General features: G+C 49.2%; 1 long non-coding RNA gene and 1 other non-coding gene across 2 annotated transcripts; one reads left to right on the top strand and one right to left on the bottom strand.

Moving 5' to 3' along the window:
- The first annotated feature begins 24200 nt into the window (after window positions 1-24200).
- LOC115945689 (uncharacterized) lies at window positions 24201-51042 on the top strand. Its single transcript, XR_004079965.2, has 3 exons — window positions 24201-24346; window positions 30623-30746; window positions 49248-51042. It is a non-coding gene; the product is annotated as an uncharacterized lncRNA (long non-coding RNA).
- LOC115945692 (small nucleolar RNA SNORA14) lies at window positions 24723-24858 on the bottom strand. Its single transcript, XR_004079969.2, has one exon. It is a non-coding gene; the product is annotated as a small nucleolar RNA SNORA14 (small nucleolar RNA).
- Window positions 51043-71507: the final 20465 nt, after the last annotated feature.

Genomic DNA, 71507 nt, shown 5'->3' on the forward strand with positions numbered 1-71507 from the left:
CTTTAAGGGAGCAAATGGAATGAATACACCAACTTAATGTAGCCTGTTAGGTGTGGGTGAGAGCATGAAATCATGGCACGTGTCCTGGCATGTGCAAGCTGGGATGCTGAGGCTGGTGAGCCATGACATGGTGAGCTGCTTCGTCTTTCCTGATCATGTAACAGGCTGCCAACCCAAAGAGGGCAAGGTCACTGGGCAGAAAGGGGCTGGATCCAACAGTGATGACACTCACAGATGGTGTTGCAAGGGCTGGGGAGGAGTCAGCAGCAGGAAACCACATTAGGATCATTAGGTCATTAAGACAAAGAAATACCCAATTTGCTGAACATCCCACCACAAAGCATTCAGTATCAGTGATTTCAGGTCACACAGCATCAAGATAAGGTGTTTTTCTCTACAGTCCCACTGTGAACACTGGCTGCACATCCCCACAGAAAACAGCCTGAATGAAAGCAAAAGAGGCTAAGCCCTGTCAGCCAGAGGAAGGTCTACCCAACTTTGTGAGGAGCAGTTAGATCAGGAGCTGGAGGTGGGGAGATCCTACCCACTAAGCAACATGAGTGCTCCCTAGTGAAGGGGGACTCAGTAATGGGAACCTCACCCTTGCCACAGGTGGGTTTGGAGGCCTCACACTATACAGCTGATAACAGTTTGGAAGGATTTCAGAGGACAAGGGGAGAAAGGAGCAGGACTTAGAGTCTAGTGCTGTGTGGTATGGAGGTGGTGGTAGGGAAATCACCCAAGAACTGAGTATGTGAATGTCACAGTGGTAAGGGAACTCACCAGCAATTCCAGGGGCTTAAGTGGAGAACAACAGTATGTAGGATAATGGGTATGAAGGTGAGGAAAGGCAGATGGAGAGGAGCTGACTACCCACTGGCAATGCTGATTTATTAGACACCATGGGCTGTCAGAGCCAAGCAGGAGGTAGGCAAACAATAAATCTTATAAATCTGCTAAGAGAGACTGTGGCTCTCAGATGTTCCACCCAGTTCAGTGCTCTTCCTGTCACTGATTACACTCAGCTCTATACGAAGTGTGGAGCAGCCGGGGAGGGGGCAGTAGGATTTACCTGCCAGACAGGAAAACCCTTTCCTTGGGGATCTGGTCATGGCACTTCCCACAAAGGGAGGAGTAAGTTTTCTTTAACTTCAGTGGTCTGTGCTGCACCCCACTCAACTGTTCAGGCTATTTTTAGGGGAGGCTGGAGAGAAATGAGCACTTCACAGCATGGCTGGTTTGTTTTATCCTAGGGTTGATATTTCAAATGCATCAGAAGAGTTGCACCCTACGTTTCAGTGTCTTTTCATCAGCTGTAGAAGGAGGCCAGATGAGTAGCTCAAGTGTAAACATCTCTAATGTAAAAATTTCCACTTAGAAATCCCCCTCTGTGTCCTTCACCTACCTCTTTTTTCCTGTGAATAACTGCTTTTTCTATATACTGGCCAAGCCTTTCGGGTGAGTGATATTCAAACAACAGGCAGCTGCCCTGCTGCTCCCATTGAGTTCCATTGTGAAGCTGGTGAACTGATTGATTGTTTGGTTTCTTGAGAACCTGATGTTGTTTCTGCCTTTTCTCTGGGTGGCTGAAATGTTTAAGCAGGAGAAAGGAACAATAGCAACAGAAAATAAAGAGGGAAGAATTGTGAGAAATTAAGTCTATAGAACAAATGATTAATAGTGCATTTCCTGAGGCAAACAATAAGCATTGGGGCTGGGACCTGTGCATATTGGGAGAGTGGTGATGCTTTTACTGACTCCTTACACAAGACAAATGATGGGGATGGGGGATCCCTTTCATGGCCAGTTGACTGTGGGGCCCTGATGCACAAGTGCACTCAGAGAGACCTAGTGAAGAGTCTCAAGATGCCTATTAAAAGCCCAGGCTAACAGAGGCAACCTTCACATGCTAACAGGGTGTGAGGTGTTTTGTGCAAAGGGCTTTATGCTTCCAAGCATGGGGAGGACAACTGAGTGTCCTGATCCTGCAGCTTTATGCCTGTGAGTGGTACAGGTCTTACATCCTCCTCCTCTCTTCTCTTCTTCCTCTATCAACAGCGGTTGGGGTGGATTCTGTCACTTCTGTCACACAGGCTGATGCTGCCCCTGGAATTCATTCCTATTTCCCCAGCAGATTCAACAACTTTGCAATAAGTCAAAGAAATTTAATTTTAAGCTCAGTGCTGAAGGATAATGAATCTGAAATATGTGATCTTTTGTAAAATTATATTCTTTCAAATGCTTCGATTCGGGCAACGCTATCTCATAAGGGAAGTACACAAAAACCCTGCAATCAAAATGACCTATACAAAACATAAAGAAGAGTTAATAGGATTGCTGTGAATTCTAAAGGGGGTGGTGCAGAACAGCACAAGTGGGCCTTGCAGTGGGGCATTTATAATCTCCCGTTCCATTAACAAATTTTAATATAGTCTTTGAGGGTAGAAAGTGGTCGTTAATAAAACTTTAAATTAAAGCATACTGGCTGTCAGATTAGATCATTAAAATTGCAGGGTACTGGCGGCCGACTGGCTCTGCAGGAGGAGACGGCATTGCTAAACCTACATTGTCGACACCATGAAGCGATTCCAAAGCAAACAGGGGAAAAAAGGAACGAAACTGTTTTATATATGTGAATTACGATTCTATATCATGTTTAATGAAGAGAAAAATGTAATCATATTTCATCAGCTCTCAGCGTAATTAAGGTTTCTTAACAGCGGGGCCTAGGCGTGGAGGGAGAGGTGCATGCATGGTGCGTCAGCAGCCCATTGTGCAGATGGACAGCAGGACAAGAGCAGCTTCTAGACTGGTGAAAATCATTGCCCTGGATCAGTCCAAGGATGGAATTGGCTCTAAAGTCTTCTAGAGAAGCCACATTTTTGCTAAGGAAACTCTCTCCTTGGGAAAGGCAGTTTTGACTTCTGGAAACAGTTGCTGCCTGTGGATCCAGGCAGCTGCAGGATGAACACGCTTCTCTTGGCAATACTTTCTCAAAGGATTTAGGAAAGAACATGTAAAGGGGTCCTGGGAAACAGAATTGATAGCTGAGCATGCAGCATTACTTGAAGCTGCACAGAATCTTTTTCTGAGGACAGATATATATCCTGTAGGAATCCTTTTGCTTCTGTTTATACTTCACATCTCATGCAAGACTAAAGAGAATGAGTCTGGTTCTGCTGTGCCTGACACTGGAAAAAGAACCCCAAACAAATAAAACAGCAAACCAAGAAAACCCTGAGTTTTCCCTGAAATATGAGTTTAAAGTTATCAAGGATGTTCCTGGATGACTGATGTTCCCATTATCTCCCTCCTAAAGACTGTTTGTCTAGATGAGAGGACACTGATAGAGCCCCCTTACCTCTGCGGGTGGTGCTGGAGGTACAGGTTTGGGGCAGGAGAAGATAGAGCCAGCACTACCAGCACATTTGCCTGTCTGTCTGTCCTAGCACCGTCCCAGCAGCCTTAGGTTCACATAGGAGTGGGGGTAAGAAATAGAGCTTGACTGATATAAATCCTGTCTTCCATCTGGATATCAAAAAACTTCCAAGTTGCTCAGTAAGTTCCTCACCATTTCACAGTTGGAGAAACAGAGGAGCAGAGAGAAGAGCATGGACATACTCAGCATGGACAGACACAAGTCTTTGAGAGATGTAGAGCTCGAGCAGATCAGTTCTGTGCTTCCGTCATGAGCCTCAAGAAATAAGAAATGAAAAAAGAAGAAACAAAACTACTCCCATTCAGTAATTCAGATGTGCCACACTAACTAACACCACTGCTTGTGGAGATGTTATGGTTTTCATATGCTGGGACAGGCAGAGGGAGTAAACCAGTATTTTGGGGTAGGTGACAACCAGTGACATTTTGAGGGATGGACCTACGGAGCTGATACACATTTGTGAAAGTCGAAGCCACAGAGAAGCATGTTCAGGTTCACAGACATAGCGAACAGCAAATCCATTCCTTCAGCGCTGCTCCTAGCTCTTCATATGAATTGCTTGTGAACACATTTGCCTTTCTATGAATTATTCAGCTCTTAAATGATTGGGCAGATGATTTATGTGAGCGCTTCTTGGCCTATTGGGAGATTTTTGCTTGTACAAACAGCCATGCTGGATGTGTCCGATTGGTGCACGGGCAGCCTTACATGAGCAGTTGTGACATTTTCCCTTCCTTCAAGCTTTTAAGTAAACAAAGTGTGGTTGTATGAAAGTCTACCCAGTGTCACTGTGAATCTGGGCATGTATGAAAAATGAATACTTCTATTTAGTCCATGCAGAACATCCTTTTGATGTCGAACCTCACTGGTGAGGGTTTTCTTCACACGCAATCTTCTTTCTTCTTGAAATAGACTTTCAGACAGAGCATAAGTTTTAGTTATTTTCCTCTGATGGGTTATTTCTAATTGTGTCTCTCTGGAAAACAGACGAAAGGAAGGAATTAAACGCTGCATACAGGAGAGCCAAGCACCGGGGAGCTCACTGCTACCTCAGCATCCTGAGGAGAAGGGAGCACTTTGGAATTCAGCTGAGAGCAGGACTGGCCCTCAGAGATGGAGCAGCAGAAGTGGCCTCTCGTTGTGCATCCTTTCAGTGCTCTACAGCACACTCTTTCATCTGTTCCTCTGAGTTTCTGTCTGTAGACCTGGCTCCTGCAGCATATTTCTGTTTGAATAATTCTGGAACTCATATATAATAAAAGATTTTTTTTTCCTCTGCCTTATGTGAAGGGGAAAAGTAAAGATTTCTTCTGCTGTGCTCCTCAGCTGTGTTCTCACACATTATACTAGATTTGAACCTGAAGCAGCTGGGTACAGCATTTCTGCTGAGGCCAGATGGGTTGCAGCTCTGATTTGGGTGATGAATCATGGAATAGTTAGGGTTGGAAAGGACCTTCAGATCATTTAGTTCCAACCCCAGTATCGAGGAGCATTTGAGCTATACCTGAAGAACCCTCACAATGGATTTTCCTGTGGCTTACCCTTGGACACTCCTAAAAGGGTTCTGGGCCCATCACCAACACCTGGTATTCTGCCAGTGACCAGCAACACACACTACAGCAACGAGTATGAAAACCAGGCCAGCACTGAGTGCTTCTGGCACAGTGGTGAATGGCAGCTCATTGGAGCACCATGGGCTGCTGGTGAGCACACCATGTGTTGTTTGACATGCACAAATCCCTGTGTGGAAAAAGTGCTTCCAATAAATCTGCTTCCTGATGCTTTCATTTATTACTGTAATGTCAGAAAGAGGGAGCCACCAACTCCAATTTTCTTTCTCCAAAACATTTGGGCTAGATTTCCATAGCCTATCCAAGTTGGATAACATTGGCCTGTTCAGTATGTTGGCATCAGGAACATCACTAGGTCAGCTTTTTCTCTTGTTCTGGGGTTGGTTTCTTTATGCTGTATGCAGACATACACTTGGTATTCAAAACAAAGATGGACTGTGGCTGACCATGATGACAATTCCTGTACTGTTATCTCACTCTCGAGTGATGCCCAACATCCACTTTGCTTTTTGACTGGGTACAGGTCTGAGCAAATTTCCCAGGGCACCTTCCACAGTGTTCTGTGTGCTATTGGATGAGTGCAGGTAGCTAATTCAGAGCTAATAGTCTGTTTAAGCTTGGTTGCCATTCTGGATCTTTTTTCCTCACCTTCACTGACATTACCTTACATGTATTTACACTGAATTTCATCTTCTCTTTCACTGTCAGTAACTCAGTCTTGGAAGATCCTCCAGAGCTTTTCACTGTCAGTGTTAGATTTCATGATCCTGAATAATTTTGTCACATAGGCAAACACTGTCACTTCATTATTCACCACTTTTCCGGATCATTGATGAGTGTATCACAATGCAGATCCCAGGACAGGCCTCCAAGGGACCTGGTGGTCTTTGGCCACCATGAACACTGAGCAGTTATCCTTCCCTTGCTTATATGTTTTTAACCACTTATAAATCTGTGGAGGGTTACTCTGTAACATCATAGTGTCTCCAAGTGCCTTTTGTAAGAGACTTTGAATATAACTTCTGGAAAATGCAATTTAACTACAGCACCAGCTAATCCTTAACCAGACCAGTATTGACATTTTCAAATAAATTGGATAGATTTATGAGATATGATTTCCCCTGGAGAAGCCCTGTTGACTCTTCCCCAATATATCCAGGTCTATCTAGGCTCCTGTTCATTCGGTTGTATATTACAGTCTCTTCTGATTTGCCTGCCACAGAGAGCACACTTCTTTGTCTCCAGTTCCTTATGCCCTTTTTAAAGAGAAATGATGTCATATTTTCTGCCTCCCACACTACTTAATGCCATGTCGGAGGAGAGTGGAGGAAAGCTGGAATGGGGAGTGATATTTTATCCTGTGGCCACATGAGAAATGACACCTACCTCAGTCAGGTTATGCAAGTGAAGCAGTGAAGAGTTAGCACCTGCATAGGCACAGATTTACACTTGTACGTTCATCTGAGCAGGTCAAGATGCAGCAAGGTCAAGGACAGGATTTGCACTGAGCAGCTTAAAGGGACCAGTTCTCACCTGTGTTTGGCAGCAGATGTAAGATAAGAGGATTGATGTGTGTTGGCACTGCCCATCTTGATGTTGACTGCTTTCCCTCATCAGGACAAGTCTATAGCTGATATGCCAGGCACATCCATAGGTCATGAGGATGGTCTCACTACTTGCCAAACAGGATTTAGGAACAACTGTGCCCCAGAAGCTGCAGGAGGTCCTCTTCTACCCAGAACATGCCACTGTGGTTTTCATCATCAGCATCCCCATCCCCCTGAGAGTGTAGCATAAGGATGATCATGGTGGTCCAGACCACTGGTCCTTCTATTCCTGTCTTTGGTAGTTGTCATAACTCTCGTAATCTCCCTTGTGTCTTCTGTCACCCAACACCTCTTGTTCAATGTCAGAGACCTCTAGGCTAAGTCATAGTGCTCCGGACTTCTGGCCTAGCTAACAGGAGGGTTGCAGTGATCCTCATTAGCTTTTAAGCTGCCCTGTGTCCTCAGGCATGCTGCAGAAGACAGCTCCTGAAGCATGCTGCACCCATCCTGGGCTGGCTTCTAATACACCCTGTGCACAACTTGAAATACTGATTTGAAAAAGACTTTGAAGGTTTCAGTATAAGGTAAATGAGATCTGGCTTGCTCTTGGCAACCTGCCTCTGCATTGGTCCTGGAGAGGACATAGATTGCCAGAGAAGAACTTAACTGACTTTCTCTGAAGAAGGGAGACTGGGACTGTCTGGTCTCAGGACCTGTGCTGGTGCAGGCACCCCTAGTGTGATATTGGCAGAAGGGAGGCAGCTTCTAGATCTATATCAGGTTCCTCAGCCACAGTGCCAGCTCCCTGGCTCCAGCCATAATAAATTTCCCTACCATCATTTTCCCATCATAAAATTTCTTTCAGATCATCCTTATAACATTTTCCAGCCACTTCTGTCCGTATTGGTGGCTATACTCTTTACGTAATACTTACCAACAAAACCAGTGCTCTCAGCTGAGCTGACTCATTAGCAGATCAAAGTTAACGACTTGTGGTTTCTTTTCCAAAGCCACCAATCTCTAAGTAATGTTGAGTTACAGTGAGTTACAGTCCATAAGAAATGACTGATGGAGCTTGCTCCTAGTCCCAGGTCCTCACTCCCACTCCAGGTCTGCTTTCCCTCTGCTTCCTGTTCCAAGGTGCTGCTCTTTTCCCCCAAGTTCTAGGGGAACCCATGCTTCCCTTTCTTATTTCTTTGTTTTAGGCTTGGCTTCCTTCCCTGGATTTACCCCCTCTTTACTGTGGTGGCCACAAATCCCATCTTCAGGTTCCAGTGGGCACTTATCCACCACCCAGGCACTGGTGGATAACCAGGGAGGAGACATATCCCCTTGGCATGCCAAACCAACCTCCAGCTCCAGCAAGAGTCCTGAAACCAGACAAGTACTGCTTACTCAGAGAGCTGTGGCCCAACCATGCCTGGTAGGAGAGAAGGATCTATTATTTTAGTGCCTTATCCAGCCTGATTTTCCCTAAACAATGAGGCTGGTGCTTTAAGCACTACCTTTTCTTGGCCCTGTTTTATTTTATTATACCTGCATTGAGATTTCTGCCCAGCTGCTGCCCCCACACAGAGCACCTCAGACATGAGAATAAAGCTTTGCCAGCAGCAGGCTCTTCTTGTGACAAAGCACAGCGTGTTCTGCAGCCAGGATGAGAGACGGGAGAAGCGGGGATGAGAGGCTGCTGTGAGTTTGCAAGTGACTGTCATTGTCTGTTTTGTAATCCTGGGTCATTGCAAGTAGTTTCTAAATTGATTTGTCCCTGTGCAAGCATCACTGTCCAATTCAGAAAAGTCACATTCTCCTCTGTGCCTCTTAGGCAAGTGTAAGTCTCTACCATGCAAAAGTTGAATAGTGCAATCTTTGTCAAGCCTCTTTTTCCTCTGGGTTGCACAGTTTGGGATATGTTTTGAGGAGTGGAGATTGCTCATGTATCAAGGGAAGAAGTTGCCTGCCTTTAGCATGCCTATCTTGGCTGTAGCTGAGATAGATACTCTGCCGTGCTGGTTTGATTTTAACTGCTACATTAATAAATCAGCAGCAGCAGCCCTGTTGGGGAGGAATGCTGATCACCCCTAATGTGTGCCCAGAGACACTGACTTCTGGGCTGTTAGGACACCCTGCTGTCCCAGGAGGCTGAGAGATGCCACGTTTTCCCTTCTCTCAGCAGATGCTGAAGACATGGAGCTGGCAGGATAAACTGTGAATCTAACTCTGCACTGGTTTGAGCATCCCCAGTGCTTCAAGTTATTACAGCTCCTGAGGCAGACTCTGAATGTGAAATAGGTGCCACAGCTCCTTCTTGGAATAAAATAGATAAAAAATCAATGCAATTGAAAGAGAAATAAAAAATAATGTCTGGTAGCACTAATATTCCTCCATGAAAGACTGCGAGCACGGAGCCTCTCATGGCAACTTTGGTTAAGAAAAACATCTTGCTTTAGAGGGAGATTAAAGAGCTAAAAAGGTGACCTCTGGGTGATAAGCGTAATTACTGATGTACCCATGGAGCTTTATGTATGTGACTTAAAGCAGAAAAATAAGGACCTGGCGTGGGATCATAAATTCAAACCTAATCTGAGAAGTAACAAAGCTTCTTGGGTGCGGGCAGGAGGTGTGAATCTGTGTTAGCTCAGGTGTCACATTGCTGCTGGGAGACCTACTCCAGGAGTTTTACCCATTGATTTTAGTGGAAGCAAGATCAATTGTGTCTTTGGGCTCCTGTGTGGGAATGAGATTATGTGGAATATTAATTTGGCTTGCAATGGGGCCTGACTGTAATTTTCTATCAGCAAAGGAGAATTCATGTATTTCCATAAATTCAGATACTTCCATCTATTCATTCCACATATTCATAGACATTATCTCAATTCCCAGCTCTAGTTCAAACAAAAGTTAGTTCCTTTTACAAATAAATTATTTTTCACTGCTGATGATATTGCTAATTTTTCTAGGCAAATTTATACATTTGAACAAAGGAGACAAAAAGTATCTTTGATGTAGCAAAGCCTTTCTGAGAGCCGCGCAGAAAGCAAAAGAGAAGAAGATAGCCTGGAAAATTTCAGGAACGGATGGGAATGATTCCAAGTTACCTTGTACTTAATTGAAGTTCTCAGAAATGTTCTTTTCTTGTTTTCTGTATTGGATCTCTTCCTTGAAGTACGCATGAATGCCTCTTCAAACTGCCCTTTAATCTTTGCCTGTCTTTCTTTCCCTTGTAGAAATGGAAGGGCTCTTTATGGACTTTCTCATTCTTTAGCATCTCTTCACCTTGGTCCTTAATTTTTGGTGAATGTTGCTGGGAGATATGATAGCACCATCCACATTGTTCAGAACAGGATTTTCACACTTCCTACTGCTGCAAATCCCCCTTGTGCAGCAGTGATTTCTGTTATAGGCTGACAGCCTTAGCCAGTACAAGCCTGCCCTGCTTCACTGCTCTCAAATTATTCCCACATGAGGATTTCCTTGGGCATCTTCACCTCAACAGAATTATCGTCCAGTAAAAAGGAAATTTGTCTATTTTCCCAGGATTTCTGGATGTTTAACAGCTTGAAGGGGGCAGGAGATGAATGGTGGGCACAGGTCTGGAAACCCAAAATATGTTCTCATAGAGCTGGTGCCTTTTGGCTCCTTTGGCAGCTGCCGTGATGCATTGAGGCAGCACAGGCCACACACGCATCCCTTTGCCTCCAGCCCAGATCCCCCTGGGTGAGGATGGAGATTCACATGCAGCCCACAAAGGCAAGTTTTGACCTTTATTAAATGTTTTTAATAGTTCATAGACTAAAAATCTGAGTGACTCTGAGTGCTTTAAGGTGCCCAAGTGCTATGCAGAGCAGCAGCTTGCTTTCACTGGGGTAGGTGGAGGTGTGGTGTCAAAGAGAGATGTGACCAAGCAACATCATGAACATTTTTGTTCCCTGAAAGCCATTTGGCCACCTCTGCTCTCTAGTCTGAGTTTGGCAGAGCAGCGCCCAGGTGATGTGCAGGAGCACATAGGATCAGAGCTCCCAATGGTCACCAATGGTGAGCATTGCTGCAAGTTGCTTGTGCCACCCCACTATGGGCACAGGGCAACACCCTGTTTGACAAGGGGAGAGTCACACTGGTTAAAACATACTCATCCCTAAGGCACTCAGCACTCCCCAGCAGTGGCTGGACATGGTGGCTCTACTGCCTCATGCCCTGTTGGAACACCCTATCCATCAGCCCAGCTCATTTCTCTCCCAAACCTGCTCCCCCCCCCAGTAGTATCCAGGTCAGCAGGAGCCCTGCTGCACTTTATTAATGACAAACATGCTTGCCATTCCAGCATGCAGGCATAGCATCTCTGGCTTCAGTTATTACCTGCATTTGATTCCTTAGATAGAACTGCTCGAATCAGGGATGTGACTGACCTCTATGGAGCCACTCTTTCTGCCCGTAGTATACTAATCATAGTGGTAGAAGTAATAATACTAATGACAATGTTGTTGGGATATTAAAAACTACTAGTGCCACAGCTCCCAGAGGAATCTTAAAAGGATCTATAATTAAGTCTCCACAGACTACAGACCTGCAGCACTTGAGAGATGCAAGAAGAAGAAAAGACACAGACTTCCACGTGATTTCAGCACAGGCACGCAAGGAACCAAGGTTTCCAAAACCTCAATGCAAAATGGAATAGCAGGAGGTGACTTGAACCTTCTCAAGACCAGTAGGAAAAAATAGCAGGCAAAGAAGCTGTGTAAGGTAATGGGGCAGCCACGGGTGTGCAGCACAAAGAAGGGACTTTCTGCAGAAGTATCTCATAGAAAACCATTGCAGTGTGACAGGGATGGTGTGAAGCCAATGTCAGCTCAAAGTCATTGGGGTACTTTGTTCCAAGGGAAGGAAAAGGAAGAGGGGAAGAGGAAAAAATGGGTGGCCAGGAAAAGACCAGGTTCTTTTCTTAAAGAAAGCTCTCTTGATAAGCAGTATACAAATGAATGTGTGAGGAATTAAATTTGTATAAAGAAGGGTGTGAGTAGCAGGGAAGAGAATTAGCAGTGATTTATTGCCACCCTGGCAATTCCCCAGGGAATGATACGTGCATTGGAGAAGAATAAAACACTGGGAAAAGTCAAGTGTGGGTATTAAAATGGATACAGAGAAAGAAGCATGGTTTTGGCAACTCTCATAAGTTAGTATGACCTTAGCCTCCTGTAAAATAACAGCACAGATAGAGAAAAAGCCAATATCTCCACACAGCTCAGAGATAATGGAGCAAGAAGCAATAAACAACATAATTTAAAAAGAAAAATCACCACAGAGTGACTGCCTTTGAAAATAACAATTAAAATAGATGATTTGGTCAAAATATGCCTAATACTTCTACACAGGCAAAACATTATTTAGAGGCAGAGGCAGTCCTGAGCTCTGTATAACTCTGCAGCCAGGAAGGTGTTTGCATCTATAAATGTTTGTCAGATCAGAGTACTTGTGGGTAATGGGAACGCAGCTCCCAGGATGTGAAATGAGAGTCTGGAGCCCCACTGTCAGTTTGTGGGGCCATGGTGGGCTCTGCAGGTTGAGAGGGGAGAAGATTTCACCTCTTTAAGATTCCCTGAGAGATGCTCAAAAAGGAAGAAGTTACAACCATCTGTGTGCATCTAAATAGCATAAGGGGGGCAAGGGGAGGGATTGTTTTGTATGGCACCTGGAGGTGGAATTTGCACTACCGTGATAGGAAAGATAAGAAAACCTGCATACCAACAGGGAAAGGTAAATGTGAGCGAGTATGAAAAGCTTCCCCTAGCATCTGGAGAAGGCTGCAGAGGCCATGCTGGTGCTGCAGCCTGGAGACACTGCAAACTCACTTAAACAACTCATCAGTAACATTGAGCGGGATTCATTAGAAAATATGGAGTGGGATATGCTCTTACTCTTGCAAGTGAATGGCTGTGAGAACCTAATTAGTTATTTCAGTCAGGCACCCTGGAGTCAGTCGTGTCTGGATTTGCCTTTCTGACTCTGCAACTGGTTCCTTCCCTGTTTTTGGGTGGCTGGGAAGAGCTGCGTGGGGGAGCCCTGGGAAGCAGGTCCCAATGCATGGAGGGTGCGGGGCAGAAGTCCTTAGAGCCTTAGGGTGAAGAGGACAAACCAGAGGTGACAGCAGTGTGGAGAGAAGGGCAGGGGGGAGGTTTAGGTACTACTGCAGATACATACAGCTTCTCCCTGTGTTCACCCCTATTGCCTCTGTGATCTGTGCTCCAATCTCAGTCACCCCTGGGCTTGGGCAGCTCCCATGTTCTTATTTAAAGTTGTGTGCATGCTGAAAGCACGGAAAAGCTGCAGTTTAACAGTGCTCAGGTGTTCAGTGAGCTGGCTGCTAAGAGTTACACAAGGCCCTGAACTACTCTGATTTGTATCAGAGGGTTAGGCTTGGCACTTGCAGACAACCAGAGAGCAACCAGCCCAGAGGAGTCTTTCTCCTTGCTCCGTGAAGGGAACATGTCCTGAGATCTCAAGCCAGAAACTGCAGCATAGTCACAGCTGTAAAGCTCCAATTGTGCTGCTGATTTTGCTTTGCAACTGAAGCAAGTGTGAATTTTCTGAGTCTTATTTCAGCCACTTATCTGCCTGGGACACACGCCTGTGTATTGTAAAATGAGGTCCTGAAGACACACAGGCACATGATCGCGTTTCTGTTGTGTGTGATATGGAGCAGGTAACACAGGTATGGGTTTATGCCAGGTTTATGCCGCCTGTGGCAGGACAGGTGATAAGTGCTCTGGCACAAAGCCTGGTGGTACAGAGTTTGCATTTCAATACTTTCTGGCTGGTATGAGCCAGCAAGTTGAGTTTATACTGACATGATGCTTACCATCATGTAAGCATGACTGTTTTGATCCAATATCCCTGGTGTTTGAGTTCCTATTGAAGTGTGGCTATAAGGAAACAAAGCCTGGAAAATGCTGGGTAGGATGGAAGCTCTGCTAATGGCTTTATTTCTCCAGCTTCAGGGTGGGCACCTTGCTCACTACGAGTTGGCAAAGTTTCTGCAAGTCAAACCAATCCTGGTGCTTCTATAGGAGATACAATTGGGGGAAATGAATCAACTTTGTGTAGCTAAATCTTCTGGGACATCTTTATCCATATGGCAAGGGAAACATAGACCAGGAGAGTTTTTAACAGAGTGGTGGTATCCCAGCTCTGAGCTGGAGAGAGCAATCCACCATAGAGATGCCATGAGTCCAACAGCAGCCATCAGTCACAGTAGTGTGGCACTGGAGCCAGGATTCATAGAATCATAGAATCACAGAATGGTTTGGATTGGAAGGGACATGGAGGGTTCCTTCTGCAGGGAAAAGCCAGGCTTGGGCACCAGGACAGCTTTTAGGAAGAGCTCTGGCTCCAAGCCGTGGCTTTGCTGATTGCCTTGGCCATGTGAAATGTTTGCACAGCCATGAGCAGGGCTGCTGGGGGAACAGCAGAGTGCAGGAGAGCCAGGGGCAATCTCAGCCTGAGAGCACAGGTCAGAATGTGCCTGCCTGGCTTTGCTGGGGCTGCTTCATTACTGCATTGACTGGCTCTGCTGCAATGAGGAAGCAGGCAGCAAGGAGTCGTTACTGTGTACAGCAGGAAGGAGGGCTGCAGGAGTGCTGGTAGGGAAAGCAGTGGTAGGAGGGCTGCTGAAGGACAGCCCTGGGACAGCCATGCGCCGAGGACCCCTACAAGTCTCTATTTTCTCACGTGAAACACGCATCTGTACCAGCACATGCAGTTAAAACTCTTCCTGGAGCACTACATCAGTTTGTGATATGGTGATGGATGATAGAACTGTGAGCAAGGCACAGGCTGCTTGAAGCCCACAGCTGGTTAGCAGCCAGTGAGGTTCCCTGAGCTGTTTGAGCTGTGCTGAGCCCTCCTCATGGGGTGGGCAAGTTCCCCTCTGTGGGCAGTTGGGGTGGTCCTGTCATGAGAGCTCTGAAGATGCTGGGTTTGCAGCTCCTTGCTGTGCTGCAGGATGGTACCAGCTCTGGCTGAGCCCTCCTGCCCTCCAGGATGCTTTGGGTACAGGCTCTGTCCCTTCCTGAAAAGGGCTGTCTGATCCAGGCACCTTTTTCCTGGCACAGCTCAGCACCAGACCACAAAACAAGGAAGCAAAGACAACCACCATGGCACAGAGCATGACCTTTCCTGAGGCTGCCAAGCCTTTTCCCAACTTCCTGCTCTGGGTAAAGGATCTATCAGCCATGGTGGGAAGCTCCAGCCCTGTGTCCTGGCCATCACACCCCATGTGCATATGATGGCAAAAGGAGTATGTGGGCACAAGGGAGGATTTCATGCCCTGTTCTGTGCCACAGCACAGTTGGAGTAGTTTTGCTGTGGCAAATGCCCCTCTGGCCCAGACCAGGGGGCTGGAGCTGGCTGGGGTCCCAGGGAGACCACAGCCACACGGGAGTGCTGAGGGCTGGAGACACTCTCTGTAGATGGATTTCTTTGCTTAAATTATGCTTTAATTTCCTCTCCTTCTGGTACCAATGCCTATGTTTTAATGAGCTCGCTCCCCTAGCATATCAAACAAGTTTGATCCCTGGTGCTCCCTGTTTGCAATTCCCAGTGGCTCCTAACCAAGAATTGTGCTGTTTAATTTTGCCAGTCTTCTCGTTTACATTGAAGCACTAAAAAAACCTATAGGCGAAAGGACCATATTTCTTTGGGCCTATTGATAGAGCGTGATAGGTATTAAATTCTATAATTCTTTCACTGGCCTTTAAGCAGCCTTGGTGTTAATATTTAATGATGAAAGATGCTGGTAATCAGGCCTGTATCCCAAGTGTCTGAATGCTTTATGATCTTGCCTTTGGGAGCCTAATTGTGAACCCAGTCTGCCAGAGCTCTCCACCCCAACTTAATAAACTTTGCCATTCCTGCCCAGCACATCATCTGTCTCCAGGCAGGATCCAGCACAGAGATCATCAGGTAGCACGAAGAGGAAGGACGGAGAAGAGCATGATAATGAGGGTAAGCATGGAGGCTGCTGAGACAGAGATGGGTGTTAGGCAGGGACAGCACAGCCTAGGAAGGAGCATCACCTGTTGATCTGGCACTGCTTTGGGGATGGCTCTAACTCCAGCCTTGTGGCACAGGCTACCCTGCAGCCCAGCACAGAAACAAGGGTGCATTGACAATGTCTTCCCCAAAGCAGCCACCTAGTGCAGGTTGTGAGACTGGGGTCTACATATGCCAGACCTTGCTGGTCCCACCTTGCTGGTGGATGCTTCCCTTCACCCTCTGCCCGATGCTGGTGTCTCTCCCATCTCTGTCAGCTGAGCTCCCACCTCAGCCCAGATAAAGCCATGCACTTCATTCTGGACTCACAGCTCCATCTCCAGCTGGTTTTCAGAGCATGGTGGGATGTGCTGGCTGATGTGGAGGTCTGCCACAGTGCAGGTAGTGCTGCTGAGATGATGCTTCACTGGGCTGGAATGGCCTCAGGCAAAGTCAGCAGAGCCCTGTACCAAAGGAGAACTGCTGTTAGTTGTTAATAGTACTTAGCACTTACACGTTGCAGACACATTTGTGTTCAAAGCCATGTACAAACATGATATCATTAATGGCTGGCATGGGAGCAAGCAATGTCGTTCCCAGCCAGCCTCTGGGAAACTGAGGCAACAGAAGCAGACATCATCCATGTGCCATGACCACATCCCACTGCAGGTTATACTGCCGCTGCCTCCCCGGCACAGGGCTGCATCCTCTGCCTCTTCTGATGCCAGTCCTGGGCTGGCTGGTCCTGGACCCTACTGGTACCATTACAGCAGGACCCCTTCCCAGAGCACTGTGAGCACTGTTGTAATAGTAGTGACGTATTTCACCTGTAGATACTTTATTTAGGAGATGCAATAAGCTTTCTCCATAAGGCATAAAACTTATTTTGCTTTATATTTGTCTGCCTAGGGTTTATGCTTGTATAATGAGATGAGTAAGTAACCTTGCAAGCTGATTTTGTTATATGGCCACATTTAGCCATGGCAGAGGCTGGGAGCAAGTCTTCCCTCCCAAGCACAACCCTGAGGCAAGCTTGTCAGGGAAGCCAAAGAGAAACATGGTCCTAGACCAAGGAAACATGAAACTTATTGAGGGGGGCTCACATGCAGCAGCTGCAGATGCATGTTGTCCAACAGGAGCTTCACAAGGGCCAGGAGGTGTTGGTGGGATGGAGGTAGAGCATCTCCACTTCAGCTCACTCAATATATCCCATTCATCTTCCTGCAGTGTTGCTTAATCTCACATCCCCTTGAGACAGTGGTAGCTGAGTCCTCACTCTGCCAGGCAGTGTTTTATTACTGGAAGAAGAGGGAGGAGTTCCTTCTCTTTGTACCACAGACTGATATAGTCCCTTGCCTTCCCTGGTAGCAGACCACCACCCCTGAGCTCTTACAGAAGGGCTCTTCATGTACCACTGCCCCTGGTGAGAAGGGCGCAGCTTCCCAGAGCACGATCATGGAGGGTTTGCATCTGGGTCCATCCCAGAGCTTCTTTCATGCAGGTTGTATGAGCCACAGCCCAACCAGAGCTCCTTCAAGGGTGGGAACTGCCGATGGGTGACGCTCATTCCCTGCAGTATCCTCAGGTCTGAGCTCCCACCGGTTTGGAGCATCTGCAGGGGCCAGAAAAGCTCTTTCCAAGTGCTGGAAATGCACCAAGTTCCTGCCCAGGCATCCAGGTTTGAATAAAAGGGAAGAAGAAATGTTGTGTCACAGAGCCAGCTCCTGGGACAGTGAGTCCTGCTGCCCCTGCAGCTGGAGATGAGCTCCTGTCTGCTGCTGCGGCTGTGACTGGCATGGGCACTCATCTCCCACCTCCTGCTTCAAAGCAGGATGAGGGATGGGGAAGGCGGTGATGTGCTGGGAGAGCACCAAGCCGGAGGCTGACGGAGGCAGATAAGGCTTTGCTGTGGCAGGCCGTGGGCGCTGATGTGCAGGCAGAGCTGCCTGCCTGTCTTGGAGGTGTCACAGCTGCTGTGGAAGCAGCAGGCTGGGATGTGGCACAGCCTCCTCTCACTGCCCAGGCAGGGCTTGGCACAGCCTGTTCCTGCAGAGCCACAGCTCTCCCCATCCCACCACTATCAGCCCTGATGCCTCTCATCTGAGGCTCTCTGAAGCCATCAGGTGTCCTCATAGGGGTCCACTCTCCAGCAGGCTCCTGCAGAGCTGTCACTCCTGCAGGCAGGTAGCTCTCACCAGCCCTTGGCATCTCCCTCCAACCATCACACAGCCAAACCATGTCCTCCTGCTTCTTTAGTCCACCATCACTTGTCACCAGGCCCTCCAGCATTGCCCCCAGCACCTTGTCAGTCAGCATTAGCCATTCCTCCTATCCCTGCCTGAAACAAGGAGTTTCCCCAGTGCTGCCTTGACCAGAAGTGAAGCTTTAACAAGCACCTTGTAAATACAAACCAAACCATGGAAGGGATCAAACATTACTGGGGCTCTTTGACTTCCTTCTCTTTCTGACTCGAAATATCAAAGGCAAAATCAGATTTTCAGTGTACCAGAGAGCGGTGGAGGAAGGCACACTGTAAACAAACTAATGAGTTTAGTGCCAGTGAGAATAGCCCGCTCTATTACATCTCTCTTCCCAAAATGAGAGAATCCTTCTGATACAATTTACTGACATCATTAGCAAGGCTTCCGGCACTGCTGCAGAGTCTTCCCCCACCACTGCTTCCCATCTGAAGCTTGCAGGCTTAAAATGTTATTGTTTTAATCTTTACATAGCAAGAATCATTTTAGAATCGGGAGCTAGGTTTGTCTGGGGGGGTTGCTTTAAAATGCTCACATTCACCTAAAGGGATGTAGGCTCTGAAGTATAACAATGACAAATTAACTTTCACTGCTAGCAGCCATTTCAGGGAAATCATCTGCTTCTGGCTGGTTCTTTTGTCTTTTCTTGTTGCAGACTGCTCCTTGCACTTCCTTAAGGGAGCTGACCTGCTCCAGCCATTTTGGGCAGTGCTGAAGTGATCCAGCCATGGTCAGCGTGGGAAGATTTCCCCAAAACAGGGAAGTTTTGGAGTGGCAGCGAGAATGGTCTAATAAAATATCCAAAAATGTGGATGGTTAGAATTCTACATCTGGAAATAGAGAATTTCTGCCTCCAATCCAGGGGGTGCTTGCATTTCGCTTCATTAGTCAAGATGACCGGGCTGCAGTGTGCCCAGTTTGGAGTAACACTGGAGAACCAAGTGGTGTCAGGATGCTTTGGAGTCCATCATTAAGTCTCTTTTCTATGGCAGCACTGGATGTTAATGTGCCTAACAGAGTATGTAATGAATACCTGGAGTAATGCATGAGTAATCCAGTTTGCACTTCAATACACTGTCGGCCTGCTTAGTGCCACTACTCTAAAGACTGCTGGAAAAGCTGCCTCTGAAAGTGCTCTAGAATCACAATATTATTTAGTTTAAATGAGTCTTCAGGAAGTCTCCAGCCCAACATTCTGCTCAAAGCAGGGCTGCCTTCAAAACCAAGTCAAGTTTGGGATGGAGATCCCACCACTTCTTCGGGCTGTTGGCCTAGTGGTTCATCTGCCTCATAGGGAAGAACCTTTTCCTCATGTTCAGCTGAGATTTCCCCTTGTGCCTGTTGCCTCTTGAACTGTGGTGTAACGTCCAAAAGAGTCTGCCTTCTCCATCATCCCTTGAGGTTTCAGTGATGCTGTAGGACTGCACCATGTTTCTACTGTTGCTTCCTAAACTGCAAGAGGATTTTTTTGTTGCTGCTTTAGCTGTGGAATAGCAAAAGTAAATAAAGAAGAACTTTCCAGATAAATCATTTTCCATTCACTTTCTCTATGCTGGAGGAATCCCAACATATAACACCATAGAGACAGGAGGACTGGCCCCTCTGGGAGCCACACATGGCTCCTAGATAGAGAGCAGGTTATCTCTGCAGGTCTAATTCTCCACTGCTGGGGTTTCCCACTGCAGCCCCACCTCTGGATCTGCCCTGGGAGGAACCTGCCCTGCTGCTGGCTGCAGACGGAGCCTTTGGATGCCTAACCCTGCATGGGGCTGGCACTGCTTACAGTGCTCTTCCAAGTGTCAGCACAACACGTACCTCACTGCGCACTCACCTCCCCAGATTTGCATTTATATTTAACTTAGGAGCAGCTAACTCAGATTGAGCTGTTCCTTTTCCAGACAAACTTGTCAGACCTTATTTGTATGCTTCTCTTGTCCTCCTTCAGAGCCTCTACCTTTCTCGTTCCCGATTTGTAATTAAAAACCTACATGTGTCCTACAGACCCTGGGAGCAATTTCCAGGTCCAAGGCAAACCACAGCCACATTTCAGATTCCTGCTGGTGCAGGACTTGCACACACACACCCACCCCCTTCTGTTCAAATGCTGTTTTCCATCCAATCAACCAGCTCAGATCTTTGTCCATGCAGAAGCTGTGGAATGTTCTGGCAGGTGAAAATATTGATGATGGGTAAACCTAAGTCCAAAGGTACTGTCTAGATACAGGGAATATCTGCACTATGTACCCCCTTGGGGACTGTGGAGACCATCCTCAAGCGTGTCCAGGTCAAATCATCAGTGCAAGGTCTTCCTGAAGAGACTCAAATAGCTCAGTATTTATCAATGACCTGGAAGAGAGAGTCTTTAGAGATAAGAATTAAAGAGGATACAAAATGCAGCAGGAAGACAAATGTCACCAAGGCAGCATGAATCACTTAGTGGGCTGAATTTGTTCCAGAAGGCTGAATTTTGGTACAATGAAATGGAGATCCATTTCATATCCAGGAACAAAGGCATGTACACAAGTTGGGATTGCTGTAGAGAGCGTGGATTAGAAAAGCACGGTGGGATCAGATGGAGGCCTTCTGAACTTGAAGTTGCTAAAGACAAGAATGACAAAAAGCAGCGCACACTGGCTTCATGTTCATGTGGGACTACGCATTGCTTTAATAAAAGTACCAGTGTGCTCAGTGTCCACTTCCAGGGTCACACATAATGAAAACATGGAAAGAATCCAGGAAAGAGGTATAAAAGTTAGTGAAACTCGGGAAAAAAAACCCAACAAAACCCCCTACACCTTGTTTTCTAATGAAAGGTTTAATGAAAAGCACTTTGAATAGTTGTTTGACACAAGTCTGGAAGTACCCAGCAGAAGAGAATATATTTGAGACTAGAGAGCTCTTTAATCTGGCGATCAAAGGTGTAACAAGATCTGGTGGCTGGAAGCTGAAATTAGACAAATTCAACCTGAAAAGGAGACACATTCCAACAGTGAAGTGAATTAGCCATTAAACAACATCCAGAGGAGGTGGTTGATTCTTCCTCACTTGGAGGTTTTTTACTTGAAATTGGATGTCTTTCTAAAAGAGCTGCCCTAACTCAGCCAGAAATCATAGATTTGACACAGGAATCACTTGGTAAAACTATCTGGCCTTGGTGATGAAGAAGGACAGAGTAGCCCTTCTGGCCTCAGCATCAATAATCCATGACATCCTGTCATGAAGACATTTGCTCATCTTGATCTACATGACTTTAAAAGCCACATGAACATGTGTAGCTGTGCTTGAGTTACCTTGTGGTATTTGCAGATTACTCCACTGCATGCATCAAGTTATCTTTCAATTCCATGCTTGTCTGTGTGATCCGGACACATCTCCTGCTGCTTTGTGTTCATCTCTTCTCCAGGATTTCAACCTCCTACTTGCCTCTTTGGCACAAAATCATCCATCTCAGCAGAGTTAACCCACTTCCCCCTTCTTCAAGGAGACTCAACACAACGAGAGGCAGCCATCCTAAGTCATCCCTGTGCTGAGCACAGCAGCAACTCGTTGCACACTCCCGGAAGGGTTGTTGGTTGACACCCTGTCTTTGGGCAGCAGCAGCAGGATAGCGGTGAGCATGTTGGCACTGCCACAGGATGCTTGTGATGGGGACCATGCATCCCTCTTTGGCAGATTTAGGGTGTAGAGTCAGTGCTGATGGGAGGCTGGATTGCTACTCCTGGAATGGGACAAACCCATCCCTGCCTCAGGCTCGGTGGCTGCACAGAGGTGACTCAGTGCTGACATGGTGGGAGCCTGCACCTTTGTCCTTGGCATGATCCAGAAGAGTGGGTGCAAGCTTTGCTTACCTCCCTGTTTCCAATATTGCTTATACTTTGATTTGCATAATCCAGTACAATAAACAATACAGTCAGATGAGACTAAATGAGGGGGAAAAGAGGAAAACACAAACATATTTACCTAGTCTAATGAGCAGCACGCTGATCAGACACGAGCTGCCACCTGGACTCCTGAAGGGCATAGCCTGGTGCTTGGTGTGAATGCTGGGAGGGGAAAAGTGGGGAAGAGAATCAACATGGTGTGGGGGTAAAGCAGAATCCCTTTCTCGAGGGTGAGGCACATTGTGTCTCCCCAGCTCAAAAGGGTCATCCATGCTAGTAATGCCTCCTGATCTGATCCCATGCCTGATCACTGTGGGATGAGGAATACCTGAGTGCTGTGCAGTTGCAGGAGGGCTGCTCATTAGACTGGTGGCATTCACTTCTGCAGAAGCTGAGCCCCAGTGGTGGGAGCTGCAGGAAGGATGTGGGGATGGGGATGGAGGTGGTCAGAGAGGCCTGAACCTGCAAAGCAGCCTAGTTGGGTACTTCGTCTCTTTTCCTGCTTCCCAGGCTTGAGAAGGTGCTACAGGCAGGTCCTGGCAGCAGTGCTGGGAACCAAAACGACTCTCTGAAGTGAGAAACAACAAGTATTTGTAAGCAGAGAGTGTGTTTGAAGGAAGAGATCAGGAAACCAGCACGTGTTGCTGCTCTGTTCCTCAAATCCCAGGTTACAGGATTTTACGAGATTTTGAGAGTTTTGGGGTTTCTTTCAATTAAATGGCTTTTTAAGAAAACAAATCACAACATTTCACTTTGGATTTAATATAACATTTCATTCCACCCCAAATGAAGTTTTCGAGGCTTTGTATCAGAAAGAGCCCTAAAGACTGGCTTTAGCCAAAGGGTTTCGTTTTCTTTTGCCTTGGCTTAGAAGACTTTCAGTACCAGACGACTGTACAAAGCACTTCTGCAGCACCACCGTTCCTGACATGTGCTAGGCAGGAGACATGGATGTGGCGCCAGCCCCATGCTTTCAGCAGGGACTTGACCGCTTTCACGTGTTCCTTGCACAGGTAATAAGAGCCCTGGCAGAAGGCAACCTGCTGCCCGCTACTGAGGTGCATAATAAGGTGTATGTTTTATAAGGGAGACGGTTTTAATGGGGTTTAGTGGATCTAAGAGTCTCCACAGTGCCATAAATTCCTGAGACAAGCTTTTGGTGTCATATTGCTTCTTGTTATAATGAAGGGGATTTGAATAGGATGTAATGTAGTTGGGAGCTAAGCTATGGCAGCAGTTTATCACAAGAATCTGCAGCAGCGCTCGGGAAAATGAAAGCTTTTTTAGATATAGATACAGATGGATTGGAAATGGACTTGCTCCTCACACAGGAGGCTCCTTTATCACCAATAATATCAGGACAAATACTGCTTTGCACTTGGCACTGTCTCTAATTGCATTAACATATCAGTTGTGAGTGGTAGTGCTCCTAGCCAGAAACTCATCACCAGTAGAGCCTCTGGCATACGAAGAAGGGTGCCAGCTGCTTGTAGGTGTGAATATTGTCATAAATGGGATTTCATAAGCAGAAGTAAAAGATCCACTCATATTTCCTTCTACAGCAAATGAAGCAGCTCCTTGCTTTTAAAGCTCCTTGCTTGCCTTTCCTACCTAAAAGCATGTAGCCGGATGCAGACAGAGATAAGCAAACCGTCAGGGCAAAACAAGAAAGGCTGACCTCTCAGGGACAACATAGAATCATAGAACAGTTAGGGTTGGAAAGGACCTTAAGATCATCCAGTTCCAACCCCCTGTCATGGGCAGGGACACCTCACACTAAACCATGTCACCCAAGGCTCTGTCCAACCTGGCCTTGAACACTGACAGGGATGGAGCATTCACAACCTCCCTGGGCAACCCATTCCAGTGCCTCACCACCCTCACAGTAAAGAACTTCTTCCTTATATCCAATCTAAACATCTCCTATGAGTTCTCAGAGAATAAGGATTTTGCTTTTGTATTGCCCTATCCTTCTGCAGTAGGACAATGTGTGTCTAATCTTGGCACAATAAAGAATATAAAACACTGGTGACTATGTCAGGGAAAGAATCTAAAGAGATCATTAAAAATAAAGCACTGGGGCAAAATTTGGTGCTACTGGTCCCAGCCCTGTTACCTCCCTGCCTGGAATGGCTGGAGGGGATCTACACAAGGCAATGCTCTCTTACTCATATGCAGGCAGTGCTTCTCTCCTAGACTCAAGAACGCCGCTGCTGTCCCAGTACTGCAGGGAAAAGGCAGCTTCCACACTCTGAGTGTCATGGCCCTAGGAGCACTAATAGGCTTTAATTGCCCCATCAGCCCCACCTGGGCTCCCCACCCACCCATCCAGCAGCTCAGTTTAAATTCAGGCCTGATGCTTTTGTTTCTAGCTCTGGTTAGTCTTTGGCTGAACCCTGGACCTGATTTGTCACCTCAACCTCTTTGGTACTGCTGATGGACCCATCTTTTTCATCAGTCTCGTCCCATTCTGTTACCTTGGGATGCGCCAGTCCCCGGATGCTACTCTGCTGCTGCCTTCCCCCTTGCTCAGGAGCAGCCCTATTCTTGCTACTTTTCACTCTGAGGACCACCTCCAGGGCAACCAGGGAAGCTCCTGCAATACATGGAGAGGTTCAGCAGAGCACTGGTAAGTGTCTTCCAGCTCCTTCAGGAGAGTCTTAGAATAGCTTCCTGGAAGGAATATTAGAGCTCATCCAGTTCCAACCCCCTGTCACAGGTAGGAACACCTTCCACTCGAGCAGGTTGCTCCAAGCCCCATCCAAGAAGGCAGGGTATATCCTGAAGGGGCAGTGAGGCAGGGGAAGAAAGCACAACTGTGCTTCAGTGCATGCCTTAAACCATAGAAATATAGAACAGTTTGGGTTGGAAAAGACCTTCAGAGGCCATCTGTTCCAACTGTGTATCTCAGGGTTTGTTCAAGTACCTTGGATGAATTAAAGTACCTTGAGTGTCCAGGCTTACAGGTGTACTTAAAACCTTCACTAATTATTAAACATTTAGAGGAATGTTGAAGATGTGAAGTAATGAAGAGCCACGGGAGGGGAGCTCAATGATGTGGATTAATCAACAGTTTTCTCTGGCATTCACTCTTACCCTGGGAAGCTGATAACAGAGCTGCCAGGAGGGTTCAGGATGAAGCAGACCTCATGGCTGCTACTGGCTCTTGCCTTGCCACAGCAACAACTCTGGTGTAAGAGGTGGGGTTGGTTTACCTGGTCACCTGCCAATAGTGAATATCATGAACATCACCGCAGGGTTGTCTCTGAGGGCACTGGCTTTTCTGACTGCTGAGCCCCCAGGGACAGCACTGCCCACACAGAGAATCACAGAATCATTTAGGTTGGAAAAGACCTTTAAGATCATCAGGTCCAACCATTCCCCAGCACTGCCAAGGCCACCTGTGGCACTAAGTGCCTTGTCTCCACGCTGTGTGAACACTTGCAGGGCCGGTGCCTGCAGCCCTGCCCTGGGCAGCCTGTTCCAATGCCTGAGCACCCTCTGGGGCAGGAATTGTTCCTCAGCTCCATCTAAACCTGCCCTGGTGCAACTTGAGGCCATTTCCCCATGTCCCATTCCTTGTTCCTTGAGAGCAGAGCCCAGCCCCTCCTGGCTCCATCCTCCTGCCAGGCAGTTGTAGGGAGCGATCAGGTCCCCCCTGAGCCTTCTCTTTTCCAGACTGAACCCCCCCCCCCCAGGTCCCTCAACTGTTCTTCATCACACTTGTGCTCCAGACCCTGCACCAGCTAACAAACAGAAGCGACTTCCTCAGGGAAGCAGCTCATTGCCCAGAATCCATCCTCCTGACAGTGCCTGTGATCTCCATTTGCCTGATGCTTTTTCTTGCTATCAATGTAACTCTGCAGCATGATTGCTGGAAATACAGCACTAGGTGACCATGATGGGTGAGGGGAACTGGGCTTGCTTTACCACCCAGTTTCATGGCTCTCTGCAGCTTTCTGATGATACCTGCAGGCACTGCTGTAGCTGGCAATGAAAGTCATTGGAAAAGTAGGAAAGACCACCTTGCTGTATAGAAACAGTCTGTAGAGGAGAGGCTCAATCCTCCAGGTTAAGCTTGCTCCATCCCTCAAAGGATGCAACCTCAAGCTATACTTGGGAACTGAACCCTGGAAGCATATTGTGGCCAAAACCAGTCCTGTGGGTACCTGTGGCCAAGCTTGTGGGGATCCTGCCTGTGCTCATCACAGACCCTGTAAATGAGAGGATCATACACCAGTGCTTTCACATGGAGGCAAAAATCATTCCCTGGCACAAACAACCAGGAAGCATTTCTCTTGCACTTGTTCTCATTCCAGGTTAAGTATGATTGACCTCCTCCAGGTTTTTGGAGGTATGAGAGGGTTGCTTCTAGTGTTTAGGCTGTGCTTTGGGTGGAATGGGGAAAGACCCAGCTTTGTTCTGTTGCTGCCTGTGGGGGTTCTTAGGTGTCAGCTGCTGAGGGATGTAAATGCTGAATGCATCAGGTTATTCAGAATTTGGCTTATCCTCTTTTGATCTCATATTTGTGTCTTTTTTCAGGGCTCTGGATCTGTTTAGGCACCCCACCCCCTTCACTTCTCTTTTATTTTCTCCTTATAACTCTAATCATCCCTTTTAGCTTCTAAAGATAGGATAATGTTGTGATAAGGAAAAAAGTGATTTTGCAGTGTGACCTAAAAATGGGCATGTTTGGAGTCAGTCAGTTCTTGGAATGCAGCTTCAGAATTACACACAACTTCCAAAACTCCAAATCTGGACTTTTCTTGCGCTGTGCAGAGGGCTAGGTAACCCTTGAGACGGTGCCTGCTCCTCCCCTGCCATGAATGCTTGGCGCTGAGGCATTGTCTGGAGTCCAGGATCAAATAGGAAGGGTGGGGTGGAAGTCTAACATGCTTATGTTGGCTTTGATGGCTTTAAGAAGTGTCATGGCAACAGTGCTAGCTGGATAATTAATATTGCACACAGGATTATAGTGCAGGAATAGAAGACAGTGCTTTAAATGCATAAAATTGCCCTTCTGCATGAGCCTGCTTTCCCAGCTGGGTGGGGGCAGCTTTATTTCAGGATCAGCAGAGCCATGGGAAAGGTCAGAGGACCTATATCCAGTGCCTTAGCTGACCCTATTTCTAGCATAAGGCTTGGCTTGTGGACACAGCCATCAAGCCTGCTGGAAAGGAGCAGAGCACTGCTATGTGCAGCGGGTCCTGAGATCCCAGCCAACAGCAAGGACAGTGGGAAAGCCAAAGCAAACAGGCTCTCTGGGATGCATCCTGCAAACCAGGAGCTGCAGGTGAGGGGATGTGTGCAGGTGATGGAAACAAGCCTGGTGTGGTTTTGCCTTGCTCACAGACTGACAGTAGATCAGAGTGGGGGGAAGCTCTGGTGGGTGGCAGGATGGGGGCACGATGAGGAACCCCTCCAACAACTGTTCATTACCACAGTGGTCTATGTGAGAGTCCTGCTCCATTCTTGCAGACCAGATCCATGAGCAGGGGCAGGTTCACCCCCCACCCTCTCCTGGCACGAGGCAGTTCTTCCAGCAGGGAGAAGCGGATGGCATAAAAGAGCCAAACCGAAACCAACCCTGGGTCATGGTGCCTGTGCAGACACCTTGTTCTGCTCCAACAACCTCCCACTTTGCCTTCATGTTTTACTGTTGTTTGTCCTTGCTCCTGGCCAGCCCATCCTGACCTCTGGATGCTTCCTTCAGATGAAGGTATTTGGTCACTCTGGAGAAAGCAGCCATTTCAGTTCTCTTCCAAACTAAGCATAGAGCAGAAGCAAGGATAAGGAAAGAGTTGGGTTTCCTCTCTGGGGCCCAGCCAGAGCCTTTAACCAAAGATATAACAAAATGCCCGCAGTGAAGTGTGAGCAAGCAGAAGGAGCAGCTCTGCTGTTCATTAAGGCAGTGTAGGTGTTGGCTTATATAGGAAAGTCAACCTACTATTGCTGTGGGGAGCTGTTAACTTGAATAGCAGTGGCCTGTTACAAGTGAAGTGGTACTATTCGGGCCTGAAAGGAGGAATGTTAGCTATTGTAATTGCAACTGCAGTAATGAGGAGCTTGGGAGTGGGGCTGATAAGCAGCTAGATAATAGACTAATGAGCAGGATGGCTATAGTCTGTCAAAGGAGTAGCTAAGGTATCTGCAGGACCCCTATGGTATTGTACCAGAAGGAAGTGTGGACGAGGAAACAGCCAAATATAGCTTCTAAAAGATGTATAGGATGAACTGAGCACTTAATGCTGATAATAATTGGAGCTTGAGGGTGTGCTTAGTGTATGAATAAAGTAATTAACCAATTAAAAATGCACAAGAGACACATGATAGAAAATGATAACCAACAGGAAAATGATTGATGCCCCGTACAGGGAGCTGGAACATTCAGTGTGTGTTATTAGGAGAGATGCCTGGGCTCTTCAGATACGGGCATGTGTAGACCCACTGGGTGATCTTTGATCACTGGTCTACAGTGTTGTACTTGCCAACTGCTGTGCTGCCTGTGTGATAAATTGCCTGGAATTAATTCAACCCCCCTGTTTGCAAGAAGGCTCTGGGAAATGTGTGGAATCCATATTGGCTGGCTTTGAAATGACCAAGCATGTGGCAGGGCCCTGGGGGTATCTGCTCTCCAGGGAGAGGGGATGCGAGAAAGGAGGAGGGGCCAGCACAGCATGGCACATGTAGAAGTCCCCACAGGAGCTGGGGGGGATTAGTCTGGTGAAGCATGATTGAGTTATCCTTTGCTAATTTCCTTTCTTAAGACCCCAGCAAATGTCAGTAAAAGAGATGAAGATTTCATTGACTTTCAATGCCTTATTTTAAAGCAACAGTGAATTCATGTGCCTTTGGATGAGCACTGTGGCAAAGTTCTTGTTGTACAGTCATGATGCTCTTCTCGAGATCCAGCACACCAAGAGCACAGCCACTGTGGTGTGGGGGTAAATCAGGGCTTACCCTGTGGGCTATAGGACCGTTTGCTTGTTGCAAAACTGGGAAAGTGTTAGGAAAAGAAGGCAAGTTGTTGTGGGAAGGGAAAGATTGAAGTGATTTGATGCCACCCTGGAGAGCCATGTATTATTCTTGCCTCTACTACAGCACTCCCATCTGATAGCTGGTGAGTCCTGTACACCAGATATTTCACTGTTGATTTCTAATGTGTTCCTCATTTCCTGGTATCTGGCTGGAGACCCTGCTACTTGAATTGCTTAAGGCTGAGCAGTTGCACTACAACCGGAGTCATTGCCATCCTTGCTCTGAACATGCAAGTCATCCTTGTAATACCTTTGCTGGGGAAAAAAAAGGAAGGAGGAAAAAAAAAGGAAAAGCAATAACAAGGGAAAACCCAAACAGCAAAACAAAACAGGGACCAGGTGTCTCAGACTGGGTGCCTAAAACTAATGGATTTATTTAATCTTCATAAACCCCTTCACCGTACAGGATCTTGTGCAAATGAATTCTAGAATGTCTGTGAAGCACTTGGATGCCAGAATGATGAGTCTCATAGGAAAGCAGATGAGGACATTAATATTTCTGTTTGTTGCAGGACTAGGATGGTGGACAGTAAAAAGGTAGCCAGCTGCATACTGCAATATGAGGAGAAAACAAAATAGGAGGCAGGTGCTCACTCATGCACAGGCAGTCTCACTGCTCTTTACATAGGGGTTTTGCTTCACACTTACTTATGGTGTTTATTTGCCTTGATGGCCAGCACACAGTTCCTAGTCGGTCCTATGCTGCATCTCTGCCACAGAGCTGGTAGACTAGGGACAAACCTCATAATCCTGTGAGGTATTAGTGGGAGCAGAGAGGTGGGATCATGGGGATAGGATAACAAAGGAACACCAGCTGGTGGATGCTTGGCCAGCCTTGATGCACCAAGATGCAAGCAAAAAGCTCCTGTTTGTTTTGCAGAAGCTGTGAGTTTTGAGGTGACTCAACAGAGGACAAAGGGGCTGTGAGTGCTTGAGAAACCCATGAAACCACTTTCCAGCCCTGGGTGAAAGCGCTCTAATGAGTTCAGCTTGCCAGTATGGAGCATTGCAAGTCTTCAGCATCTCACCTGGTCTGCTACAATCCAGGCAGCGATGCCCCTTCCTAGACAGGAAAGAGATGCTCCCAGGGCTTCTCTGCCTGGAGAAGCATAAGCTCCTGACACAGGGACTGAGCAGATGACTCTGTCATGTCACCTCTGCTGCTGCTGAAGCGCAGTGGCTGACGAACCACCAAGCACTTTGCACAGACAGTGTCTCCAGGGGTGTAGGATCAAAGCACATGTGCTGCACTGCTTCAGTAAATGCCAGCAGTCCAAATAATTCTGCTTCCTTTTCTCACATCCCATACGCTGTTTTAAATGTCTCGGTATATAGAACAAGTGTATGTTGTGCTGCAGTGATATATCGATGTTTCCTTTCTACCAGGTCTTTCATAGGCCTAATCAATGGTAAAGTGCAATATCTGTTTCTCCCTGAATGTGAGCATGCTGTGAACTGCTGGAGCTGAGCAACAGACCTTGTGTCCCGGGAGGGCAACAGTTAGCATGCAAATAGAGCAAGCCTTCCCGCAATGCCCCACCAACCTGCCTAGAGAGCAAGGAATAGCCAAGCTGCGATTCCCTCCATATCTGCATCCACTGGGGAATCAGAGAATAATCAGTCTTCTCATTCTGTTTCTTGCCCTTTATATTCTGCTGCTTTGCCCTACCCGTCATTTTGCTGTATCTCCTTTCATCTTTCTTTTTCTCTTTACCTCCTTTCACCATGGAGATGGCCAAATTATTGACTCAAGCCTGTTTATCTGAATGTTTCAACCCCTTGAGTCTTCTCACAATATAACTTGAAGTATTGCATCATATTCATGGGTTTATTTCTAATGGCTTATTAATCAGTTTCCCTCTGCACAGTGGAGCCTGCAGGGTGACCTCAGACCATGTAGAGCAGCAGAGACTCAGTTAAAGGACACTCTACCTTGGGCTATGACATACCAGCTAAAGACTGGGATTCTTCTTGCCTGCATGATTAAATGCTGTAAGTACATCTGCCACTACTGAAAACATACTTCCTTACTCCGTAAGTGAATGAGTTTGGTCCTTTGAATAAATGAGCCTAAGCTCTGGACTTGAAATCCATAGCTTATGAGCATGCTGCAGATATTAGTCACATTGTTTAATGCAATACTGGAAAGCTCTTGGATGCTACAGCGACAAGCACAGTGTGAGCACTTGTACAAACTAGAACAAAAAAGCTTCTTCCTGCAAGCAGTCATGAGCAGGCTTAATGTAATTCTGTTTCTAGCAGAGAGGAAGTCTGCCCGACCCACTCATTTTCTCTGCCTCTCTATTGAATGAGTTTGATATCTGTGTTATTGAAGAGAAGTCAAGCCAAAGAGAAGAGGTTTGCATTTATGCCCTGATTCAGAAAATCGCTTGAGAACATACTTAACTACTTAAACCCATAGTTAGAGCTGAGTATTTGCACAAGTGCTTTGTTTTACAGGGATTGAAGCCCAGATCCAAGGGAAAAACAAATCTTAGGTACCTGAACTGGGAGAAACCTGGCACATCCAATACAGCATAAGATATTTCTTAAAATCCTATTGAAGTTGCCCCCACCAGGAAGATACCCACTTCAGCTGATGTTAAAATGTGCCTTTTTTTTCTTCCCTAACAAAGCCTAGAAGCTCCTTACCCTGCTGGGGGGGCATCCCAGCAGCAGGGCATCCTTTGGGTCCCCTTCAGAGCCCACCCAGTGCATCAGCAGCCCCACACAATGTTCCCTTGATAGCAAGGGATGCAGGTAGGTGTCATGTCTGGAGGAGAGTGGGATGTGGTTCCAGGGGAGATGGGATCCTCCTAGGCATGCCTGCTGGTGAGTGCAGGGCAAGGGCAGAGGGACAGTGCTCTGGGGCATCCACTGCTGTTACAGGCTATGGCTTCATAATGAGTCATGTTGTATGATTATATGAGATAATACAATTGCACTGTTAATGTTAAGAATAGCCATAAATGTTCCTGCAAAGGATAATGAGATCTGAAAGACTTGGCAGGGTTTTGTGTGCATCCTGGGGAGGGGTACTCCACTGCTCACACTGTCTCCCTGCGTAGGCTTCCCCTGACTTGGGGTCAGCTACCGTGTCTCAAAATAGGCACATTAGCTGCATCCTCATGCTCACAGACAGCTGTTTAGATAGCTGAAACTGAGCCTTTCCATTTAAACCAGCCCATATCCATACTCAGCTCCCATTTTCTGTCCCTTGTCAGCTACATTGAGGTGGTTCAACCCAAAGATAGGGTACAGAAGGGACTCTTACCAGGGTGCATCTTGTTTTGCATGTCCTGAGGCATCTCCTGATATGGTATTGCTGTGGAGCACTTGACACTCTTGCTCTTCATGAATGGGTACCAAATCCTGAGCATCTCCCTCTGCAGCAGCATCCCACCCATATACAGACAGTGTCCAAGCAGTTGCCACAGGGGCCAGCTCAGTGAGGAGGAGCAGCTTCAAAATCCCCTTTGTGATAAATGTCAATATTTACATTCTTGCAGTTGAGTTGTTCTTTTTATATGACTTTCTCCCAGAAGCGCCTGTTCCATGGGTTTGAATAGGCAGGGACCTGAGAGCAACACAACCAGCAACTGACGGAATTAATAAAAGAGAGGCTGGGACTTAAGAAAATAAGATGATATTAACAAGATAATTATCTCATCAAATTAGTCCAGAGGGAGCCAAGCCAAGCTCCACTCAGTAGCCTGGAAGGAAAGGAACTGGCAGGGGAAGCTATTTGTATAACAACAATAGAAACACTCTGCCCTTCTCTAGGAAAGGGCTTGGAGCAGCAGACACCACTGTGATAAGCACTTTATAAATGCAGATAGAGGGAACCTTTTGTCTGAGGAGCTCAGAGCAGTTTCCACTGAAGAACAGCAGCTCTGCAGCCTGCTGTGGGAGGCTGAGGCAAGGGCAGGGACCTCGGCTCCCCAGGGCAGCTGCAGCACAAGGGAGCAAGCACAAGCCCCTGCTATGGGCAGAGCAGCCCATCCACCCTCACCCATTTTCCCTATGCTATTGTCTCCCTCTCCTCCTTCCTATGGTTTTAGTTTTCCTCTGCTTTTCCGAGGCCCACAGAATTAGTTTCCATCCTGTGCCCATCTGGATTTAACCTCTCATTGATCTCATCTCTTTTGTTTTCTCATCTTCCCCTTCTAACAAACAAAAATGACTTGGGAGGAAACCTGTGCTAACACAACCCCTCTGATCACAGCGCAGCTGAGCTCTCAGTTCAGGGGGAAGCTCTCCCAGTAAATACAGCAGTGAGAGTTTGTCCTGCTCCATGTGCTTCTGAGCTGCTCTGCCTCCCTGGCAGCAATGCTAGTCAGCCTGGAAGGCAAGGGGGGAGTTCTCAGGAGAGAGTTCACAGGGCTTTCTATTCCTGCATCCAAGCAGTTCCCAGTATTGAACCCTGAATCCAGGGGGAAAACCCTGCACAGAGCATCGTCCTCTCCCTGTCAAACAAGCTCATAGAGGATGTGTTTCCCTGTGCTTTCTCAGGCTTTCAAAAGGAAGGCATGTGTGTATAATTACACTGCTGTGCTGTATTTCAGGCATTTTAAGTAACTTAATTCTCACTCTTTGGTGCTGTTTATGTGGTAGCAGTTTCCCTCTAAACACAAAGCACCTTAAGGCTTTTGGTGTACTCCATTTCGTAACCTACCTCAAAGAACTGACTTTGCTCCCCTAGATGGCAACTTAAGACAAGTATTTATCCATCAGAGTGGCGTGTCTCAGGGAACACTGGTTGGGCAGAAAGGCGTAGGAGCTGGAGCAGATGATGGACAGGATTTTGATGAACACAGCAAGACGCTGTTGCAAACCAGACAAATGCCAGGTTGGGCCACGTTGTGGGTGAGCTTCTGCAAGGATTTCTCATCGCTTCCCTCTCAAGTGGGGAGGTTAAATCTCTGCCTGTTTCGCTTTGCTAGAAATGTCATGGAGCCACAAATCTGGTTAGTCCCTTTGCTGTGTCTAAACAGGGACTGGGAAATGCATTGAGATCCAGGCCTGGGCTGTGCTCCTGCTCTGCATCTCCAAGAGGTGCCCAGGCACCCCCAACCTGGCTCCTGCAGGCAATGGGAGGTGTTTGGATTGGGGGCTGGGATGTCCCACATGGGAGGCAGAGAACAGGGTCCTGTACAGTGCTCTATCAGGGTTTTAGCTGTATCTCTTCTGGTAAAACCTCCTCTTGCTCTACCCACCATTTCCTTCGTCTCCTGCTCATCCTTGTCCTGCTGTTATTTCCCTGAGCTGATGAGCATACCATGGGGGGGTGCATGGGTGAGTTGTGGGGCTTCACCTTTGGAATAGATACTCTGAAGGACCTTCCAGGGTGTCTTTGGAGTAGATACCCTGGAAGGTCTGAACTGGTACAGCCAGTTTTTCTAGGTTGATCCTGGACTTACAGAGCAGCAGCCTTGAGGAAGCAAGCTGTGTTTAGATGCTTAAAATGGTGAGTTTTGTGTAGGAAAGCGGTGACCAAGCAAGCTGTGTTTAGATGCTTAAAATGGTGAGGTTGTGTAGGAAAGCTGGTGACCAGAGGGATCTGTGTACCCACTGAGCAGCAAGAGAGAGCAAAAGATGCTGGGCAGCTACCTCCATGGGGATGCATGGGCATTGTGGTGGGGATGGTGCTATGGTGCTGCCCTGGCAGATGTTGTACACATGCAGAAAGGCAGTTCCAGCCAAAGATCATATAATGATTTGGGTTGGAGAGGACTTAGGTCCAGTTTCAACTATGTGCCATGGGCAGATCTCACTCCCCAGTGGTCCAGCACTTGCCATGCTGGCTTGGAGAGGCCACCTTGGTGCAGGGGACTTGGTGGCTGTGCCATGGGCTGCTGTGACTGCAACTGCTGGTGCTGAATGGCTGCTCCTTCTCTGTTTGCCCTGGCTGAACACATCATAGCATCCTTTGGTAAATAAATGCATGTCATGGAATGAGTGAATGGGTAAATGAGTGAATGAAGACTTTTGGCTTCTTCTGGCTGTGGAGAAAGCCGCACGCTCCCCATGCGCCAGGCTGCTGAGGTCTGCCAAGTGCAAAGCCATCTGAAAACGACTCAGTGAGCTAGAAAATGCCTGGTCTGTTGTGTGAAATTCCTCTGCACCAGCCCTGTCACTCCTCCTCAGCTTTGCGCCCAGCTCTGCCTTTGATGGGCATCCCTCCTATTAATTAAAGGTGACAGGGTGCAGGGAAAACAATAGGGTGGGTCTTTAGGGTCGCACCCCAGCCACCTCTCTGGTCTTGGCTGTCCTTTTGCTCCGTCTTCCTGGCGAGCTGCCACCGAGATCACAGAAGGGGCAAGAGGCAAAATGTTTGGTGCCACTTCCAATTAGTAAATTATTTCATCTTCTGGTTCCCAGCTCTAAATCTGCTATGGCGGCCGGAAGATGCCTCCCGTGGCTGACGAGATGGATGCACAGGATATTCTTTTAATTTGAAGGAGGGGAAAAAACATCCTGTTTTTAACCCAAAGCATCCTCAGATGTGTTCCCTGTGCGATCTCTAGCCCCCAGCTCTGCAGCGCAGGCAGCAGAGAGCACTGGGAAACCTGCCTGCCGAGGCATGGTTTGTGTGTTAGTGTTACAGTGTGGGTAATGATCCCCTGCAACAATCACTGCCCGCTGGCTCCCCGTGGAGAAATCCGACCTGACGTGGGGATCCAGCCTCCCTGAGGGCTGGGCTGTGGGAGATGTGGCCTGGCTCTCTCCTTAGGCAACAGCAACCTGTCACAGTGCATGGGTTATGTGCATCCTGATGGGACGAGGGGCTCAGCCCCATAGCACTATCAGCTTGTATCTCCTTCTTGGGCCCCTGGGTGGCACCGATCCCAGTCCTCAGAAGAGAGCAGAGCAAATTGCAAAGGGTTTTAGCAACCAGAGGCTTTGATGTGTGTGGGTGTGGGCTGAGATGTGAGAGGGATGCTATGTGACTGGGCAAGGAGCGGAGCTGGACACAACTTTGGAGCTGCAGCATGAGTATATTAAAGGGTACGTGCATCCTTTCCCACACCTGCCTGCATGCAGCACTGATTTCACTCTCCTGCTATTGCAGACACTACTCTGCCACCTCGACCCTGCAAAAGCCTTGAGCTGAGCCCACTCCCTCTCAAAATGCTCATTTCTTGACCACCAGTGCTCAAGTACTGTGCACCATGTGCAGGTCCAGGAGTGCCAAGTGCCTGCCTTGGTGCAAACACCTTGCTGGAGCCCTGAGAGCAGGTGGCTGAGGAAGAGCTCTGGAGGGAAGGATTAAGGCTATTGCTTGTTTCATTAAGTAAGTTGCTGAAGGTCTTGGGGCACACCCCAGGGGCATGCCAGAGATGCAGCACCTTGGAGAGGTTGCTGACATCTTGCCACAGGCCCAGAGCCAAGAGTGCTCACAGGGGTGGTGCAGAGGAACCGGGTTCTCTGGAGCAGAGAAAAGACTGCTCAGAACCTTAAACACATTTAAATGAGTGGCAAAGATAAAAGAATGCAGATAAGAGATAAGAACCCACATATGACAGTAACACAATCTTCATAACTGCAGTAGACGAGCAGGAAAAATAGCCATATTCATACACTCGGAATATTATCTTGGAAACCAAGAAGTAATTAGTCTGTCAGGAGATAACTCGCTTTCCTTGCCTCAGTTTAGACACTCGGTTGCAAAGGAAGTTTGGGTCACCTGCAATGGCATGTCTACACAAAATGAAGGTTGGTGCATTATGAATGCCATTGTGCTGATGGGACTGTTTTCAATTACTAACGTAAGATTGGCTTAATTTGCATGAGGCAAAGTGATATTATTAGCACAAACTATTTAACGCTAAAGGAGGCAAACATACATCTATTGATAGCTGCAGACAAACTGGCTTCCTTAACATGGTCTAATTTTGCATTGCAGGATCTTGTCACCACCAGTGTTTGCTGGTCAGCTTCTTCCCTATTAACAGGACTAGAGCCAAGAAAGCTCTGTATTTCCTTTCAGCCTTTATTTCCTGAGCTTCCAGCTGTGTTGATCAAAGATATTTCTTAGCATTGTTTCCTGCTATCTAAGATACCGCACCCTAAACAAGTTAGGGTTAGAGCACTATCCTATCTACACCTCCATCTCCCATTAGGAAGCCTGTTTGTGGGAATGCAAGAATAGCTGCACTGAATATGTACAAGGGTGCATCCTGCCTCTTGGCTTTGACACAGGCTGGTCCCGGAAAGTGCTGAGGAAGGGTTTGTCAAGAGGGTAAGCCAACAGTTATGGCTTCCCTGATTATACCCTCCAGCAGCGACAAGCAGGCTTCTGTTTAAAGGCTTCCAGCACCAGAGATTGCATCTGGTTCTTTGTTTTCAATTCCCTGTTGGATCTGTGTGCTGCTAATTTATGTAAGCACTTTCTGGGCTCACCTGTACTGGACCACAGCGTCCTGAAGTCCCCAGTGCTATACAGCAGTGGTACTCTGGGGCTGTGGAGAAGGTTTTCGCATGTGCTAGTCCTGCTGCTCCATCATTTCATTTGATGTTGCTAGTTCTTCCTCAACACTTAACGGGTAAAACCCATTTCCAAGTCATCTTCCACCTCACTTTTAGACAGATCTCATTTGCTCAGCTTCTCCCCTGCAAAAGCCATTTCATGTCCCTGATCGCTGCCATGTTTCTGCTCTGTGCTGCTTCTGCTACTGACAAGCCTTTGGAGATCAGAGCACCAAGACTGCAAGGACTGCTTGGGATGTGAGTGCTGCAGGGACTAACAGTGGGACAGAGGAATGCTTTTTTAATCACCCAGACCCAGGAATACAACCTTGGCTTGACCTCTTCTGCCTCCTAACCTGCTGAAAGGAGCTTACTCCACTGTTCTTTTGAGGCCAAACAACAAAGAACACAACGACCTGCTGTTAGTCATTTCTTCCTCTCGATCCAAGCCTGAGGAGTGGTTTGGGAGGTCCTATACTCAGCCCTATGGCCCATCCTGTGGGGAACAACATGCCACAGTGAGATGAAAAGGATCACAGTATATAAGGAGGCAAAGCAGAATCCTGCCAGTGCACAGTCATTGTGCTCCACTGTCTCCTAATGTTTGACTTTGAAATGCTAATGTTCTTTTAAAGTAGGTAATTTTCATGTAACTTCTATCTACAGGACTCAAAGAAGGTGTTTATTACGATCCTGCCTGTCCTGGAGCACAGGTAATAAATTACAGAGCCTTTCCCTGACCAAAACCCAGCCTGGCTCCTCCTTGCTGCCTTCTCTCCTCCTCAGCCTTTGGGCTGCTGTCCTGGCACACAGCAGGGCTGGCACCAGGTCCTCTCTGCCAGGCGCCACAGAGCACTGCCTCGACGTGTTGGGGCACTGGTGAGACATGGAGAGGAGGAGCAGAACCAGCCAGAGGATGGGCTTGGGGAGAAGCGAGAGCTCCTGTGAACCAAGAGCCGTGCCACGAGCCCTGGGAGCTGTGGTGCTGAGGTGGTTTCTTTTTGCTTCATCACAAAAGCAGGATTTGCATGCTGTGTGGCTTGGGAAACCTGGCACTGCAGCCCATTGACTGGTGTGAGCTCCTTGGTTTACCTATAACAGCTACTGCTGTTGTGTGGATGCTTCAGCACACAAAACCCATCCATCCGCATGTACAGCATGCAGCATCGACAGGAGCATCCCCAGGGTGGCTTGCACAAGCCCAGGTACTATTTCTCATCGTTGTCTTAAAAGGCAGCTTCCCATGAGCGGCACACACCAGCCTCATCTGAATATTGTTTTTCCTGCGGGTGTTGGGCATGCCAGGAATGTGTCAGATCCAGGCCTCTGAGCACGATGGGTAATGTTTGTCCATAAGCATCTGGAGTCAATCTGTCTAGTAGCTGCTCAGCAGGGCACTTAGTCACCCAGAGAGCACTGGAGAAGGAGCTTTGGCAGCTGGGGTGGAGCGCGACTCTGTCGCTGTGCAGGCACCGGTGAGGCTTGGGCCATGCAAAGAGCCAACCGCAGGCTCCCCAGCAGCGTGGGGAGCAGAAACAGAGGGAAATGGGATGTGTGAAGCCTGTGTCCCGAGAGCAGCCTGCTTTGAAGGGCCGCTCCCAAGCCACGAGAGGAGTGATGCAAGCTGGGCTGTGCCAGCAGCCCAGCCGCTGTCTCCACAGTGAGCATCAAGGCTTGGGGAAGGAGGATGCTGATGTGCTTTGGGTTGGAGCTGAGGTTTGCACGCACAGTCCTGCCATGCATGGTGAACCCCACGGCATTCCCACCCCACGCAGGACTCGGAGGAGCATTGTGGAGGAGAAGCACAGGGATGAAGGAGCTGAGGCCACCCTGCCCTCCTTGGAGCACAGCCCACCCCATGCCCTGCATCACCAGCAGTGTGAGGAGAGCTTTCTAGATGACTTGGCATGCTGTCCTGTTAATAATGGAAAGCAGGGCTGCCTGGGTGCTGTGTTCTGGTGTGAATTATGCGCACAAAATACAATTTGCTTTGCTAATGGTTTTTTGCCATTTTGGTGCTGGGGAACTTTTCAGAAATCATTACCATGCGCTCGGCTCTTGATATTTTTCTCTCTCTTCTCAGGCAATTTGTCAGAAGGGATTTTTTGACAATTTCACTGAACCATGCTGGAGAGCAGGTTAACCCCTCAAGAGCTTAGCACATTTCCCTCTTTGCATTGGCTCAGATTGGTTTGTTCCTCCTGCCTTTGTTAGGGGCAGTGAGGAGCTGGATGGATCGGTGGATGGCTGGATAGCTATCTGTTCATGGGGCTTCATATTCCAAATCCTCTTTGACATCTGCTCATCCAGACTCTCAGTCCTTCACATAATGAGGGTCCCTGTATTCCTCAGGGACACCTAAACAACAGGATGATTGCAGCAATACTGTTAGGGATGTGCAGTGCTTTGGAGACCATTGAGCACCCCTGAGCTAAGTAGGCTCTGCCAATACTTCCTAGGTAGGGGCCAGGCTCCCAAGCACCAGTCGTGCCCCAGCTCCTTGTGGAGTTTGGCCATGGGCTACCTGGAGGAGCTGAGCTTTCCAGTTCTCATCCCAAAAAACTCTAAGAACCATACATGTGTCTCTTTCCAAGAGGTTTTTAGAAGACGTGGGAATGCCAAGGTGGAAATTGACGTTCAGGAAGCTGACATGGAAAAGATTTTTGGGCTATGCCATCACTCTGCTTTTTTCTAGCAGCCTTTTATCCCTGTCGACCATTTTCTGGATGGCTCCTGTTGCTGGGAAGCAGACTTGAAAACCTCTCTCAGCCTCTGTCATAGAATCACAGAATCACAGATTGTTTTGTGTTGGAAGAGACCTCAAAGCTCACCCAGTTCCAACCCCTGCCACAGGCAGGGACACCTTCCACTGGAGCAGCTGCTCCAAGCCCCTGTGTCCAACCTGGCCTTGAACACTGCAGGAATGGGGCAGCCACAGCTTCTCTGGGCACCCTGTCCTACAGCCTCAGTCACATTCAGGAGCTTCAGTATTCCATGCAGGCTCTTCCCCTTGGGAACACAGGGGCCACTGCATGATGTTGAAGGGTCTGGTAGGGATGGAGGTGGCCAGTGAGGGAAAGAGCTGCTGCAAGTCTTTTGAAGCATAGTCTGCTCATGTGTGGGATGTTGAACCTGCTCTTAGAGAGCCAAGGGCAGAGCAGCTGGGAATGCTGGTGCCCTGCGTGCCACAGGTAATTCTCCATCATGGAAGGAATTGGGTTTCTTGCCTGTGTTACTTTGCCTGATAATTAAGTAGCTGTCTTAGCAAAATCTCCTGTCTCCCATTGCAGAGCTGGTGCTGAGGCTCCTGCAGCCGTGCCACTGTTGTTTTAGATGAGCTTGGGCTGTGTCTCCATTTCCTCATCTCTACTGGGAGCATGCTGCAGGGAAACGTTAGAAATCTTCCCTGGGTCCTACGTATGCAGAAGCCGTGTTCAAACATGAATTCCTTTTGAGCACACATGGACTTTTACACCCTGCCAAATGCATTTGCATCCATACTGCTGCTGTCAGATTTTGAAAGCTAAGCAGCCAGGCTTGGACAGGGTTTGAATGACAAGAGAACATCACTAGGAGGATGAGCATCCTGGAACAGGCAGTGAGCTTCAATGAGGACACAATCCAGCCTCAGAGCTGCTACATCTCTGATGGTGCTTGTTCAGGTGGGGATACACCTCACCTGAGCAGGGCTATCAGTCACTGTGTGCTGGCCAGAGGTTGGGATGGCAGATTCCCTCCTGCTGCCTGAAATTCCCCTATCATGCTAGCTGGCTTTAGCATCGCTTTTGCTCCCTAAGGCTGTGGCAGAGCCTCTGCAGAAAGAGCTGCCATGTCCTGCCCACTGCTCCTGTGCCAGTTTATGCAGGGCTGCTCACAGATAGAGCAATCTTTTGTTATTACTCATTATTTGGATGATTTCTGTCACCTAGGAAGCTTATTTTCAAATGAGGTTGGTTTGGGTATCGATTGCTGAAGTCTTCCTGTTGAGCGATGTTTATCATCTCCAGTGGGTGCTGCCAGGCATAAGGTCTATTAATTGTTTCAATGATTTCTGCACTGTTGGGAGCTGGACTGAGATGTGCTGGGGCATGTGTTCAACCACTGGGTCTGCTGCAAGGTGAAGCACTGGTGTTTGTCCTTGCAGGTCCTTGAAAACCCTGTGTCCTGCATAGCTCTTCATGTGTAATTGCTAATGCATCCACCTGGGCCAGCACCTCCATGGTAGGTTAATTGCCTGGATTTCTGCTGAGCTGAATAGTCTCCACTTACCTGAAGATGCAACGTATTTATTTTACAATATCCTTTCCCTGTTACCTATTATTGTATCAAGTGTCCTTCTCATTTGTGTACTCCAGAATCTCAATATTGTTGAGATTTAGCCCTTGAAAGCCCCTCTGGTACCTCAGGAGCTGTGCAAAGCCAGGCAAATCTAAGGATGCGCCTGCTGGACTGCAGTGTGATGGCGAGGTACCCGATATAACAGCAGATAAGACTGCCATCACTAGCACAGCATCTGCAGCTCCCTCAGCTACCTCTATCTTCCACTACCATCTCACTGGCTTCCCATTTCAAACTAGGCAGTTAGCCTCCTTGTAGTCACAACTACATTGATGAAAAGCAGCCCACGATACATGAATTGCAGTCTGTAACCTTACCAGTGCTGTTTCTCTGATGCTGCTAAGGACATGAAACTGGGCAGTTAAATGAGCTGGGAAGCCTATCACTTCGTGAAAGCATCTAAATATCTGTAATGTCACTTTGCAAGAGCATCACTTTCTGAACTGAACTAAATCTCTGCAATGTCAGCCCTTGGAGGACAAGTTCTGTGTTTCTTCTTTAATGGACTCGTTTCTTAGAGACAGCTGATGCTTATTTGTCATTATTTGCTGTGGTCTGTTGAATCCATCACTCTCATGTGTGATCCCTCTAATGAAACGCCAACAGCATTATGTAGTTCATGAGCCCCATGGGCTGAGGTGGTCCAAATGGCCTCTGGGAGGCCAGTGACTTGCCTTCTCCTGTGGACATTTTGCACCCAGCAAGGTGAGCATCAATTAGAGCACCCAGTTTGTTGAAAGATCTACCCAAATCAATCAATCAATGGATTCAAAGGTTCCAAGCACACAGTTAAAGGCCAACTGTCTCTTCAAATCCTAAGTGAAATAAGCTGGATTGAATCCTTGGTAAATCACCAAAGGCTAAAGGATCTTATGAAGCTGGTCAGCACTAAATATCCTGTGCAGCTCATAAAGCAAAAAATATTGATTTTTGGGGGGTTTGTTGTTTGTTGGGTTTTTGGTTGGGTTTTTTTTTAGTTGGAAAGGCAAAATAACTTTAAATGTGCTAAACCTTTAAATTAAACTGAGAAAAACCCCAAGATCTCTCTCTGCTGTTTCTGGAGCCTGAGCATTGCAGTTGTCCGCAGCCCATAGCTAAACCCCCAGGAAAGAGGTTTGCTGTCAATACTTATTGCAGGTATCCCTCTGCCACTTTTGCCCTGGAGGACACAAAGCATGGTGACATACTGCAGGCTGCCTTCAAACTCCAAGCAATCTTCTGACCCATTTTCCCATCCTTTTGGGTCAGTCCATCCCTCAGTTCTGCCACCACAACACAAGTGTCGTGGGTGGGAGAAGGACACAAAGATGCTGCTTTCTTCCTGCAGAACGCAGATCTCGTTTTCACACTGCAAAGACGTACTTGTGGTTGCAGCCTCAGTCTGCAGAACGGCTCCCACAGCCTACTGCAGAGCTAGAATCACGCTCATGTTCCTAGAAACTAAACTGCATATATTCCTTAGCGTCTACGGGTGGGACAGAAGGTTAAGAGACTCTTTGTTGGCAGCTCTTATAATACAAGCTCTGCCTCATTCTGCTCCTGCCTCCTTGGATGCCTCCTTATTCCTTCCAGGCTGTCTTCTCAACCCCCTCCTTCTAAGCATGTGTCCATCTCCTGTGTCACTGAACTTTGACCACCAACACTGTGTGGTTTGACACTGCTCCTCCTTTAAATCTGCTGCTCCTCAGTGCCTGGCTGTCCAGCCTGCTGCAGCTACATAGCCCCAGGTCTTCATTAGTTGGGCTGTCACTGGAGCAAGCACCTGAAAGAGAAGCACTTTGTGTCCACCCATCCATCTCCTCAGCAGCCCCTTTCCTTTCACCTGATGGCAGCTCCCCCAGTGTCAGCCCACTGCCCTCTGCCAGGCAGCTCCTCTGACCCTCTGCACACACACTGCTGAGCTGCACAGTCAGGCGTTTGTCACTTAACATCTTCATTACTGTCAGTGCTGTGATCTTGAGGGATGCTCCCAGCCAGGTCCCACTCTGCCTGGTTTCTGTTGCATGCTTCATGATGTGCACATGGAGACAGAAACACATCAGTGAGCACGGGGATGGCCCCATGGACTTAGAGCAGAGGTTCCTCTGTCCAAGAGGCAGCCAGGAGTTGCCGATTGAGTGAGAACAGGAGAAATTGGGTTGACCCCATCACATCTCAGCTGTCCCAGGTTCCCCAAACTGAAGTCTACTGCAGAGAATGGTGTTGAGAGCTGTGGGCAGAGCTGCTCTGAATGCTTTCAATGACAATGAGCTCCTCAGTGCATCACAGGAGAAGGTACTTCCTTTTGTTTGTCTTCCATGAGTTGTGGGGTAATCTCATTTTGTTTGTACATAAAGAGAAGTCGTGAATAATCACTCAGTAATCACCTTCCCTCTCCTAGTCATGGCTTTACAAAACTCTAATCACATCCCTCTTCATTCATCTCTTTTCAAGGCCAGAGCTCTTATTATTTAGTCTCCTTACAATAAAACATCCATTCCTCCAGCTGGGGATGATGCCCCCCCCTTGTTCCCTCACTCCTTGATGCTGCCTCCACAGCAACTGTGTCTTCAACATGCACCAACCACCCTGGAGATGCTGTAGGTCCATCTGGGCTCTGCTTTGGGGTGAACCCCTCAGTTCTTGTGTTGGGAGAGTTGGAAAGAGCACAAGGTGTTTGTGGTCCAGCTCCACAAAGCACTGTAAGGAAGGGGAGTGGAACCAGCCGCTATTCAGAGGGCTGTGGGTCCCAGTCTCAGCCCCACACATGGTGGTGGGGACACCTGGGGGCAGCTGCCTGTGCTCAGGCAGGAGTGGGGAGCTGTGTGCCCTGTGGCATTCAGACAGAAAGGACAAGGGCTTAGAAACACACCTTAAGTGGTTAATAACGGAGCGTTTGCTCCACTGAAAGGGAGCACTGTGTCTTCCCTTGGGGGAATTCTCTTTCCCTCTTCTATGGGGCAGATGTTTCCCTGGTGACATTCCCCTGTGGAAGGATGACACTGGAGCCCAAGCCTGCACAAGTGAAGAAGTCTGCGTGGAGAGTACAGCGGGAATTGCAGCTTTCACACCAAGGAAAGTTACTGGGAATGTTCATAGTGGCTCCTGTTGTATTGCCTGGGGTTTGCAAAGCAGCCTCGGTGGCATCAGAGGGGGCAGAGGACGTACACTGTTGTGTGTGTATGGGAGAGAAAGGTGCTTGTGCTGGGGAAGGTGCTGTTGCGATGTGGAGATCGGTGTGGGAAGTGCTCCTGCTCCCATGTGGGAGGAGAAATGTCTCATGTCCCCTCTGTGTGCAGGGAAGGCTTCACCAGGCCAGAGCAGGGCAGTGTCTGGGGACCTGGGAAGGACTGAGTGGGTCAGAAGCATAGGGGCAGGAAGAGTTGGTAGTGCTGGGGGTGAGTGGGCATGGGGGGGTGAGTGTGATGCCCAGGACATGGCTGGTGGGGTCAGACCTGAACAGGAGCACACAGCATCCCACCGGCACTGCTGCAAGAGGGGAGGGCTCAGCCAAAAGAGGAGCACTCCAGTGTTAAGGTTTGGGGATGCACAGCTTTAAAGGGGACCTGGCCAGCAGATCTGAGCTGTGTGATGTTCACATGGCCCCTGTGCAACCATCACCTGTAGCCAGAGGAGTCCCTTAACAGAAGGGCTCAGTGCTGGTGATGGGAGTTTCTGGCAATGGCCAGGGCCCCCACACTGCAGTTTTGAGGCTGGGATATCCAGGAAGATGGACTGAGCCTGGATTATTTATCTGCCTGCCCATCACAGCAGTGGCTGGAGGCTATCGATGAACAATCAATAGTACATTGCAAAACCCTGAGCCAGCTGTAGGGAATTGTTGGTACTTCTCCTCATGCGGGATAACGTGTCTAGGATGGGGTTTGGTTTGGATTCTCTTTTCTCTTTTATTTTAATGTAATTGATTTCCTTTGTTAGCTTGGCCAGTAACTGTTAATGGGATGACCAGAGTTGGGTAAGAGAAGGAAAATGATAGGGCTTGTTCGAACATTGTGTCCTCAGCATGCTCTCATGGTGGAAAGGCAGAACTATAAAGGTCAGACAGCCCCTGGGTCCATCTGCCTTGTGTGGAGCCTCTTCCCACTGCCAGGCAGGCTCCACAGGGCACTGTCATCTGCACTGTCCCATGTGTGCCACTGTCACCACTACAGGCTGAGACATTGTCTTCAGCAGAGATGGGAACAGTCCCTTCGCTTCACCAAGTATTAAATCAGAATAAGGGCTGGAGCCAGCACAGGGGGTTGAAGCCAGGACTGGTGTACTTGTGGCAGCTGTAGCTGGTACCAGAGGGGGTTGGATGCCACCCCACCAACCATATCCTGGGAGCAGAGACATTATACTGGGATGGGCAGCAGGGATTTAAGATGCTCTTTTCTCCAAACACCCCCCAGACAGACAGACTGCTCCACACAATGACAAAGGCTGGACACATCAGGTTGAGCAGGGAGTAAATGCTCCCTGCTTTCCCTGTCTCCCAGCCCAGGCCGGTATTTTAACCCACTCTCCCTCTCAGCACAGCAATCTGTGCATGGTGACTGCAAACCTCTGATCAAACATTCCCTCCTTCTCCCCCCATGCAAGTCTAAAGTGCACCATCAGTCAACAGATGACTGAGACTCCGTTTTCATCAACCGGCAGGCCATGGCAGACGAGGCCTCAAATATTAGTCAAAAGCAAACACCAAAGGGCAAAGGGAGAGCGGAGTGGATTTGTTTGCCTGGCCTGTGACTCGGGAGGTTTTGGGCACCGGGATGCTGCAGTAGGAGAGGTGCTGCCCAGCAGAAGGGTCCCGGCGCTGTGCAAACGCCAGCGAGGGATGGAAGTGTGATGCACAGCCCATGGAAAGGAAGAGGTTGCTGGAGAAGAGAGCAAAATCTACCATCTATTTGCCAACAGAGGGTATGGAGCCCGCAAGCAGCGGGGCCGAGCTCTGCCGCTCAGGTCCCGGGAGGTGCTGGCAATCCGGGATGCTGCCCCTTTAAAACGTGTGGGAGCAGGGGGAGAAAAGACGCAAATGAGGAATCCGGCTGAAAATTAGTAGAGCAGAAAACTCCAAATGATGCAGAGCTAATTCCTTAAGTGTCAGCCCGGCTGCCAGACCCTCCGCTCCCCGGCCCCGCAGCACCCCCAGCCCCGGGGCAAGCCCCCCTGCTCCCCAGCAGCGCTCAGGGCCGGTCCTGCAGCGGTGCTGGGCTCCTCTGCACGGCCGCAGCCCCGCGGCATGGCCCAGCCCGTCCGGATGGGCAGGGGAAGGTTTTTAATATACTTTTATTGGTCTGTATATTTCCTTTCCTTCCCCCACCGGCTCGGATCGATGTTTGCAGTTTACTGAAGTCCCAGGCACACAGATTAAATCCTCTCCCTCTATTACACTAGATGGGCTTTTATTCTCCCTCTGATCACTCGGAAATAAACACAGTGTGAGCAAGCGGGAGGCGAAGGGGGGAGGCAGGAGGAGGGGTGGGGGTTAACCAATTTCAGGCCTGTTTATTCCCTACCAGCCTCGGAGCTCACAGTCATTAAACAAGTCACTCGGTCTGCGAGCTGCTGGATCCCCTGGCTTCCACTCCTCCTGCCTTCCCCTTTCCCCTGCCCTCCTGCTCCCTCCCTCACTCCTCTTCCCTCTTCCTTTCCCCTCTTTTCTTTTCCCCTCTCTTTTCCCTCCCCCATTATTTTAGAAGAACAATAATAATTAGGCAGAGCAGCCTCTAACACAATTGTTTCAGCCTGAACAGGCAATTAGGACAGGCAGAGTGAGGCTAATGAACGGTGCATTGGTTCCCCCCAGTCCTGCAGCCTGGCCCCCTCCGTCCGCTCCCCACGTCCCCGCAGACGTGTGGATCTGCTCCCGAGCTGCCTCTTCTAACGCGGGCAGGAGCTGGCAGCCAGCGCGGCCCCCCAAGGCCACGGGCAGCCCAGCCGTGATGAGCCGGGGAAGGGGGAGCCGAGCGCAGGAAGCGAAGGGTGATGAATGGGAGCTGCGGGCAGGGGGATGGGGATGGGGATGGGCTGCACAGGAGCTGCCAGGCTGCGGCTTTGGCAAGGGGACTTGTCTACAGAATAAGAGTGACAGGCCGTGCGCTGCCCCGGGCCCTCTCATGTGCAGGGGAGCGAAGGCAGGAGATGGGCATCTCCCTGGGGCTCAGAGCAGGATGGGAGCAGGAGCTCCTGAGTCCTGCTCTGTGGAGGGGAGGGCAGGAGAAGGACCCTGGTGTTACCTTATGATGATAAGGCAGGGATGAGGTATAGGACTGAGGAAGGGAAAGCCTGGGTTATGGAGCACATGGAGCACAGCATTTGGTTCCTCTGCTGCTGGCATCAGCCATGGAACTGGTGACCCTGCACACAGATGCCCTGGTGATGACTGTTCCCAGAGGTGTGGTGTGGTACCCAAGGCCAAGCAGCTGCACTGAAATATTCATGCCAACCTCACTCTGAAGACAGCATGATTTTTTGGGAGCTTTCTGTGTGTCCTAAATGAAGCTGTCTGCTCCACATGGCTGCCTGGGCATGATGGGAGCAGCAGGGTCCTGCAGGGCTGATGAGGTGCTGGGAAGCAGGAGGTGTATTTGCTTTCCATTTGCAATGTTCACACCCTCAAGAAGGATGTGAAGCACGGACCATTCAGATAATGTCCCAGAAGGACAGGGGACCAGCCCTCAGGGTGGCTATGCTGCCATGGGGACAGTGCAGTGCCATAATCCTATCGCAGGTGATGCCCCGGGAGCAGCTGGTCCCAAGTATGCCCATAGCTGACAAGATGAAGATGCTTCATGTTAGTGTTGTGATGATTGGGTGAGCAGTGCCAGAGACACAGGTGACAGGGTAGGAGGTGATGGAGAGGGAGGTGGCAGGCGATGCGAAGGTGTCTGTGGCAGACTCCCATGGCAGGCGATGCTGGAGGTGTTGTGGTGGCTGGAGGGTGAGATGTGGTGGTGATTGGGTCTGCCAGGGCACTGCTCCGTGGCTGAGGAGCTGCTTTCCACACCCTGCTTGGGAGGTTTGGATAGGAGCCCTGTGCTTATCCACCTACTTGTACAGGGTGTTGAGATATTTCCCCAGCACAGAGCTGATGTTTGTCCCTGGTGTTCCCCACTGATCCAAGTGTGGGACTGCAGACATGGGCATGCAGTGGGGAAGGGGACACTGGGGACTGTGGGTGCTCACACAGATCTTATGTGCTCCAGTGTGGCCCCAAACTGGCCCTGGGCTGCCTCAAACTCAAACATCCCTGGTTTTACTGGAGCAATGGGAGCTTTTGGTCCCCTTGCCACTCAGCACGCAAAGGCAGTGTAACACGTAATGGCACCTCAGCACAAGAACAGAGCTCTACCTTTCTGCCTAGTCAAAGAGCCTGAAAGCTGCCTGTGTACAGCCTCCCGCTCTGCAGCCCACCAGAATGTATCACAAATCCCAATGTAATTTGCTGTCCCTCAGGCCGCTCGGTATTACTGCTTTCCAAATGTCTCTCTCCCAGTCTCCATGGTGTTAAATTATATTTCCCCAGCTGGATTACTTTGCATTTGTTCAGAATGAATTTCATTTGGCTATTTCCTTCCTATGCCTGACCCTGCTTTCCCAGTGCATTATCTTTTAGCTCTTTGTCCTCACCAGGATTTGCAGCACCTTCCCATTTCATATCCTCTGCAAATTTAATTAACATGCTCTTTACCCTCCCTCTTTCAGATCAAATGAAGATGTTAACGGCGAGCAGACCTGGCACAGATCTAACCACTAACCACTAACAACAATACAAGTACCTTGCACTTAAATTATGCACTTCCCATCAGAAGATTTCAAGGGCCTTTGCTGCACTGGATAAGTGTAATTATTAAAGCTGGGAACTCCGCTATGCTGGGGAATTTAATACTGAGGTCTGCCTGAGGGCATATGTCTTGTTGACTGTTGTGTTACCATAACCCTTGTCAGTCCTGGGGTAGAGGTCCCTGCAGTGCTGTGCCTGTCGCTCCAGTCTGTCTTCATGGACACAGAGGTCCCTGTCTGGGGCACCCCCAGCTTGAAACACCAGGTTCAGAAGAAGCAAAGTGGTGACCCAGCAGCTGGCTCAGGAGTGTCTCTGATTCCGGTAAATGAATCAGTGCCATGCTGTAATTTTGATGAATTAGGAAATGGTCACAAGATGTTTCAGTCATTGTCTGTGGTCATGCAATGGGGAAACAAAGGCACAGAGGTCCTGGTTAGTGTGTTAAGCACATGGGCTGTGATTCACCTGCCTTTGGGCGACTGGAAGAGGGATACCCAGGGTTCTGGCTGTTGGAGCAAGAGCATCCCTGTGGAGGGTCACTGCTCTGAGCTCCTTTGGGATGGGAGGAACCCCCCTTGGGCATGGCTGGCTTCTGAGGATGCACGAATTCCAGCTTGATTGCCCCTCACCACAGACTGGAGGCTTTCACCCTCCTCCTGCATCCTGCATGGGGAGCACAGGCTGGTTCTTCCTATGGGAGTAGCAGGGGTCACCCCTGCCAAAGAGCCTGTCTAAAATCCTGCCTTGGTTTCATCTTCATAGCAACATACAACTGTGAGGCAGCTTGAGCTGAGCGTAAAAGGGGTTTGCAGGACACCGTTTCCAAGCTCTTTACAAAGAATGGCCTTTTTTATTTTGACCTGTTTTCCAACATTTCATGGAATCCCAGACTGGTTTGTGTTGAAGGGATGTTAAGGCTCAACTGGTTCCAACCCATGGGCAGGGACACCTTCCACTACAGCAGCTTGCTCCAAGCCCCATCCAACCTAGCCTTGAACACTGCCAGGGATGGGGCAACTAAATGGTCTCATCTTGTTAGTGTTGCCTTGATAATGAGTAATGTTTAACAGCTCCTGCTCTGGGTGATGCCGTATTCCTAAATCTCCATTGTGTTCTGTGCCAGCAAAAGCAAGTACAAGCTGATTTTCTGCTATGACCTCCTTCAGCTAAACCAAGCAGAAGAGCTGCCACTGAGAGGAACGATGCTTCAGGAGCATCCTGGTGCTTCTGCGCCCTGAAAAGGGGTTTTCTGTACCCACTGCTCAAACTTTCTCAACTTTGTATTGCCTGACACCACACCAGCCATCCTCAGACCAAAGGAACTCAGTGTGCAGGCTGCCAAGAGCAAACCCCTGTGGATACAGCTTGGATGCAGTGGAAGATGGAGCAGCAGAGAGGGCCCAACATCTCTGCAGAGCCTCTTGCTAAGACTGGACAGCTTGCCCTGCAGCTGGAGAAACCTGCAGATTGCTCTTGAAAGGCACTTGCATGGCTTTTCCTTTGCTTGGCTGGAATTTGAGCTTTCCTGGTGATGCCCCCAGGTCCACTACTGCCCCAGGCTGCTTCCTTGCATCAGTAATGCTGTTACTCAGTGGCTGTGCTTTAGCCCTTGTGGTATTTTCTTTCCTAATAAATCAGCTGATATTCTTGATTTTCACAGCAATATTTCAGAGCTAAGTAGGAATTCAGCTGCTATTTATACCATAAAGCAAATAAACCCCAGTGCCATTTCAGGAGAATATTGATATGGCGCTGAACAGGGGTGTAAGGACTGTGAAATCCCAGCTTGAAATTAGTAGCATCTTTCTAGCACTGGAACAGTGAGCTCCCAGAACTGCTCCTCCTAAGAGAAGTGGGATTAGGAAACAGAATTTCTCATAGGATAAACCCCCATTCATCCAGGAAAGAAATGAGCTGAATTTTCCAACCTTGGGAACCCTCTGGCCTGGCTTTCTGGGTCAGATCTGCCTCAAGCTGTTCCTGTGGCAGTGGCTCCAACATTGCTGCTAACTGATGAGTTAACCACTACCTAGCAACTAGTATTCCCATTTCTCATTTCTAAATGAGCTTCCTTGCTTTTCCATAAGGAGGAGTTTGGACCCCTCTCTATTCTCCCTGCTTAAGCCATAATTCCAGCCCCCATTGGAGGTGGCACCTGGACTTCAGCTCAGGAGCCATGGCAGTGACTCAAGGAGCTCCTGATAAAGACAAGGCCCCGCAGTGTGTACCTTGCATGCATTTCCAGTGCAATCAATTGTCTCCAGGTTTGCAATATCCATCCTCATCCGTGCGGAGCGCAGAGCAGGCTGGCGAGGGCCACTCAGGCTGCATGCTGAGCTGGAGATGGAAGATAGCGTGCACGCCTGCACATCAAAGTCAGGGTTTTTCTCCCTTTCATGCTGTTCTCTGCACTATTTAGTATCAGCGAGTTGTGCCCATCTCCTCATGTGCCTTGTGCTCACACACACTCATTCAGGCACAGCTGAGCGCAGCCCTTCATGTCAGCGAGCTGCAAAAGTTACTGGATTTGATTAACTCAATCCAGGTAAGTCATCTTGGCTGTGAATTGTCTCCTTCTCGGTGCCAAAGCTGCTTGGCCAGCACATCACACCTCACAGCAGCAGCAGCAGCCAGCTCCTCCCAGAGCTGGAGGCTGGGAAATGCTCGTTGCTTGGCTGGCTGTGGGGATTGCCCACTGCGGTGCAAAGGGTCTGCGTTGGAAATGAAGGGGATTGCAGGAAGGAGGTGGGAGCACAGCAATGTCTGAGAGCAGGCACTTGTTGGGTGAGAAGTGGGCAACCTCAGTAGGAATCTCTCAAGTTCTCAGTGCCGCGAATTTCATTTTGTCCTGTTAAATTATTAATCCAGCAATAAAACTCCATCCACCCTCCCCATGCCTCAAAGCCCCAGTCAGAGACTCCTGTGGTGTTTATCTCCTGCTACATCATGAAGGAGCCTGAGTGCAGGCAGGGAACAGAGCTGATGGGATGGTCCTAGGGGAGGGAAAGGGAAGCTGGATGCACCTATGTCCCTGAGCTGGTGGCTTCTGGTGTTTCTGCACCCCAAGAAAACAGGCAGCAGCAGCTCAGCACCGAGAGGATACAGCCGTATCTTGGCACTGCAGAGTCACCACCAGCTGGTACCCAGAAGGCTTCAGAGGATGGGGGTTTTGTGCTACAAAAGGCCTGATCACAACATCAGCTTGGTGGATCTGGTGCTCACTCCTGCACCTCAGAATGGGGTTGAGAAACTTCACTGCTTCACCAGTGCTTTTTTGGCCAGCTCAGATCCTTCACCTGGCCCTTGGAGCAGCTCTGCTGGGGCGGGCAAGGGGTCTGTATGTACTGATTTAAATGGGAGCAAGCTGAGACAGAGAGAGATGATGGGGACCAGCAGGACCAGCAATGACACAGCGAACCCATGTAGAGAGCTGGGAGGCTCTGCTTCACAGAGGGTCCTGGATTCATGGGTTCTTCCACCCAGCCTTGGAATTTTCTCTGTTATCCCAGGATTAAGTGGAGCAGATCATGCTGGGAAACACAGTGGAAGTGTTTTCCAGCTTCCCAAATGCCCTGGGAATGATAAACCCTCCTTCTCTAGCAGCCACAGAGCTCAAGATGCCAAGTGCTTCATCCCTGCTAGCAAGCCTGCATACAGCCAGGTTCACTGCCATCCCCACCTTACTCCCATCCTGGTGACCCACTGCTGGGCTTTGGGAAAAGCTCTCTGTCCCAAAGCTCCTCATTCTAGGGAGTTATATGTTATATAGGAGTTATGTTATATATGTTATATATGTTATATATATGTTATGTTATATATGTTATATAGGGAGTTATATGTTATATTCTCATGAGTTATATGGGAGAAAAATGACCCTGAAAGCCCAGACAGACACCTGAAAGCATCTGGGTCACCCAACCTGTTCCCAGATTCTCCTTCTTGCATCCTACTCTAGTTAACCAAGTGATGCCCTCGTGATCCCACCTCTCTGAGCACTGCTGGTCCAGCCTGAGCACAGAGGCAGCAGCTGCCTCTCTGGAGGTGGTGGAGCCCTCCTCCAGCTTGGCAGAAAGAAGTGCGATTGCCAGGACCTGCTCTGCAAATCTCTTTGAGGAAAGCAGAGCAAAATAATGTCCAGGATGGTGCAGAGCGTGCTGGGTGGAAGGGCCACAGCTCTGCCTCCCACAAGGAAGAATAAGCAATATGTGGATTTTCCCTGCATGGTGCCACTGCTCTGTGGAGGAGGGCTTGGAGGGGGGTACTGTGACAACGTGCACGAAGCCTGAGTGGAGAAAGCATCTTTGTGTTAAAAGAAGATGGGAATTATTCTGGTTGTAGATGGAGAATTATGCATGGGGAGACTGGAATATGGGTTACAGCAGTGTTTAGCCTGAGCTGCCATAAAGAAAGGAAAATACTGTAAAAGGTAATGCCCAGCAGCAGCATGGCTACATATTAGAAGACAAATGTTATTACAGAGAATACTGCTTTCATGCAGAATAGCCTGGAAATGCTAACAAGGGGCTGTGGGAAGTCTCCTCCATAAGGTTATGTTACCTATGAGTTGTTTTTATTTAGTTCAAGCAAACCACAGCACAGAGGCTGGCTGGTTCCAAACCAATGTGACAGCCTTGTCTGAAAGAGTGTGTGTAAGGAGAAACCACTACAGCCAGGGTCAATAGCCAAGAGCCCTCCCCAGGGCCGGCTGACACAGGCTGACACAACCATCCTGAGCACACACCTTCTGTGCTGGGGCTGTGGTACAGCCTGGTGGATGGAGGGGCAGGGGACAGGGATGTCAGCACCAGACACCCACCAGATCGACCTTCCTCACTCCTCCCTTGTGGAGGCTGCAGCATGAGAGCTGGGATCCCAGCCTGCCGTTTTAAATGCTGGGGGTCAAGAGGTTCCCCTCAGCTTCCTCCCCAAGGGTACCTGTTGGATCCCATTTATTCCACACCCCAGCAGGGAATCAGTGCTGGGTCTTGGTGGGCATTTGCCAAGCAGGAAGCTCTGTACGTGCTGCCTTCCCTTCTCTGGCTCCCCAGGAGGCCAGTGTCCTGCTCCCTGCCTCTCCCTGCCTGCTGGCATCTCCACAACATGGAGTTTTACACCACCTTCCACTCGCTTACCCCGACTCACCATCATGTCACTTACACCACCATTCATGTCACCTCTGATTCTGGCCCATAACACACGGTGTGTCACCTCAGCAGAGAATTAACCAGAGAGAGCTTTAGAGCCAGCCAAGCAGAAAGCAAAGCATATGTCATCCCTCCTTATGTTTACAGGAGAGAACATCACCTGGCATCACCAGAGACAAGGGCACGCGTTGAGTGATCTCCTCCTTGGGAACCAGAGCCTGACGGTGCTGCAGCTCCAGCGGTCCAAGGACATTGCCCAGCAGCCCTGCACGCAGGATGCTGCCCACGGAGACCCTCCGCCAGCTGTGCCCACAGCTGGAAGCTCACCCGAGCCTTGTGTCAGAGCACAACTACATCCACTTCCAGTGTCTTGGGACTCAGAAGGGGAACATACATTTCTTCAGGGCACTGCTAGCATAAAACCAGCTGAAAGCAGAGCCCAGCCTGATCTATCTGGTCCTAAGGAGACTTAATTGCTGAGCAGTTTGCTGCAAACTTGCCATGAAATGCTCGTCTCCTTTGCTGTGTCACCACGCATTTGGCACTCCTTTTCATCACAATCCCTTTCTTTAATGTCTGTGTCTTTCAGAACTGCTTCTCTTGCAGTGTTTTTGCTCTTGTATTTCACACCTCTGGACAGCTCTGGTTGAGATCCTTCAGCATTGCTCCTTCATGAGCCCTGGGAGAGCCACGGTTCCATTCATTTGCCCCAGAAAGCTATTGTGGATGGGCAGGGAAATGCATTTATCCTCATCTTTTCTAAGATCTTATTTCTGTTGCATATCAGACCCTGGCTGGCTTTTGTCTCAGTCACAAGAATACACAGTACCTGAGGGCTCATCTCTCTACCCAGCTTTTAAAGTGTTGTACTTGTCTCATCATCGTCTCATGTCTGCAGGAGCTAGTGTGTCAGCGTAATGTGTTACTACCTGCCATGGTGCCTGCTAGTTATCTGCTCCTTCTTCAGTGTCTGCAGCCCCCCCAGCTCATGCAGTGACAGGCTCTGGGAGAGGGAGTAGCGGAGGAGCCTCCTCCTAGAGACCAATTGCCTGAAGGCTGTTTTAATATCCCCATGGAACAAGATGTTCTGCTTTTATTTCTGTTACAGCAAGGGTAGGGAATGTTGCAGGGAACCGTCATGGGGACCTTGTTGATAGGGGTGTGCTTGCATCCCATGAGGGATCTGTATATGTCCACATGAACATGGTCCTGCTACAAGTAATGTTGCTCATTGTCTGCCAGCAATCACCTGTACCTGCCAGTACTGGGGAGAAATAAGCCTGTGTCTGGTTTTTGGCCATTCCCCAGTGCTCTTATGCTTGCATGGTGGACCTTCCACCTTTCCTGTGCTCCTACAAGACCACAAGGTGGGTATCCAGTCAGGGATGCTGAACCACACCAGGATTTGTAAATCCTCTAACTGCATGTTAGGAGTGTTGAATCCAGATTTCAGAAAATCATGGAATTGTTTGTGTTGGAAGGGACCTTAAAGCTCATCCAGCTCCAACCCCAAATGATGGAGGCTGGATGTAGCTGAGGACTTTGGGTACCAAACCCAGAAATCCTGGTCTCCTCAATTTGCACTTAAGAGAGATGAAAGGTGTCCAAGCATGCCCACTGGAGTGTCTGGGTGCACCTCTTATCACTACATCTCACCTTAGGCTTAGCATGCATCATCCTATGACTCAGGCAAGTACAATGAGTTAGGCACATGCACATACTCTTCCATCTGTGTGGCTATTAGGTCTGCTCGTTATCTAAGTGGGAATATGAGGGTCTCTGGGCTTGTAGGAGGTGTCATGAGCTGGGCAGTGGGTAGGGGAGGGTGAGCTCATGCATGCGTCCATGTGCAAAAGTGCCTGACACACCTCTAATGAGGATGATTGAAGGCTGCGTGCAGGATGATACAGAACAATGTAAGTAAGTGGTTTTAGTGTCAGCAATCTTCAAACTTGCTGTCAAAGGGAACATTTAAACGATTTTCCTGCTACTCCAACGCATTCAGGTTATATTTATACCCAGAGAAAACTGGTGCTATAAATGTCAGGTTTGGAGAAGGGCTGGCTGCATCCATCAGAGGAGGAATTAGAAAGTAAGGAGGAATGATGTATCATTGCCAGCTGACAGACCTGTCTGGAAAGAAAATCCCTGGGGCCTGTCCCATGCTATGGTATGTCCCATGGTGGGGTGTCTGCCCTGACACCCTGTGTTCACACACTGTGAGTGGAGCAGGCAGGGCTCCAAGCTGGCCAGAGCTGGGGGGGGGAGTGCCTGAAGCCGGCTTTGAACAGAACACAAGAGAACTATAAATAATGGTGAGAATTCTGCCTTGCTGGAGTGAGAATAAAATAAGAGATTGCAGAGCAGCCCTGCCCATTGTCCAGGGGCTTCATGCCTCCTTCTGGCCTTGTTCTCAGTCTAGCAGCTTCCAGTGGTTTCCAGCAGCCCTCCACAGTGTCCCCTGGGTCTCTTGTCCCTGTCTCCAGCCTGGCTAGGCATGTCCCCCCGGCTCTTCTCAGCAGCCAGGCTGTGCATGGGGTCTCTCTCCTCTGGCTTGCTGCCCTCTGTAAAGCCCTGGTTGTCCTGCTGCCATCCCTGCAGCTGGAGGGTGGGCTTGGTCCCTCTCTGGCCATGGGGATTGGCTCCTCCAGTTGGGTCTTTGCTAGAAGTATTTGGTGAGGTGTCCCTGCCTATGGCAGCGGGTTGAAACTGGATGATCTTAAGGTCCTTTCCAACCCAAACCAGTCTGGGATTCTGTGATTCTATGACTGCAGGCTCCAAGCCCCAGTGCTGCCCAGGCTGTCAGGTTTTCCAGAGTACCAGTGGGCAGTAATGGACCCCATCCTAAATTGCCCCTCTCAGGCATTCCCTGTGGAGTGATAAGGTTCCTCTCTTCTCCAGGGCATCTCCATGCACCTCCTGCCACCCTCCATCAGAGCTGGTTGCCTGTTCCCCAAAGCAGGGGGATGTGAGTCTATCAGAAAGGGAGGATACTGGGGCTGGAGCACCACCAAGTGTGTGGCTCCTGGGAGAGTGGAGGTTGAGGACTTGGCCCTTCTCATCCCCCCAGGGATGCCCAGCACCTGCTTTTGGGGGTGTCAGGCCAAGCAGAGCAGTGCAAGGTGAGAATGTGTGCGAGGAGGTGAGATACATGCAGGGAATTTCAAAGGCTTTATATGCAATTCCTGGGATGTCTGCAGAAAGCCAGAGCTTTCAGAAAGTCCTTGAGGATCTCCTGGGTAATGAGGAATGGTTCTCCAAGAAACATTGGCTGTCCTTTGTGGACAGCCTTGCGGCTCAGAGTTTGGAGACCCCTCTGTGTGGAAGGAGGTTTGGATGCTTTTAGTCTAAGGTTCCTTTCCCAGCTCTGACATCTGTTCGATAGTTCTGTTCATGCCCAGGCTCTATGACAAAGCCAACAAACTGTAATTTCACTGCACCTGGGGCATGGAGAAGACCTTTTGGTGGTACATATGTTGCAGTACAACAGCATCCAGGACGTTGCACAGCTCCGGTTTTGCTGTTGACGTAAGAAGGCTTTGTGAGATGGCACATCTGATGTCAGTGCCTGACCGTGAGCCAAGAATGCTGCTGCTCACAGAGCCCCAATCCAGCACAAACTCTGATGGTTCAGCTGTTCAAAGCATTCGGTGGAATTTGCTTTTCCCCAGCAAACTTCCTGCCATATCCCATCTTGCCTGCCCTTTTACAGCCAGTGTGTAGCCAGGGTGAAGTTGGAATAAATAGCACATTGTTGGATGTTGCAAATCTGACAGGAATACGATGGTGTATTCAAACCTGAGCCAGGTTAAGTTGGCAGTGGCAGGTGAAGCAGCAGCACACAGCTCCTGCTAAACAGAAATTCAGCTAATTGCTGGGTGAACAGAGTCAAAAATTGACATTCCCAAGAACCTTTCATATATCAGTGGGAAATCATTCCTAGTTCAGTTAATGGGTCATGTTGACAAGTCTGAGAGCAAGAAAAGGTCAGCACTGCAGGGTGTGTAGGAGGGCAGGAGGGGATTCCAGTGGCAGATGCAACAGGAGCTCATCTCTGCCCTGAAACCTCCTCCAGCTTTGCCTCCCCCCAACCATCCCTCCATCAAGCGTGTGCTGACACTTGTGCCTCCTGCCTCCGAGCCATATGCCCTTACAAACTGCTCTGGGAACAGAGCCCATGCACATTACTGCCAAATCCTGCACTCTGGAAAGGCAAAAACACAGGTCTGGGTCAAACTGCATTGCTGCAAGACCTTCACCTTCGGGTTGCACCTTTGGGGCTCATCCAGCCAGGATGCCTGTGGGGGAATTGTCTTTGCCCACCCTGCTGGCACCTTGGTCAAGTGCAGCCAGTCCAGGCACCACTTCTACTGGGATAACAGCCCCTCTCCCACCATGGCAACAGCCAGTCCCTTGCTGCTCTATTCAGCTTCACCTGTCAAAGTGAGTGGAGCTGAAGTGCCTGCAGGTAAATGATGAATTTGGATGATAAGCCTGGCAAAAGAAGAGGTGAAAGGGTAACTCGTTCAGTCTGCAAGAGCTTGCTGGGGAATAAAGCTCTGATTATCGGTCTAGGAACCAAAGCAGGAGAGCCAGAGCCAGAAGTAGTACATTGGCAAATCCAAAATAGATAAGGAGGTCTAGAGAACAATTAACCACCATGCCCCAGGGCCGCGGCCATTCCCATTTCTTGGCATCTTCACTCTTTATTTCTTCACCAGAAAAATAACGTGGTTTAGTTCAAACAACATTTGGTTGAGGGAAGTGCCAATGTCAGGGTGTCCTGTCAGTGCTCTGAGTGATAGAGTATTGTGGGCAGCAACACACTGGGGCATCTCCAGATGGACTGATCATTGCTCTACATTGACAGGGGTTAAAAGTGTCATTCAAATCATTTTAGTGCCTGTTGCCCACATTTGTGCTGGCACTACTGCCTGGTAGCTGAGGGAAGGAGGGAAAGGGACAGGAGGTGAAGGACTGTTCAAGCAGCTCAGGATCAATGGTCCTGATAGGTGGCAGGTGCTGACACTGCAGCTGTGCATTGGTAGATGGTTTGGGATGATGCATATCCTCACACTTCGTCTGCTTCTTCCTCCCAGCACAGGATGTTTTTGGGACCCCCTTCAGTGGTGCTGTTGAGTAGGACACAGGATGGGCTCAGTGCACAGCACCTCCCTCTGACAGAGCCCAGAGCAGATGCCAGGGAAGAGGAAACGAACCCAGACAAGCACACACGATGTTCCCCATCCTCCCACAGTCTCAGGGACTCCCTAGGCCAGGCATCATTATCACATTATGAGTAACCCTCTGCGGAATTCTCTTCCATCCCATTTGCCCTTGAACCTGTAGGGATTTTTAACCTACTTTTGTTCTCTACACACTTTGTGCTTCCCCTTCACAGGTCAAAATGAATGCACAGCAGGGAGGTCAGGAAAGCCAGCCTCTTCTTTTCTGATGCACTATGGAACCAGAGATGGGACTCAGGAAGGATTCATGGAGCCTGGGAACATTTGCATGGCATCAGATAGTGGAGGCGGCAGAAGGTGGAAGAAGGCTGAAATAACACCCTGGAGACTCTTGTCTGGATTCAGTGTCTGTCTGGGTCAGGTTTCTGCAGTAAAAAGCAGAGAGAATTATTGTTGCCCCTTCAGGAGGAGCTGGAGTGCCTGTGGGGGAGGAGAAGCACCATCCTGCCCCATCTCCAGCTCAGCCCTGGCTCTCCAGCACAGCACAGGCAGAGGGATGCTCATATAGCCTGCACCCTTGCCACAGCTCTACACAGCAATGCTCCTCCTGTCCTGGCTTTGATCCCAGCAAACCCAATCAGCATAAGGAGCTGCAGGGCATCACCCCATCCTATGCCATGGGAGGAACAGGATCTCCAGAAACACTGTAGTGTTCTGGGCTAACTCACATCAGCACCCACTCTGCACCAAAGGGGGAGGAGAAGCTCAGCCCCTGTCATGTTCACTGCCCAGTTCCCAGGTGGCTGCATGACAGCATCGAGACCCCACAGGGTCTTTTCCTTTCTCTGCTGCAACTTTGCCCCATTCACGGGGCTTTTGCCTTCCCACTGCTGCAGACAGCCACAGCACTTCCAGCTGCTACCAGGCAGTCCCAGTCTCCAGACCTCAGCATGGGGATGCTGTAGAGATCAGTGCTTTCTCCTGACCTGAGCAGCATATTGAGTGTTATCTTTGTTAGACAGAGGATGGATCAGAAAGCCATACTTCTTGGTTGTAATCCTATTTCAAAAAACACTCTGAATCCCGTGTCCCTAAGCAGGGAGTTCCTGACTCAAGCTTTTTTCCCAGCTGATATACCAGACACCTCTACCATCCACATGGTTTACCTACAAGCACACACAGCACATGGGTCAGTTTAGGTCTTGGTCAGTACAATGGTTTGTGGAAGGGCCCGTAATCCCAGTTGTTTGCTCTATCCAAAGTAGGGATACTGGGCTGGGAAAATGAGGAAATAAGAATGTCTTCTCAGCCACAGAACAAACCACAGCATTGCTGGAATAGCAAAGCATTAGAAGGGGCACGCCTGCAATGCGTTTTCTTAGGCAGGGGGTAGCAGCCCCCAGGGCTGTCCCACAGAATCTCTCCTGGCCTGCCCATATTGCTGCTCCCACAGCTTCAGAGATACCATGGCAGAAGTGAGCAGCTTAAAACACTTCCACACCTCTTTTCCTTGCATGCACTGCCATTCCCTTGCTCTTTTATTCTTTTCTTGGTTGCTGCTATTGCTGATCTGCTGGAAGGAGTGTTTCCAGAGATCCCCCCCTCTGTGCAATTCACTCAGTGATGTACTGGTGCCCATTTAGGAGAGGACACTCCCAGATGCTTCACTATTGAGACACGCCAGAAAGATGAGCTAACAGCTTCACACAGCAGCTCACATGCCAAAAGTCCTGGTGGTCCCATCATCAGCCAGAAACCCTGGGATCCAGGGTTGTAAAATTGGGTACCACGAAGAGAATCCCTAAGGATATGTGGAGATGTGGGACTGTAAGATTCATCCTCTGAGATTTTGCTTGAGTTCTTGCTCTAAAATGCAAGCGTGGCAGCCCTGGCCCAGAAGCTGTGAAAGCTGAGGAGTTTTCCTGCATCTCAACCCTGCAAAGCCCAGTGGAGCTTGCCAGCTGGTCTGGGAAATCTCATCTTCCATCCGTGTGACAACCGGGAGTGCCCCAGAACGGGGCAGGGAACATGGAGCCTTTGCAAAGTGCAGTGGTTTCATTTCTGAATCTCATAAATCTGCTGGGTTCCAAAGCAGGTGTGAAATGCAGGATGCTGCTCATATGTCCTGGAGCTGGGCAGGATTTACTCCATGTAAGGATACAAGCCTCTGGATGCACATTCCTTATCTCAGCAATAAGATTTATAGAGGCCCTGAGATTTATCCTGCCTGTAAAATTCTGTTAAATGAAGGGATGAGTTGTGCAATGACTATTGTTTGGGAATGTATTGTGTCTGCTGGCAGAAAAATGGCCATGTCTGTACTGGATCTCACACGACTGCCAGGTGTGCTGGGACAGCAGCAAAGATGCTCCGAGGGATGCGAGGAGCCAGATGCTGCTGTCAGGAGGCTGCACCATCACCCACCCTGGTCCTGCTGAAGAGGGACACATGGGCAAGCAAGGGTATCCAACAGGTAGACTAAGGAAAGGTGCTGGGAAAAGCAGCTCTTTGACCACGGCGAGACTGAGGGGCTGAGTGTTTGAGCTCAGCTGTGCAGCACGATACCAGCCCAGGGCAGGCGATGCGTGAGGACATCCACTGCAGGACTAGGGCAGGTTGCCATTGAAAATAGCTTCCTGGAGGGCAGGCTGTGGGCACCCGGCTCCCCAGGCTGGGCTCATTAGCTGGTGCTGCTGGGGGAGGCGGTGCTGGGGCTCCCAGCAGAAAGGAGCTTTTGATGGAAACGAAGATTTTCCCTTTTGAAAAACCTGGAGTCGGGAACGAGCCTTGGGGTTACCATGGAAACCCATCACTGAACCGCGCCGCAGCAGGAGACACAGCCACAGTGTCTCTGGGTCTGCGGTAGTGGAGCCGATGCGGGCACAAGACACCACCGGCCACATCCCTGGGCTCTGTGTGAAGCGACCATGGACAGGAGAGGGGGAAACAGTGGTCACCTGCTGGGATAGGTTTGGTGTGTGATGGCGGGAGTGGGTTGAGGGTCAGGACACAGCCATGCTCATCACTGGCCACCAGCCCCGTGCATGGAACAAATCACGGTGAATAGCAACAGTGAGCAGCACGCTGCAGTCTCGCTGCAGATTGGCTGCGAGTTATATCTCGAGGAAGATCAATAGAACAAATTATAGCAGCAGAACAATACGAGAGAGCCCTGAAAACCCCAATTACTGACAACCTAATTAATATGTTTTTAAACAAACATTATGGCAATACTTCAAACAATATTAACATGGCCACAGAAGTTTCACAAGGATGGCAAAGCAATTCTTTAGCCCGTGGCAATAGGGTGGGAAGGAACTCAAAACAAGAGGGAGAATGGAAAACAATTGCTTCGATACAACCACAGCTGGGGAAAAGCAAGTGCTCTTTCCAGCACAGAGCACAGGGACTCCCATATGTTACCCCAACACCCTGCAGGGCTGCAGATCAATAGTTCTGTAGGAAAACAGAGAACAAGGAATGGAGAAGAGAAAAAAATGATAATACATCGCACCAGCTCCTCCAGCCCTTCTAGGGAGAATGTAACCAGACAAAGGGATGTCAAGCCCAACCTTCCTGAAAGGAATCTGACCTGGAAACCTGACCCCCGAACAAAGCAGCATCCTTGGAAAAACAGTGACACTTAAATACACCGCTGATTGCTCCTGGGACTGACACAATGTGGGAGTGAAAGGGAAGCCTTAGCCTAGCCCAGTACAGGAAACCTTCTACCCTAGCTCAGAGGCAGTGAGGATGCTGGCATGCAGCCCTGCATACCCCAGGATATCATCCCAGAGCAGCAGTGAGGTCCTGGGCAGCTGGAGAAACCCCTGTGTGAGTGACAGCATCAGGAGCAGTTCTGTAGGCTGTATCATCCATTGAAGTCCAATTGGATCCCTCCCGAAGAACAAACCAGCACCGACATCTGTGGCCTACAGATGTTCAATTGCAAACAGAGGGAAGTGTTCTCCTGCTTCAGAGACGACAAAAAAAGAGATAATAAAAATTGCTACATGAAGGAACTAGTAGAAAATCATCTGACAACACCAGAGCCATGCACCGACCCACCAGGTATGGGATGAAAATAACCAGTGTGCAACCAGGCCCTGGGGCTGGCAGGGGGAGCAGGACCCTGGCATGCTGCACCGACAACAGGAAAACCCCGGGCCCCTGGGATGAAGGGATGCTGGGTACCAGTGAGGTGATGCCATCGCTATGTGAATGAAGGACACAAGGAGCAGGGCATCTTACACAGGTGCTGGAGAAAACAAGCATTTAATGTGGCTCTTGGAAAGCTTTCAAGCTCTATGGTAGAGTGAGATCTCAGCCTGTCTCCTATAGTCTGCTTCTCAAGGTGCTTCTGGCCACTGTAAGGAGGGGCTAGATCAGAAAGAAGACTAAGGTTCAGTGTAATCCCCCCAAGAAACCTGCTGCAGAAAGTACACACCAGTGGAACGTGGTGTCCTGTCTTGTACGGGCAGAGAAATGTGGGGAGCAATGTATTAATGTGGCCAGAAGCCCACCTCTGCAGTCCTGGCCTGTGCAGTGTACTGCTCTGTGCAAGGACTGCTGCACAGCATGCAGGCAAAAACCCACAAAGGAGAGGAAGAGCTGTGTGAAACTGGACACACATCCACATGCATCCACATGGAGCTTCCACTGCAACCATTTCACATCAAAAACCCCAACAGTTTGTGAAACTGAGCTCACAGATGGATATACAAGGGATTTCTCATGGATGATGCTCTAGAAGATTTCACAGGAGGATGCAGGAATGGTTAAAGCAGCTCAGACCAAAGGTTCTCTTAACCCAAGTGCTTTGTGGAGGGTATAAACCGAGATCAGTGTGATTTCCCTCATCCCTTCTGGCTCCTGCCATGTGGTGCACAGGCAATTCCCAAGGTGGTGGCTGTGTTTTGTGCTCAGCATTTTTGTCTCCCAAGAATTTCTGCAAAGGTTTTTAGTGCTGATGTGCATCTTTCAGGCCGAGGGTGGGTTCAGTGGCTGCTGAAGGAGGATCCAGGAGCCTGGATGAGAAGGGACATGGGTGGGATGCTGCAGTCTGCCCTAAGCCCCCAGTGTGCTTTGATCATCAGGGACCCCTGCTCAAACAATGTCAGTGCTGCAGGTAGCTCTGGCTCCTGCCTCGGCTTCCCTCTTGATGCTCCTGGCATGGTTCATGGGACTACCCAAGCCCTATAAATCCCATTTTTGGGTCATGTCCCCAATTCCAAGCTCTCTGCCTGAGACAACTTCCCACAGCATCCGTCTCCTGAGTCTTCATAGAGCTTATCCTTGCTCCCAGATCTGTTGGTCCCTGCCATCTGTGGGGTCTCTATCCCACACACCTCTCTCTGGCACTGTGAACCACAGCAGTGCAGCCCTGGAGGAGGCAACCTCAGGCAGGTGGGGAGAGAGCATCACACACCTTGTGTGTGTCCAATAGAGGAGCTGTCAGGCAGGTAATTAGACCCAGCACTGCGCTTCCTCTGAAGTCTACTAACAGGGTTTTAGCTGACTGCTCCCTGTTTGGGATAACTGATGTGAGGAGGGTGGGAAAGAGACAGCAGGAAGCCCCAGGAAGGAGGATTTGTGCTCTGGCTGGTGTGGGGGAGTGCAATCACAGGCAGTTCCTCACCGGGGTTTCTCAGCAGCAGAGCATCTTATTCATCTCCTCCCCTCCTGCTCACAGAGTAATGTCCCAGGCAGAGCAGGAAGCAGCTGTGGCCTGCATTACCTGGTCTGATTCAGTGCCCTGATAGAGCCCAGCTCCTTTGCTGCTTGGGGAGGAGGAAGGAAGCACCACAATAGCTGAGGGCCAGAGGAAGGATCCGTGCAGGAAGACACCCTTCCCTACTTCCTATCTGTTGCCTTGGGTCTTGGGACACGGTCTGATCCGCTCCTTCTCTTGGAGGAGGGGACTGTGTCTCAGCATGGGGCTGTGAACCACATTGCTGCTCATTTCCCTGCAGGAATTGAGCCCTCAAAGCACAGGTGAACAGCTCAGCCTCGAGGCATTCAAAGCCATTCTTAAATAAAAGGATACAGAGCTGATCCTGCAGGAAGCAGATGCAGGCAGTGAGTGCTGCTACTGCCCTGGATGGGGACCACAACAGCCACACCGTCTGTCCCACTCAGCCCATGAAGAGTGACCAAGGTGGAAGCACAAGGCACCATGAGGTGCTCCAGCACTGCAGGACACATCAGGGCACTGCTCTCTCCTGAGACCCTGCTGCAGCCTGGCAAAGCACACCTTGACCGAAGCCATGGATGGCACTGCAGACCCCACCTGCCTGCCAGGACCCCATCCCTTTCACATTCTCCTCTCCATCTCATCCTCCCTCTTTGTTTCTCCTGCTCCTCCCTCGCATGCTCTCGTTCATACAGATCTGCAGGGCTCCCTCTCTGCTGCTGAGCTGCCTCCAGGGGCCTCTCCCTCTGCTTCATGGAGATTATTACTTTTCAGCAATGGCAAAACCTCCTCAGAAGATGCAGTGCTCCACACAGGCTTCCTTATGCAGGCCCTGCCCTGCCTGCCCCTCATCCCTCCGAGTGCTGCAGAGGTGGAAACTCAGCTGCTGCACTTGCCTGTATAGCTCCCAGTAAAGAGTATCAAACAGGAATGAAACACAAAAGCCATCCAGGGAAACCCAAAAGCTTCCAAGCCATTGCTGGGGGGGATGAGATGGGAATGCCGCCTGCCTGAACGTGATGAGGAAGGAGCGGGGAAGCAGGAGGATTCACCTGCTCCCTGTCTGCACAAGCATGAGGTGGGAAGCAATGAATCAGGAGATGCTCTCCTGCACATCTGTGTGAGCAAGTTCCTGCCCTGGCCTGCCCGTGCCTCGGGACACAGATGCAGGCGGTGGTGGAGCAGTGATGCTGCCTGTGGGAATCACCAATTGTTTCCTGAAGCGTGCTTGGATAAATGGCACCATGGGAATATACAGCAGGAACCCAAGGACAAGCTCAGCCCAGCTTGCAAAGGCTTGGATTTCCTGGGATCATTGCTGGAGGACTCGGAGCACTTGTCATTATCCACTATAGAGAGCTAGCAGATATTTGCTGGGATTTGTCCATACATTTAGCCCTGTCAGATTCACTTTCCCCTGGGATGGTTCTGGCACGACTGTTGTTTCCTGTTTGGAGCCGAAGCAGAGGACGGACAGGGGGCACATTCGGATCATCCCATCCAGCACCCCCTGCCTCTGCCTAGAGCCTTTGCTGGGGGATGGTGGTGGTGCCACTGACCTTCCAGCCCTGTCATGACTCCCCAGGGTTTATAATCTGAGACGCTGGATGTTTACATTCATTTCTTCCTGCAGCATGTGTACAAAAGCTCCCTAAACCGGAGGCTGCAGGGCAGACTCTCACAATGAGGCATCCTATGCTACAGGCTATTCATCATCAACCAGTCACGGCAGGGCCCACGTTCACTTCAGGATATCTGCCCCTGCTTTCAGCCTCCTCCACCACAGTGCCACCCCCATCCCCATCCCTTCCCATCCCATCGCCATCACATCACATCCCCCCCACACCATTGCCTCCCCTCTCTTTGCTCCTGGATGGACCAGCTGTTTCTTCTTTTCTCCATGAACATCCCCCACAGCAGTTGCTTGCTCTGACATCCAAGAGTTATTTAATATATGCTTTGCTTCTTGTAAATGCAATTTGGTGGCTGGGAATGGGGAAGAAACCACATGAGGAACAGACTCCCTGCAGACTTCTGGCAAGCATTCAACCCCTTCCTTGGTGCCCAAGGGACCTCAGCTATGAGCAAGGCCTCCAGCTTCTTGGAGCATCTCTGCCTTACAAGGGTTAATGCCTGGTGCAGTCCCTGTTCCTGGCCCTGGAATTCCCTATTAGCCAGCCTGGGCAGCATTGCTGCAGAATAGGTCCCCTCTGGCTGGCATCTCATCACCCCGCTGTCCCACAACGCTCAGGGTTTGGGAGGGGAAGCAGAGTGAGGACCAAGAGCATCACTTCTCCCAAACCAACAGCACTGAACATTAATTTAGCACGAACAAAACACAATTGCAACACCAGTGCCCTGCAGCTGTAGGGACCAGGCATTCCTTAGGCTCCCGAGTTGTTGTGGGGATTTTGCTAACAAGAATGGTAGGCAAAGCAGAGCTGCCTGGGTTTGGGGTACCACTGTGCCAAGAGGGTCAGTGGGAGAGCTGGGACTGCTTGAGCAGCATGGGGGATGAGGCAGGCAGAAAGCAGCAGAGGGTCACTCAGAGAGCCTGGGAGAGGGTCTGCAGGCAGCCCCTGCTGAGAGCAGAGCACGGAAATGAGAGGCAGGCAGGCGAGTGATGCTGCCAATAGCTATTGCTGCATCTCACAGTGCTAACACAGGGAGGAAGGGACAACAATTCCTGGCTGATTTGCCATGATCCAGTCTGAGTGAGTGGAAGGAGAAGGGTGCAGGCTTTGCCCCAGGGTTCATGCCACGGTTTCACCCTGCCACTGAGCACACTCCAGCTCTGGGCTGCTGCTGGGTGGTTGTACTGCTGTGTGCAATATTCACTTGCTTCTATAGACCAGTCAGCCCACAGAACAGTGCAATGTAGATGCTGCTCATGGTGCAAGCAAAGGATATGGCAGCCAAGTCAACAGCACTGCAAAACAACTGCACAGGGCTTTTAAAGCAGCATCCAAGGCAGCTCACAGCAGGGCTGAGGTAACTGGACCAGTGTCTTCATGAGCTGGAAATGGGGCAGACTCTGTGCTGAACTACAGCTTGCTCAGATGAGTTAACTGAGGGTGGAATCATAGAATCACACAATGGTTTGCATGGGAAAGGGCCTTAAGATCATCCAGTTCCAAGCCTTCTGCCATGGGCAGGGACACCTCACACTAGACCAGAGGCACAAAATGTAAGTTGCTATATTCACTTAAGGTCCAGCCATGTAAGGAAGACCAATTCTCCAGTGCACAGCCAGCATACATCTTTAAGAAAGGAGACCGAGGGATGGATATGGAGAGGGCTTTAAAAATATAACACTAGGAGGGGACAAACAGCCTCTCAGAAGGGAGGGATTATTAGGAAAGAAAGAGAACATCTCTGCTGCTTCAGCAGACTTGGAGCCAGAGATGCTTTCCCTTTCCCACTCTCCTCCTCCATCCCACAGAGGTGGGACCTGTGAAGGGTTTGTCCCAGTTTAGGCACTGAAGGAGCCTAGGCTGGGTGTGGGGAGGGGACTGGCCAGTTCTGCTTACGCTATATACCACCTTAAAGCCTTGATTCAAAACTCTGACTTGTGGGTGATAATTGCTGCCTGCATTTCCCATGTGTGAGTTCTCCACCCTTCAGCCCTTCAAAGCTGGCTCCATTTTTAATTTAGAAAGCAGCAAACTGAAGTTGTGTGTTTTGCTTTGCATTTCTTTCATGATGGCTCCATCACTGCCTTTATTTTCCTGCCACCACCATGGATCAAGGTGATAGTTTTTGGTGTAATTCCAAGGAGCTTTCCCTGTGCTCTGTCTGTACAGGTGAGACAGTTTTGTCTCCCATGCACATTACTCTCCACTGCAGTTGAATGTCACCAGATCATTTTCTGGTCCAGGCTCTCAGTCCCATGACAACATTTGGCAGCTCCTCACAGTCACATTTTGTTTGTCTGCCCATATTAATTTCATGCCATCAGTGAGTTCTGCAGCCTCACTGCTCCCAGCCTTCCCAGCCCAGCTATGCCTGTACTGAGCATCACACCTCCTGTATAAAGATGGGCTGGGAATGCTGGGGCTGTTCAGCCTGGAGAAGAGAAGCTGCATGGAGACCTCAGAGCAGCTTCCAGTGTCTGAAGGGGGCTACAAGGATGCTGGAGAGGGACTCTTCATCGGGAACTGCAGTGACAGGACAAGGGGTGATGGGTTCAAACTGAAACAGGGGAAGTTCAGGTTAGATCTAAGGAAGAAGTTCTTTACTGTGAGGGTGGTGAGGCACTGGAACAGGCTGCCCAAAGAAGTGGCAAATGCTCCATCCCTGTTGGTGTTCAAGGCCAGGTTGGACAGAGCCTTGGGTGACATGGTTTAGTGTGAGGAGTCCCTGCCCATAGCAGAGGGTTGGAACTGGATGGTCTTAAGGTCCTCTCCAACCCAAACCATTCTATGATTCTATGATTCATGGGACAACTCCCTCCCACCTGTGAAAATCACTGATTTTTTGTACCTTTTCTTCCCTATTTTCCTTTTTGACCCATAACAGGTTAATTTCCCAATAAGTCTCTGTTGCGGGATATTGCTCAAAGGCATTTTGAAAATCCTAAGAGATTATATTGACCAGATCACCCCTGGGCACATATTGATCCCTTCAGTGATTATTAATGGTATCTGATGCATGGTTTCCTTCCACAGAAACTGAAGAAACTTTCTCTTGTTATATTCTATTTATTCAGTTACCTGGTAGCTCTATTCTTTGTTACAATTTCTACCTATTGATACAGAAGGCTGACCTACTGCTCTGTAAGACTCTACAACCCATTTAATGCTTTAAAAACCCCCACACAAAACCCCTAGTGTCACATTTGATACCTTCCCTCACTTTGCAATAGAGACCATTTGAAGCTATATATTACGTGTTACAGTTAGTAGCTGGGAAATATCATCTTTTCTTTCCGTACCATTTTTGGGTGAATCTCCCTGGTTCTGGCAATTAGTCCCTGTTCAAGCTGCCAGTTTGTTCTAAATTCTCTCTTATAATGGCACTTCCATTTGAGTCAATTCCTTTGATTTTCTAATATCAACCTGGAGTGTTACCTAAGGCTAAGCCAGCCCCAGGGAGCTGACGAGTCCCATTTTCTCCCTCTTTCCCCTTTTCCTTTACTTTCTTTCCTGCCTCTCAAGCTGACTTCCTCCCCCTCTCTTTTTCCCTGGGCCTTGGGTTTCTCTCCTGCCAGCCCTGGTATCTTCTCCAGATTTATAGCCTGACTCTGTTCTCAATTAGCATGTTCCTTCCAGCTTTTATGGCTTCCAAGTCACAACATTTTCAAGACTATGGCAACATATTATAGACTGTACATGTAAAATAGGTATTAACTGCATCTATATCTCCCTAAACTCATAATTTCCATCTTCTGGTGAGCTCTCCGAAGACTACACAAGACTTGGAGGCAGATGTGACTTTAGACACTGCTCCCTGAATTACCTTCCCTGGTGTGCCTTGGTGAACAAAAGACCTTCCTGCCATTCACCCCCTACCCTCACTCCTCTTGTGAGACTGCACTGAGTTGGAAATGAATGCAGATGGACTTCCAACACCTTCTCTGCTGCTTGCCTCCCCGTTCAGCTCCTCAAGAGCTGTGCAAGGATGGTCAAGTCTACCCCTATCCCAGGACAACCCTCACTGCTCTCCTCCAAGACTCCATGTGTCTTTAGTAGGAGCAGAAGGGGATGAGGAATCTGTCTGTGGATGGAGACAGAGCAGCTGCCTGCTGAGCTGGTATGAAATGTCCTGGAGCAATGGATGGCTCCCAGGAGAGTCTCTGTGCTGTGGGATCTGCAGGCTTCATGTGTGGGTGTCCAGCAAACTCTTCCAAAGTCTCCCAGCAGTGGACTCAGTGCTGACTTGCAATGTCTCCAGGTGTGCTTCCTGCCCTGGACACCATCACCACCCTTAGCTGAGCTGCTGCGGACAGAGGAAAGGAAGGTTTATCTTGGAAAGGCATCCCATGGCTCTCCTGGCTGCCCACAGCTTTATGCAGAGCAGCATCAGCAGACAGTGAATAGACGTTTCGGATCTCCCTTCAGCCTCTGTTGGGGGTCACTCCTAAACTGCCTGCTTGCTAAGGGCTGATGTGGGAATGCAGCTTTCCTCCTGCTACATCTCCTCCTCTCTCATTGCCCAACT

Source organism: Melopsittacus undulatus, chromosome 10, assembly GCF_012275295.1.
Source record: "Melopsittacus undulatus isolate bMelUnd1 chromosome 10, bMelUnd1.mat.Z, whole genome shotgun sequence".
NCBI lineage: Eukaryota > Metazoa > Chordata > Aves > Psittaciformes > Psittaculidae > Melopsittacus > Melopsittacus undulatus.